Source organism: Solanum lycopersicum, chromosome 6 (assembly GCF_036512215.1).
Source record: "Solanum lycopersicum chromosome 6, SLM_r2.1".
NCBI classification, from domain to species: domain Eukaryota; kingdom Viridiplantae; phylum Streptophyta; class Magnoliopsida; order Solanales; family Solanaceae; genus Solanum; species Solanum lycopersicum.
This window is the reverse complement of record NC_090805.1, coordinates 22,864,388-22,936,476: the sequence shown is the minus strand read 5'-3', so window position 1 is coordinate 22,936,476 and position 72,089 is coordinate 22,864,388. Positions and strand designations below refer to the sequence as shown.

Below are 72,089 nucleotides of genomic sequence, written 5' to 3'. Positions count from 1 at the left end.
AATACATTAAGCTTATGTTCACAATAACTTATATATATATATATATATGAATGTCTTTTGTAGGTTCTATATTTCCTTTTTCATCAGATCGTCATTTTTGAAAGCAATGTAGATAATCATTGAAGTTCATAAAATTTAACAAATATGTGAGGACTTACAAATTTGTAAATTTTTGAATATAAAGTCGAGAATATCAAGTGAAGACTACAAAAACTGGATAAACTTCCTTATATATTGTAGTACTTGAAAAAATTATTTGAAAATTTGCAATTCTAATCGTACTTCATTATATTAAAAAGTGTTATTTTTATGAGCATCAAATAATGTAACTTAGAAACTAATGGAGTGAATGAAAACCATTTTTTAGATCTTATTTGACTATAGAGTAAAATATACCTTTTAGAACACAGTGCTATTATCTGATACCTTTTTTATTGATTCATGACCCACCCCAACTCCAAACCAGAACACAGTGCTATGATTGATTTTGTATCCGACCCTGACACTCTACCTTGGACCTAACCTCTATACTCGTTTATGGATCCAATATTTAAACTAAGACCTGATTTTCACTTCAACACACAAAATAGGATAAAACCGTAACACATGACCTACACTCCAACCTAGACACCCTAACACGTGAACCAACACCAAAACTGCAACCCCACAACTTAACTGGGATATGTACATATCCATACTTGACCTCAACACTTGATGTGGGACCCAACTTTTGAAGTATGACCAATCCCTATTAGTAGACATGAGACGCGACCTCAATTTGTGACTCTAGACCTAGTACCTAACTTTCAAATAGTGAGTTGACACTGACTTCTAACAGAGACATAAATTTTGAATTTGGACTTAACGCTAGCTCTCATTAGAAATCCTACTTGAAAATTGGGACCACACTTGACACCCGACTCAGGACCCAATTTTAAAAGTAGAATACGACCTCGACATGCAAATGGGTACAAGTATTTCAAATCAGAATATTACCTACATTAGAACATGAAGATTGATTTGATATCAAACCCCAACTGTTGAATTAGGACATGATTTCTTAATCATGACCCTACCCGAACGCTACAACTAGTTTCCAGCCTTGAAAGTTAATTTGGGACACAATATCTGAAATGGAACAAGACTTTTGAACAATGACTTACACCCTCTTCTGAAACCCAGCAAATTCTAACTTTTAAAGAAAGACCTTAACCTGACACCCGACGCCGAAAGTCATTCAAGACCCGAACACTACTCTCCATAAATAGAGACCTGACTTCTGAATTGGGAGCTCACCACTACAGATGATTCTTTTTATTTAACCTTGATACTCTAAGTAGAGACGTCCCATCTAAACTAAGACCAACTTCCAAATTAGGACCCGCCCCTGACCTCGACACATGATGTGAGACCAGACTTCCAAAGGAAGACCGAACTAGGATTCCTAACTTCTATCCAAGGAATGACTTCCAAATCGGAACTTGACCCCCACCCCTTAATTGGGACATGAAATTCCAAAATAGGACTAACCCCAACATCTGTTTCAAGAGACGATATTCGAACTAGCACCAATTCTTACTTCGACACTCGAACAGGGACAAAACTCATTTTAACATAAATGTGAAAAAAAACTAGGAAGAAGAACAATTTTTAACATTTTTTAGATTTGAATGATCCTATGTCCACTAGAAAACAACTAATTCTATGATACTTTATTCTTCTGATATATTTTAATATGACTGTAGGATGACTTCAAAAATGAAGATTCACCATCCTTTTATAGGTGGTCAAATTCAGTTGCAGGCACAATGAAAAGAACTACAAAATTTATCTTCCACAAATTATAGCTTGCTCTCAAAGTTTAATTCCTAGCCATGTAAATTGGCACATGAAATTTAATTTTAATCGGCCTAACCCCACTAGTACCAAATCGAATTTTTCAGTATCTACCTTGGTTTGCGGTTTGAGAATGTGTATGAACCCGACAACCAACTTTTGACCTGACCTTAACTCTATACCAAACACTATATTCTAAAACTTGGTAACATCACCACCTAAACGCCCAACATAAAATTGGACCTCAAATGCTTACGTAGGATTTGACACCTAAATCGAGGATCAACCTGAGCAAATTTATGAATAAAGAGATGGGTCTTGAATCAAAGTCGTGAGGTGGGTCCCAGACTGAGAATCATAAGCCGGATTCTGAACTAGTCTCCAGATTGATAATTGACATTGATTTAGGGTTATGAGGTGTTATGTTTGGGTTGCAACCATGTACGAGTAGAGAAAATCGTTGGATCAACATTTTTGTAAGAAATGTAGAAAATAATTTAAGTTCTTAATTTTTAACAAATATGCGAGGACATAAAAATTTGTAAAACTTTGAATTGAAATGATAAGAAAATTCTGTACAGACTAAAAGAATTGCAAATATGTGGTAATTAAAAAAAGATTGTTTTCAAAATTTGTAATTCTAATCAACCTCATGACAGGTAATAAATCACACTTCATTGTATAAAAAATTATTATTTTTAATGATCATCAAATTATGTAACTTAGAAACTAATGAAGCAAATGAAAAACATTTTCTAGATTTATTCCACCTACAGAGTACAATATCCTTTTAAAAATAGTGTATAACCCGAAATTTTTTTTTGATTAATTATTCAGAACCTGACCCCAACTCCAAACCAGAACACAATGTTATGACCAATTTAGTATCTGAACATGGACTGTGTTTAAGGACCCGATATTCGAAATAAGACTTGACTTGACCTAACAAACTAAACGGGATACAACTCCAACACCGGATCTACGATCCGACTTAGGCACCTAATACATGAGCAAGCACCCAAAATGCAAAATCTTAATTACAAATTCTCGATACTAATTCGAGAAATTGGTAACTAATGTCATGCCCTGAGCCTGACCTTTGACATGGCCGGCACTCGGAGACCATTAATGGCCCCAAGCGAACCTTGGCCTAGATTACTTACTCAGTGGAAGACTTAACTCAGGAAATAACTCAACAAATAACTTTAAAACAATACTTAGCTAGAATGGAAACTCAATTCTCATAGTGTACAAGAGATATGAAAAGACTAAAGAAAGTAACTCTATCAGTCCATGAAGCCTCTAAAATAAAGAGGTATGTTGGGACAGGACCCCGAATCATCCTAAAAACATAAACTTAAAACAATAACTTGAATGATAAAGATGTCCTCTAGAATGAAGGGAGGTTCATTGACTTACTATGAGCTGCTCACCAGATCAATGGTACACCGAATACTGATCCTAGTTACCTGTGTCTGCATCATGATACGATATAGACTAACAAGCATTAGTACATTGAATGTATGAGTATGTGAGTTGGAATTCAAGGTTGAAAATGAGTAATAAGGAACACTTACCTTGGCTCTCTTCAACTCATGAATAACAAACTCATTGTAACTAACTCATTTCATTATATAGCAGTTCAAAAGGCATGTGCAATATAAAGATTAAACTCTTTAAATCTTGGTTTCAACTCTATCTGTGCAGAGATACAATTGACTTTCAGATCTATGTAAAAATACAAAATAGGCTGATGTAAACTCATAATGTTGATAAAAGATATCATGCTTCCTCTCAAAGTCTACTCGTGAACTGCATGAATGGAGTCGCATACCATTATTCATACTATGCCAGAGTATAGATCTGAACTACCTAATGGATCCACTAGTAAACTGTGAAAATGATTCAAATTATGAACATTTTCTACCCATGATGGCTACATGATTTTCATGGAGACTTGAGTTAATATAAAAGTCACATCCCCATATCGGTGTTCAATACTACTCCCAAAATATACTTATCTTGTATGTTTTAAAAACAAACGTTTCCTGTTATTTGAGATTACTGCTCAAACTCTATCTTGGAAATCTTAGTTTTCCTGCTTGCTTCATCTTATAAAGCTTTAATCCTTTTCTGAAATCTAGCCAGAAGGATCTTTGGGAAACTTAGCTTCCTTTCTTGTTTAAATATGATAACATTTTAAATCACTTTGGGAATACTTAGTCTCCCTATAAGTTTGAAGAAAAGAACTTCAACTTAAATCTTTACTCTTTACTTTTTACTCTTTACCTAGCTTGAAACTTGAGTTTTGAAACGACTCTGCGGGAAATACGTAGTTCTCTTATATTTATTTAAAGGATAAACTTCAACTCTTTACTCTATACGTAAGTTTAAACTTAAGTTGTGGGAATTTAACTCAACTCTTTATTATTTACTGAACTTGAGCCTTAAAACAAAGTTAACATGTTTGTTAAAAACTCTTGGAAACTTTTAAGAGCTTGTTTTGACTTGCTTCTTAAGTTTTAGACTTATCTCTTAAATTCATTGACTTTGATCTTAACTTTCCTTGCATTGGATTATGGATTCAAGGTTCATGATCTCATGTTTATGGATGATTTCATGATGTTTAGACGTACCTTAGAGTGTTGGAATCAACTAGGAAATGTTGTTACAATGGGGAATGAATGGGGTGACTATAATCCTTGGTGCTCTTAGAGGCATGGGTTGTCGGGCCCCATATTGGGGTGCTCTGGCTGGCGCGCCTACCCAAGGACATACGGATAGAGACTATCGTGTGGGGCTATTGGAGGTGCGGTGCCCTAGAGCCCTACGGATGTGCGTTTTGAATTTTCTTCTCCATTTTCAACTCTAAACTTTCTAAACATCCATGGATCTTTTCCCCAAAACTTAGAATCACTAATACCTTCAATACCCAATAGATTATACTTGAAAAAGGATATGTAAATAGGAATCAAATAGACTCTAGAAATGCAACAACTCAACCAACAAGAATTAAACACTATTCTTCAAGAATTTCTGGTTTTGATCAATCAAGCTACTCAAAATTGTTGAATTAAACTATTTGGTATGTGGGTGAACTAACCCAACATGGAGATCTCAGATACCTTATTAGGGATCAGCCCTGATGAATTCCACAAGCCGGAAATAAACTATCTTGAATGTTCTTGATTTCTTTTCTCCTTTCTCCTCTTTTCTCCTCTTTTTTTCTCTTCTCTAAAAACCTTAACTTGTTTTCTAAGAGCGTAAACTGAATAAAATAAGTTGAGACCCCAATTTACTACCCAAAAACTAAAGAAAACAATTGGGTAAGGAAAATACAACTTTATGCTTCGCAAATCTTGATTGGACTATCATTAATCGAACAATCCAACTTTTGAAAGGCATATCTCGCTCATACATAATTGAAATCACATAAACTCGACGGCGCGGGAATGATCTATCCAAGGGAATTCCAACCATATCAAGAAATACCTCTAACTCATACTGAGCTAGAAGTTTTGGTTGTTTGAAGTTGACCAAAAACTCACTTTTTCCTAATTTTATAAAAAAATTCCAGATTTTAATTCTTCCCAAAACTTACTCTTTCAATTTCTAAGCATCTGCCTAGGTATCTCAATTTGCGAGATGTTACAATATCTTCCCCTAGGGAACATTCGTCTTCAAATGTGATTACTTCTTCCTAGGCTTATGTTATGACATCTTACATTCTGCTCATACACCCAACATCAAAATATTAACACAACATGTCAACTTAATATCAATGTCAAGAAAAGGATTAGTATCTAAATTTGGAATTTCTCTAGATTTGAGGAGATGTGGATTTTTTTTCTTCCTTATCCTCTTTAGCTTCTCAAGTAACTTTTCCACAAACTGAGTTCTCTTCTCACCAAATCTAATACCCTTCATGGTTGAATTTATAAAGTAACTCAATTATCTAACATTGGTACACACAACCTACCTTGATATCTCAATAAACCATCTCCCCCTTGTTCGAAGGCCATCACTTTTTGCTTATGAACACTTTCTTTCCTCCAGCCTATACTTGTGTTTTTATTAACCAAGAACACATGCACTTTGTTGGCACTCAAAAAAAAGGAATTCAATCCTGATAGGGTCTGGGTCTTGATTGCCATTTACTTCTGACACTAATGATGATTCATAACCATTCATCACCACTACGCCATCTTCTATGTAATTCATTTATCGAACTCCTAATGCATGTCAATGCACCTCCTTTCCTAACTTTTTCTTATCTTCCTCAAAATGGGTGGTACTACCCATATACCACCTTCATTGTCTGAGATTGTTATTTCTAACTAAACATATGTCGAAAAATCTTGTGATCTCTGAAAACTTTCACATGAAAACCATAAAGATAATGGCTTCATATTTCGAAGCAAATACTACAACAACAACCTCTAAGTCATGGGTTGGGTATTTTATTTTTTCTCATGAACTTCAAAAAAATTTTGTGTCATAAGATATAATCGTGACATTCTGTATTAACACACAAAATCAAACCAACTCTAGATGCATCACAATAGACCATAGAAATTTGAGTATTTTTCGGTGAAGTCAAAATGGGGTAGAAATAAACTTCTTTTTCAATTCCTGAAATTTTTTCTCACAATATTCAAACTATTGAAATTTAACTTTGTCTTAAGTTAACTTGGTCAACTGAAACTCTTGTCTAGAAAATTCTTCAACTTTTCTTACAACTCTATTGGTACCAATCTATATGGAGGAATAGAGGTATGACGAGTATCTAGAATGATGTATATGCCAAAGTCTATTTCTCTCTTAGGAGGTACTATGGGTAACTCGTTGGAAAGGCTTCTCAAAACTCTTTTATGACTGAAAGTGAGACTGATTGAATAGGAGGTATCGCAACACTTTGAGGCATTCTGGACTAAGTTATAGACACACCCTTTGGAAACTAAATTTTCCCCTTAATGAACGAAATGGAACGACCCATAGGAATTGTTGATATGCTTTTTCCACTCTAAAATAGGTTAACTAGAAATTGAAACTTTACTACTGGAGTGCTGAATAAGAAATTGTCAAAAGTGGTTGTTGAATGAACAAGCACCTATGACTTTGAACTGGTGCGGTTACAGCTTACAGCTTCAGGTCTTGGTTGTCTACTTCTTTAGAGGCTTTCTTTTGACTACGGGATGAAATCCAAGCTTGGATTCACCATCTACCCTTCACCTCAAGTCTCTATTGTTGTAGTTTATCCGTACAACTCTGTCAAGAAAATCTTTGATCTTCGATTTCTATGCATGAATCATCATGTTTTAGAGATTTTAATGTATATAAAGGTATGGCGATCCTTCATCTCTAGTTATCATTCCATCTAGAGATTTAATCTCAATGTTTTCAAAGAGAAAATATAATCAAGTTCTTCTTCTTCTTCATTCTAGCCATGGGTTCTTTCTTAAATTCATTACAAAAGCATAATATGAATGTATTGATGATTATCTACTGATTTGGACATGATTTTAAATCCTATTTCATGATGAACCCATGCTCTTTCACAAAATCAATTTTAGCCTATGTATGGGATTATGATCTTGATCTTATGCATACGATTTGTGATTCAATTATGTTAATATGCTTATGTCTACTTCCTAGTATGTATATTAATGGTGAGTCATGAATTAACCACGTGAATAAATGCATGAAGGTTTAAACATGCCTAGCATAGTCTTCATTATGATTATTGTAATGTGGGTCTTCAATTGATTAAAAAGTAGATTTTGATTGTGTTGTGGTCCTTGTAGCTACTGTTTAAGGGTACTATTATATTTGGATTGTAATTATAAATCTTGTATGATCAAGATGAAAAATTGATTAATATAAGTTGAACTAAGTTTTTCTAGTCTATCAAGTAGTAACTTGTGATCTTGACGTTAGGTTAGTTGTTATATGAATTGATCATGGTTAATTGTTTATAGTTTCCTCATGTAACGTAATATGAGTATGAGTTATATGTAATGGATCCAATATGGGTTAATTCGTGATAGTTTGAAAAGGATTAACCTATGTAAACTTACCTTTTATAATTCCCTAATATGAAGTATGCTTGTAGTAAATTCGATCTTATTGGCAATTGTAGCATTGTCTAATCTAGACTATGATTTAATTAGCTACTGCCTAGAATTTATTTTATAGGTAAAATAATATTGATGATTAATACTATGGGAAAATTAATAAGATGGCATATTCTCTCTATCTACATTGAATTGATAGTTTAATGCCTACGATAGTAGTTTGATATTGAAGATCTTTAAGCACAATTTCGATATGATTAAGTGTATGAATAGATACTGCCTTGGGTTGATATTATTGATGAAATTTGATCTATAATCCATGCAAGTGAAGTTTGTTGATGGTGTATGTCCTTTTACATTCTAGCATGTTAATGATATGTTGTACTAGTTTGTAGCATGGCCTTGTAGTAGCTTATTCTTAACTTCAAGTATGATTATGGTACCTTAAGCTACTGCCCTATACTTGATTTATTGATAAAAGAGTAGTAATGGTCAATGATGACCAAAGGCTAAAGGATAGGTAGGAATTCCTCTACTCTTCTACTTCTCTATTTCTTTATAGTAATGTTGATGAAACCTTGTATGGCATTGTGTCGTATGGTCCATTTGTTGTGGCGGTGTTTACTTTATTGTAAATATTTATATGTGTTGACCATGAACATGAATACAAATTGATGAATATATGAACATGTGCCTATGATAATACTATGTGAAGCTTATGCCTACTTTCCTATTGTAGTTGTGATTTAGGTTGTATGCTATTGTGTAAGCGTGTGTATATCCATTGTAGGATAAAGTATAGGTTATGCCATTGATGAGTTAAAATGGTTGATAATACCCTACCTATGTGAATGCATGAATAACACAAGTTAGGAGTCTTAAGTGTAATATGAAGTTGACTTGTCTCCTATGCTATTGTGTGTTATATGGTCTATACTTGATAGAGTATTATGGTCTAAGAGGGTGTCCGCCTCAATGTGTTGTTGATAACCATTATGTTATCATGTTGACCAATGTACACACACACTCACTTTACATGCATGTTACAAGTAGTATTAATCATGGTGTCTAAATGAAAGGTAGTTATGATATGCACTAGTGTCTAGTACTATGCATGTTAAGATGATGTCTATGATGTTAAGCATATGATATGATGAAGTATGAATGTGCATAGTGTCTTAATGTGTTAATATGAAAGGATTGATCATATGGTCAGACCTGTAGACTTATGTATTGATATATGAACATGTGTGACATTATGTGTTATGTGAAAGGTTGTCTCACATATAAATACGCACACACACATGAATGATGATCTAGTTAATAGAGGGACATTGAAAGGTGTGCTCAAGAATACTGTAAACTATATAGGTTCTTGAGTATGCTATTATAATATGAGGAATGAATAATCTAAGCCTATATTTTATTAGTAAATGTAATAAAGGCTTTTCAATAAAGGGAACCTAGCTTAGCACCGAGTGAACTTGACATTGAGAAGTGTTGACTCCCCTTGGAGGAAGATTCACCATTTTTCCCTTATAGAGTGTTGACTTCCCTTAGAGGAATACTCACCTATGGACCCATATGAGATGTTGACTTCCATTTGAGGAAGATTTTACCCATGCTTTCTCATGATATGAGTCCCCAATTTCCCAATGGCATGTAGAGAGAATACTATTTCTCTTAAAACTACGCTTGCTACACAGGATCTAGCAATGTGATATCACTTAGAATGCTAGTATATATGTTAATGTTCTATGTTGACTAGGTAGGAACACCTGCCATTGGTGTAAGGCTCTATAACACCGAATTCCATGTTTAGAACCCATGACCTTAGCGTCGGTTAAGACTATAGTTTCCCTAAAGTAATATGGAAAAAGAAAGTAAATTAATAGGATCCTAACTAGGAGAACTTAAGGGAGGTTACTTAGTATAAGTGGAAGTAATGAACCTATCTAGACATTGCACAAGTATATCCTTAGAAAGTTCTAGGAAGGTAACCTAATGTGTATGTTTATACTTATCTCCATATGCATGACTTTGTATTATTGGTCTACGTGTTGTGATTAAATGCATGGTATGAGCATACAAGAAGTGGTCTTGATATATGTATGCATAATGTTGGTCTTAATGAATATATTATGAAGGTCTTTCCTAGTTTGGATGAAGTTACCTTTACTTATTATGTTGATGTATGAAGTGTTAAGGTTTGCGGTCTCATGAAGAGTTTACTAAGAATGAATGGGGTTATGGGGCTTCACATGTTCATTGCACTAGTAGATTAATATTGGGGTCATGAACAAGTTCTTATAATGATGAATAAAAGTGTGTGCAGGTTGGATGTAACTTACTGTAATTGTACTATGGTATTGGCTTAAACATGTTTAAATTGTATTATACTCCTATGATTGTATGTGTCATCTTATTTAGATGATATGTATGTTTCCTTGTGTCCTTAAGGTAATACACTGCACCAAGTATCACTAGAGGGTTACTTAAGAAGTAAGTGAATAAAAAGGAAATTATCTCAATGTGAAAGGAACAAGAGCTCACTGTAATGTGACTCAAAATGTTTTAAATCCTATATATGATAGTATGAAATGTTTGGCCTTTGAATATGTATATATGGATTATGTGAATTATATAAATGCTATGGTATGAAGGTTTTACAAAGATTTACTCAAAAAGGCATGAAGTATGATTTCAAGAAAATGCTCCTTTTAAAGTGATGTTTTTGCATGGTTGTCATACTTGGTGCATTCTTGTAGTAATCCTATTCTTCTCTAGTTTTTATACAAAGTGTAGGTTATGGGTTCTTTAAGGATGTCCATGATTGAGGAGCTTGATATGTGTTTCCCAAGCTCAAGGAAAGGAGTCTTTAAGTTCCAAGGATTCCCTACTCATGTCTTAATTTAAGGTTTATTAAAAGTTATATAGTTATCTCTTATGTTTTAAGGGTCGTGTCCCTAATGTATTCTATATTTGTTGAGTCTATGATGGAAAATAGACGTAGGGTCTAAATATGTATTATGACTTATATTTTATATTTATATATATATATATATATATAAGTTATATTTCTAGCATATGATGTGCTATGAAATGTTTTACATTTTCCGCTAAATTTACTATGTCGATGCAATGAATGATAACTATGAGCTTTTATAAGACCTCCGAGAGGTCAAGTACGCCATGTTACTTCAAGGGGGTGCTCCCCAGATCTGACACATACCATGTTAATTGATGAATATTGATGAATAAATCAACCCTTTGCAGACCTTAAACCCTCACCTAGCTTGGTATTCAAGGGTGTTTTCCACTAGAGAGAGAAAGAAGAGTAAAGGAAGAGAGCTTTGTTTTGTGAGTTGTGATTAATCTAATGGGGTTGGGGTCTTTATATGGGGTGTTAACCAAATTAATTAAGCTTACCTAAAACCCTAAAAAACCACCAACCCCTTAATTAATTATTTGGAACTATTTAAAAACGTGTAGAGAATTACAGGCTCCATCGACGAGACCACGATTGACGGATCGTTGATCCATCAATTGCTAGTCCCTCCCTCCATGCTGCACATCCATAGTATTGGTTAGAGACAATGCAAATGAGTCCCTCCAATGGATTGGCTAGGTTTTTCTCGACGGATTGCATCGACGCCCCGTCCATCAACACACGCTTCGTTGTTTTGCCTCTGTAGGTGAACACTGCCCAGGCAGTCTTGACCACAAAATGCAAGGGTCCTACTCAAGGGACATTGGTTGGTCCTTTGGGATTCGTACCCCGACGTTTAGATCATGAATCAACTAAAAATATGTTAGATACACTTCCACAAATTTTCATCATTTTCCGACTTCAAAAAGCTAGTTAAATAGGCTAAGGTATGCTAGTACCTCCTTGAACTAGTTTCCGGACGTCATGGACGTTCTTGGATATTTTGGTTTCTAGGCTTCCTAAATAAATTATAATCATTATAATGGACTTTAAAACAGTGTCTAGACCTTAGGACACTTATGTTAGGCTCTATAAGACATCTTAGATTTTTGAAATGTTGCAAGCTCACATATCTTGATAGTGATCACCCTCAAGGAATTCCACTCGAAATCCCTGCCGTTCTTGGAAAAATGTTGATGTTTCTCCATTCTCCTTCTTCTCTTCTGTTATCTCCCAAATTATAAGCCTAAAATAAATTTTCTAATCTTAAATACAAATACAAAATAGATGAAAACTTTCCCGGATTACTGAACTGCTTTTTTATTGTACTTGCACCTTGAGTTCTGTTTTCCTTAATTTTTCCTAAAAGTCAAAGAAATCTTAATCCTTCTTCCCTTTTGATTGGGTTTGATTCATCCTTTCAATTTCGATTGAGTCTATCTCCAAATTCATAATGTTCAAAACTTTCTCTTACACCTTAGCTCCATGGAAGAATATGTTACTGTTGTCGCCATGGATGATAGAATTCCTCCTGGAAGCGAAGGCAGGAGCAAAGCCTATTGATTCACCAGTTTGCTAACCTACTTGTCGAAACATTTTTTCACCGCAATTAAACCCTTAAAATGATTTAGGAATTAAATGATTAAAAAGACTAGTTTACCCTTCCTTAATTACGGATTGGAATTTTCTTACTTCAATAACCCAATTTCCGAAAATGATATCATACTCATACAATATCGATATCGTACAAACTCAATGTCGTTAGGAAAACATTCCAAGGGCTTCCCAACAATGTAAAGAGCCGACTCTAACACATCCTTAGCTAGAAGTTATGGCCATTAGAAAATGATTAAAGACTTACTTTCTTAACTTAGAAAACTTTCCAGATTCTCCCCTTTATTTTAACAAGTGGAATATTTTAGTTTCTTAGTTTAATCTGGACTACTACGAGTTCCAAGATGTTACAATAGTATAATGAAAAAGAGATTGATGGAGGTTGGTATGATAGGAGCTAAAGTTCCTCCATTATAATTTAGTTAATTATGTTTATGTATGGACATGATGTTCTAGTTTACTTGGGAGTATTGTTGTTCGAGACTTTTTGGACTCTTTTTTACCACACGATGTTTTTCTTTATAAATTCTTGAAATATAAAAAACTTTTTTACTTCTAACAAAAGACTTTTTTCCAATACTTAAAATCTATCTATCACTAATAATTTTTGTATAACAAAAACAAATTTTTAAAAATATGGCACTTAAAGATTTCAGAGAAAAGTCTGCCTTAAGATAAAATGTTATTGACAATGTAGCATATGTATAAAAAAATACGCATATTATCGAATGATCATATGTAATCATATTAAAGAACATCAATCCCGTGCGAAGCACGAGGAATTTACCGTGTGTGTGCGCGTCTATATATATATAGAGAGAGAGAGAGAGGGAGAGAGAGAGAGAGACATAGATATAGATATATTTGTGTGTGTGTATTTGGGGTCTTAAGAGGTATTTTGATTTCACCCATATAAATTATAGGAAATAAGCTAGTTGAGGTGGGGTTTTATTTTTTAAAAAGAGAATGAGTGACACATAACAAATTTTTATAATGAAAAAATCAAAATTAAAAAGGGGGTCGTATGTTTTTTAAGTATAAATGAGCCAAAAAGGTGAATGAAAGAGTTTTTTAAATCAAAAAGATAAGTAGAAGGGTTTCTGTGGACCAAAAGATTAATGAAGGTTGTACTCTTTCTATAACTTAGGGGCATTTATATTTATCGTTTTCCGAATAAAATAAAAGACTTTGACATCATCAATTAAACACTGCCTTTTGTTATAATCTATCTGATATTTGTTCAATGTCATAATTTAGACTCTCTTTCATATGAAGTGCATTTGTGAGATAGTGCACACTTATTAAGGACGACAAACTAAATGTCAAATCAAATAAGAATATATATATATATATATATATATATATATATATATATATATATATATATATATATATATATATATATATATATAGTCTACTTAATTGTAGTTTAAAATATTTAATATATATGGATATATTTTCATACTAAACAGAAAAAAAAAAGTTTACACATCATTAATACATTTAGGCATCATTTGTTTGTACTTACTAAAGGTCATAATCTTAATCATTTAGATTCAGCCCATTAAATGTGTTTCTTTTTAAAAGAATTATTTATATGAATTTGAAAAGATCTGAATGAATTAGACATGTGGGAGAGTCTTAACAACATTCGTATTTAATTAACACGCTAGAATTAAAAAATCACGTCATCTCTCTCATTGCACTACTTTCTCTCTCTTTCTCTACAAACTTTCTTCCTTTGTTTTCTCAATCACACTAGAATTTTTCCATCTTGAACAAATAAGTTTTCATACTCTTTACAAGTATTTTCTTATATTAATAATTTTTGGGGATGTATTAACTTTTTTTCAAGAACTCGGCTTGTTATAATACTTGTTTAGTTGATTTGATGTTTATCAAAAACTCATGATTTTTGAGTAAAAAAATTAGTCGTGGTTGTTAAACACAACTATATAAGCATGTTTGAGGTTTCTTATGATAATATAATTTATTTAGGCCAAAGACATTGAAGACTTCATATATACCATTTTCAAATTTGTGTACAACTTTTATTGAAGGTTGTACTACAAAAAGAGTTCATAAGTGAAGTCCAAGACTATATCTAGTTAGTGACCAAAATGATGGAGCTCCTAATATTTTTTTTATTATATTATAGTTATGAAATATACATTTTTTTCGTGATATACTTTCTTATAAAAAGATGTTTACTTTAAATTCATAAAAGAAATCACGTTACAATAATTTTATGTCAATATATAATTTTTATTGATCATATAAGTTTTAATCAAATATAAACATCGATTTTTTTTATTAAAAATTTATAATTTTTTGTTGAAATGAAAATTTTAAATATTTTATAATGTTAATTCATATGCATATTTAAATATTGAAAATAAACAATCTCAATCATTTAATTGTCAGATCTAGAGACTATATTAACATTCAGATGTGCATACAGATATAGGAATTTTGATCGTTATGCACATCTTAATATTCAGGTGTTTATTGAGATTCAGACATCTTAATCTTAATGAAACAAATATGACCTATATTCATGCCATTTTATTTAAAAACTTTCATCTCTCTTTATTTGTAATTATAATATTGGTCTTTCTCCCTTTTTATCCACAATCTTTGAGGGTTTTTTACAAATCTCCTCACATATCACAATTTTTTCACGGTTTTAACCTTTTAATCGTGATTCATCTTCATTATGTAAGTGAAATTTATTTTAGTTTATCTATTTTTGTCATTTTTTGGTTTCTAAAGAAATTTGTATTTGTCAATACAACACGGATAGTTGAATACTTTAGTGAATTTATATCAATACTAACTTCATATTGTGTTGCACAATACAAATCTAAGTTGTTGACAGTATATAAGTAAGGATCTTACCCACTAGCTATCCCTTTTAAAGTCGTGCGGGTAATAGACCAGAGAAGACAATACCAAAAGTGGATTGGGATATTAGAAAATGATATCAGAGACACTGTTGTATTAGCCTTGTAGATGTTCCCCAAGTTTAACTAAATTGAGGCGAATTATGATATGGCGGGACAAACTTGAGTTCCGAGTCTAAACAAATTAGGTCAAACCTTAGCAAGGACGTTGCCTAAAGTAGACAGTATCACCAACAGACAATATATATAATCATTTATTAGCTAATTATTATGTTAATAGGGTATGAATATAACATTTAATTAATTTTCAGATATTGAAAGTCATTTTTTCGATTGAAATGGAATAATAAAATGAAATCTTTGACACCTTTTAATAGTATTGAAAAATGCTAAAAGTTAATTGTATTTGTTTTCTTTGAATATAATTCTACCATAAGTGAAATTTTTATTAATGTTTAAAATTTTCAGCATGTATGGCACAAAATTAGAAGAGCAAACTAGAGGAAAAACTTTACTTTTAATCAATAAATTAAAATTTAAAATAGTAAACGTTAAATGAGAAATAAATAATAAATAATATTATTAAAATATTATTTAAGTCAATAACTAAACATATATTGAGATTGAATTGACTGCTAGATGAATTATTTGTTTTTTATGATAAATGTTTGCATTTTTTTTATTTGTGACCAAATTAATGTAAACTTGATGTCAGGATCCGAATTGAATCATGAGTGACACGCATACTTAACCTCCAAAGAACCAATGAATTCAAATCCAATATATATTAATTACTCAGCTTACAAATTACTAACTGTAATGTGGAAGCTTAAATCTCATTAGTGTAAAAACAGAAATCAATTACATATTCTATTATATGCCATTCCCAAAACCTGAATGTCATCACATCAATGACATCAAATATCAAAATACTTAGTTGAAGAGTATCAAAGACACCGAACTAAATGAAATAAAGTAATTATCCGAAACTAAGGACATTAGGTCATGACTAAGAGAATTCAACATAAGCTCAAATGAACAATTCACCCTTGAACCTGATATGATGAGACTGGCTAGATAGAGTTGTGGTCTAGTCAAAGCCGCTGATACACTCGCTGCACTCATTAAAGGAAACAAAGATAAATACAAGTGGGTCTCAGGTATACTAATAAAATTCAAGGGACTAACCCAATCTTATACGCACTTTCGGACTAAAATCTTCACTTTACTTCACCTAAAGTATACTGGCTAGGGCTTTCTTTACCTATAAGTTTGTCATTCTAGTATCAATCTACCCTTTGTAGCTTAATATAAAACCACCACTCCTTATTTGAACCCTCAAGATAAATTTCACAACCTAAATGTATTAATGTTGTACCAAATATCAACCACCAAATGTTTTTTATAAAAAATATTGCTCAATCCAAGCGCCCGTTGTAATAAACTAGTATGTTTCTTAAATGTGAAAGCAACAACGAATATCAAATAGTTCGTTTCCACGTAACACTAGTACCATACTACGAAAGGTCATTAAATTCATCACTATAACAAATCATACTTATCGATAGTACCCAAATAGCCCACACATTTATACCCATTGAACACTGCAATATAATATCGGATAGGTTATTTTTCTAGCCCAAGAAATTTCCTTCACTTCATAGATCAAGTCGATAAAAAAATTAATACACTTCATAACTCGAACCAAGTAAGTATTGATGACCCTCTCTGATATTCACTCAATCTATGGATTATACTAGAGATTTTGACCTCAATTTGTGCAATATAAACCTCTTGTTATTCAGTAGCTCATCTCTTCTCTTATCCCTCAAAGTATAGGTGTATAATTTTTCATGGAAAAGCTAGAAAAATGTTGCCTTAAGTAATAGCTAGTGCCTTTACTGATAGACACTCAACATGAGACTATCACGACATTTTACGTATCCTCGAAACTAGTATGTAACAAACTCAACACAACATGTCCAGTATATTTATTTTATGAAGTAGCTCAAAATAATCAACAATGAAAGCATAAAATTCTTTAGAATCAATACCTATGAAGAATGAGGGTTTTCACTTTATGAACTTAATAAAAAAATCATATTGATCACGACTGATTACTGGACCTGTAGTCAATCGAGAAAATATATCCATTTTTAAGGACACATTTTTTTGCTTCCTGGTATTGTTATGTCAACTTCTAATACTCTAGAACTAACCATAAGTAGAATAGAGTGAAAAAACTCAGGTAGCGATTTGTATCACCCAGATACAAATTGGATTCAAATAGTATCATGAAAGAATGAGAGAAAGATTTTTCCTAAAGTCCTACAACCTCTCGAGGAAAAGTAAAGGTGTCTTCGTACTATTCTGCAAGACTCTACTAGACTTGTCCTTGTGTGATTAGATCACCGACCTAAAGCTTTGATACCAAGTTTGTCATAATCCAAATTGAGTCGTGACTGACACCCACACTTAACCTCCTACGTGGGTGAACAAATGAATTCAACGACAACACATAATAATAATTCAGCTTTCAAATTACTAGCCATAGAGCGAAACCATAAATCTGATCAGTTTACGAAACACAAATCCATTATAATCTGCAATATGTCATTCCCAAAAGTTGAAAGTCATTACATCAATGACATCTAATCTCCAAATAGTAAGTCTATGAGCATCAAAGAAATCGAAATAAATAAAATAAAGTAATTTATGTCTGAAAACTAAGGACATTAGGTCATGATCGAGAGAATCCAACCTAAGATCGAATGAATAGCTCACCTTTGAACTTGATATAAATAGACTAGCTAGAGATTAAGGCTAATCAAACTCGCTGGTACACTCGCTTGACTCGATAAAAGGAAAACAAAGAAAAATATAAGTATAGGGCTCAATATGGGGCACATGTATTGAGTCAGTATCACAGGCCAACCAAAAATATAAACTAATATACAAGGAAGAATAGTATGAAATCAACTATGACACTTAGCATATGGCAAGAAACAAATAACAAGAACCAGTGACAATAGCACTATAGCAAGTACGCGTAAATTACAATTCCAAGCACACATATGGGGGACTTATGCCTCACACCACACTCATTTGAGAAATGGATTCTTTGAGATTGGGTACATTAAGTTAATTCAATACCCTTTTCCTTAAATGTTAGCATGCCGAAAAGTTAGACTCCAATAATATTATACCGTGTAAGAATGTAACACTTTGATCAAATTATACCATATCGAAATGTGACACTCTAATTAAATAATACCGTGCGGAACGTGCTACTCCAATCCAATTATACTATGTCGGAATGTGACAGTCCTATCCAATTATACTATGTGGGAACGTAACATTCCGATCCAATTATACCATTAATTTTGCATTTATTATCACCAATTTTCAATTCATTAACAATATTTCATCAACACTTCATTATTTAAGGCATTATTTCTATAGAGAGGATTTCAGATTATAAATCGAATGGTCATAGAATTTTAAATCAATCACAAACCAAACAAACAAGCCACAAAATCACACGGTCAAGTACATATAGAACTTTACAGTGTAATTCAATGCATATCAATCACTATTAACAGTATTTCTATCAAATAGAATAAACTATAACCTATCTCAACCAAAGACCAATGTTAAGCAAGTTACTTCTTCAATATTGTTCATTTTCTCACTTTGTCTTAACATTTCCAATCTATCAAGTATATACGTATAATTTGTAAGTTAAAGATTCTATAAATACTCATATTATTTTATGTCAAGTCTAGACCCAAAAACTCATCTAATTTATAATCAATTTCCAAAAGTTTAAATCTAAAAACAAGTCTTAATTCCTCAAATTAGCATAACTTTAAAAAAATTTAGATAATTCGATACACCTATTATAATTTTCTATTTCACTATGTCTAAACTCTAACAAAATCTTGATAAATAAAGATATTAATTTCTTATTAAGGATTGAAGCTTATGGGTTATCAAAGCCAGTACAAACAATCATACGATACAAGTGATAGACTATGCTTAATTATTTAACCCATCAATCTTCGCAAACCATTAACTCCAACCAATCGGCTACATATATATTCCCTTAATCCTTCAAGTACCAAAATACAATAAAATAATGATAAAACTTAATGTCTTTTAACTCTCAAACAAAATGCTACCCTAGTGAAACTTGTGTTTTTCAATTTCTCATCCCACATCAATTATTATAATAATTTAACAAGGACTCCTTAATTAAATTAATTAATACGAACACGGGTTGGTTGTTTACTTAAGAATTTTATTACGTGAAAGGCTTGCTGCCTCTCTTCATTAATCCACAAGTATTTTTTTCTCGCCTATTGTTATTCTCCCTTTCTTAATATAGTAATAATAAGTTTCTTTTATATATTTATTTTAATAAATGGATCAGAATTAAGGGTATATTACACAAATTATAAACTTGTCCCGTTAAGTATCAACTAATAAAAATTAATTATAATATAAATACCCACGAACTAAATAATCATATTTAGATAAATAGTCCAAGATTCTCATTTTAAATTTACGAAAAGGGTCAAAATAGTTTTACTATTCAAAATGGCCTACTGGGTCATTACAATTGGTAACTAATGTCTAAAGAAAAAAAATTCATATGTTAGGTTTGTTTTTATGGACGATCAAGATTAAATCTCAGCTTCCATAAATTGGTCATCCTATTTCACTCACTAGGGTTATCATATAGTTCTTTTAATACTTTCTCACCGCTGATAAATGTGACAATATAAGATTAGGACAAGGAGGTACCGCGATAATGTCTTCAGGTATGTTTCTGTAACGTCTCTTTATGAATAATCTTATTTCAAATGTTAATATACATTAAGCTTATGTTCCCAACAACTTATATATATATATATATATATATATATATATATATATATATATATATGAATGTCTTTTGTAGGTTCTATATTTCCTTTTTCATCTGATCGTCATTTTTGAAAGCAATGTAGAAAATCATTGAAGTTCATAAAATTTAACAAATATGTGAGGACTTACAAATTTGTAAATTTTTGAATATAAATGTCAAGAATATCAAGTGAAGACTACAAAAACTGGATAAACATCCTTATATATTGTAGTACTTGAAATAATTATTTGAAAATTTGCAATTCTAATCCGTACTTCATTATATTAAAAATTGTTATTTTTATGAGCATCAAATAATGTAACTTAGAAACTAATGGAGTGAATGAAAACCATTTTTTAGATCTTTTTTGGCTATAGAGTGAAATATACCTTTTAGAACACAGTGCTATTATCTGATACCTTTTTTATTGATTCACGACCCACCCCAACTCCAAACCAGAACACAGTGCTATGATTGATTTGGTATCCGACCCTCACACTCTACATTGGACCTAACCTCTATACTCGTTTATGGACCCAATATTTAAACTAAGACCTGATTTTCACCTCAACACACAAAATGGGATAAAACCCTAACACACGACCTACACTCCAACCTAGACACCCTAACACGTGAACCAACACCAAAACTGCAACCCCACAACTTAACTGGGATATGTACAAATCCATACTTGACCTCAACACTTGATGTGGGACCCAACTTTTGAAGTATGACCAAACCCTATTAGTAGACATGAAACGCGACCTCAATTTGTGACTCTAGACCTAGTACCTAACTTTCAAATAGTGAGTTGACACTGACTCCTAACAGAGACATAACTTTTGATGTTGGACTTAGCGGTAGCTCTCATTAAAAATCCTACTTGAAAATTGGGACCACACCCTGACACCCGACTCAGGACCCAATTTTAAAAGTAGAATACGACCTCGACATGCAAATGGGTACATGTATTTCAAATCAGAATATTACCTACATTAGAACATACAGATTGATTTGATATCAAACCCCAACTGTTGAATTAGGACATGATTTCTTATTCATGACCCTACCCGAACGCTACAACTAGTTTCCAGCCTTGAAAGTTAATTTGGGACACCACATCTAAAAAGGAACAAGACTTTTGAACAATGACTTACACCTTCTTCTGAAACCCAACAAATTCTAACTTTTAATGAAAGACCTTAACCTGACACCCGCCGCCGAAAGTCATTCAAGACCTAAACACTACTCTCCTTAAATAGAGACCTGACTTCTGAATTGGGAGCTCACCACTACAGATGATTTTTTTTATTTAACCCTGATACGCTAAGTAGAGACGTCCCATCTAAACTAAGACCAACTTCCAAATTAGGACACGCCCCTGATCTCGACACATGATGTGAGACCAGAATTCCAAAGGAGGACCGAACTAGGATTCCTAACTTCTATCCAAGGACTGACTTCCAAATCGGAACTTGACCCCCACCCCTTAATTGGGACATGAAATTCCAAAATAGGACTAACCCCAACATCTGTTTCAAGAGACGATATTCGAACTAGCACCAATTCTTACTTCGACACTCGAACAGGGACAAAACTCATTTTAACATAAATGTAAAAAAAACTAGGAAGAACAACAATTTTTAACATTTTTTAGATTTGAATGATCCTATGTCCACTAGAAAACAACTAATTCTATATTATTAAAGAAATGGGAGAGTTCCCAAATACGTCTAAGAGAATCATTCTATTGATACTTTATTCTTCTGATATATTTTAATATGACTGTAGGATGACTTAAATAATGAAGAATCACCATCCTTTTATAGGTGGTCAAACTCAGTTGCAAGCACAATGAAAAGAACTACAAAATTTATCTTCCACAAATTTTAGCTTGCTCTCAAAGTTTAATTCCTAGCAATGTAAATTTGGCACATGAAATTTAATTTTAATCGGCCTAACCCCACTAGGACCAAATCGACTTTTTCAGTCTCTACCTTGGTTTGCGGTTTGAGAATATGTATGAACCCGACAACCAACTTTTGACCTGACCTTAACTCTATACCAAAAACTACATTCTAAAACTTGGTAACATCACCATCCAAATGTCCAACATAAAATTGGACCTCAAATGCTTACCTAGGATTTGACACCTAAATCGAGGATCAACCTGAGCAAATATTAGACTAAAGAGATGGGTCTTGAATCAAAGTAGTGAGGTGGGTCCAAGACTGAGAATCATAAGCCGGGTTCTGAACTAGTCTCTAGATTGATAATTGACATTGATTTAGGGTAATGAGGTGTTGTGTTTGGGTTGCAACCATCTACGAGTAGAGAAAGTCGTTGGATCAACATTTTTGTAAGAAATGTAGAAAATCATTTCAGTTCTTAATTTTTAACAAATATGCGAGGACTTAAAAATTTGTAAAACTTTGAATTGAAATGATAAGAAAATTATGTAAAGACTAAAAGAATTGCAAATATGTGGTAATTAACAAAAGATTGTTTTCGAAATTTGCAATTCTAATCAACCTCAAGACAGGTAATAAATCACACTTCATTGTATAAAAAATTATTATTTTTAATGATTATCAAATTATGTAACTTAGAAACTAATAAAGCAAATGAAAAACATTTTCTAGATTTTTTACACCTACAGAGTACAATATCCTTTTAAAAATAGTATATAACCTGAAAAACAATTTTGATTAATTATTGAGAACCTGACCCCAACTCCAAACCAGAACACAATGTTATGACCAATTTAGTATCTGAACATGGACTGTGTTTAAGGACCCGATATTCGAAATAAGACTTGATTTGACCCTAACAAACAAAACGGGATACAACTCCAACACCGGATCTACGATCCGACTTAGGCACCTAATACATGAGCAAGCACCCAAAATGCAAAATCTTAATTACGAATTTCCGATACTAATTCAAAAAATTGGTAACTAATGTCATGCCCTGAGCCTGCACCTTGGACCTGGCCGGCACTCGGAGACCATTTATGGCCCCAAGCGAACCTTGGCCTAGATTACTTACTCAATGGAAGACTTAACTCAGGAAATAACTCAACAAATAAATTTAAAACAATACTTAGCTAGAATGGAAACTCAATTCTCATAGTTTACAAGAGATATGAAAAGACTAAAGAAAGTAACTCTATCAGTCCATGAAGCCTCTAAAATAAAGAGGTATGTTGGGACAGGACCCCCAATCATCCTAAAAACATAAACTTAAAACAATAACTTGAATGATAAATATGTCCTCTAGAATGAAGGCATGTTCATTGATTGACTATGAGCTGCTCACTAGATCAATAATACAACGAATACTGATCCTAGTTACCTGTGTCTGCATCATGATACGATATAGACTAACTGGCATTAGTACATTGAATATATGAGCATGAGTTGGAATGCAAGGTTAAAAATGAGTAATAAGGAACACTTACCTTGGATCTGTTCAACTCATGAATAACTAACTCATTGTAACTAACTCATTTCATTATATAGCAGTTCAAAAGGAATGTGCAATATAAAGATAAAACTGTTCAAATCTTGGTTTCAACTCTATCTGTGCAGAGATACAATTGACCTTCAGATCTATGTAAAAATACAAAATAAGCTGATGTAAACTCATAATCTTAATAAAAGACATCATGCTTCCTCTCAAAATCTACTCGTGCACTGCACGAATGGAGCCGCATACCCCTATTCATACTATGCAGAAACTTTTGAGGAACCATGCAACTAATGTTGTGGGAGTTTCTCTAATTGACAACCATCATTTAATAATTATAGAGATGATACAACATTGTTTCTCACGCTGCAAAGGACCATCATAAATCTGCCACGGTATAGGATCTGAACAACCTAATGGATCCACTAGTAAACTGTGAAAATGATTCAAATTATGAACATTTTCTACCCATGATGGCTACATGATTTTCATGGAGACTTGAGTTAATCTAAAAGTCACATCCCCATATCGGTGTTCAATACTACTCCCAAAATATACTTATCTTGTATGTTTTAAAAACAAACATTTCCTGTGATTTGAGATTACTGCTCAAACTTAGCTCAAACGCTATTTTGGAAATCTTAGTTTTCCTGCTTGCTTCATTTTATAAAGCTTTAATTATTTTCTGAAATCTAGCCCGACGGATCTTTTGGAAATTTAGCTTCCTTTCTTGTTTAAATATGATAAAATTTTAAATCACTTTGGGAATACTTAGTCTCCCTATACTTTTGAAGAAAAGAACTTCAACTTAACTCTTTACCCTTTACTTTTTTCTCTTTACCTAGCTTGAAACTTGAGTTTTGAAACGACTCTGTGGGAAATATGTAGTTCCCTTATATTTATTTAAAGGATAAACTTCAACTCTTTACTCTATACGTAAGTTTAAACTTAACTTGTGGGAATTTAACTCAACTCTTTATTATTTACTGAACTTGTAACTTGAGCCATAAAACAAAGTTAACATGTTTGTTAAAAACTCGTGGAAACTTTTAAGAGCTTGTTTTGACTTGCTTCTTAACTTTTAGACTTGTCTCTTAAATTCATTGACTTTGATCTTAACTTTCCTTGCATTGGATTATGGATTCAAGGTTCATGATATCATATTTATGGATGATTTCATGATGTTTAGACGTACCTTAGAGTGTTAGAATAAACTAGGAAATGTGGTTACAATGGGGAATGAATGGGGTGACTGTAATCCTTGGTGCTCTAAGAGGCATGGGTTGTCGGGCCCCATGTTGGGATGCTCTGGCTGGCGTGCCTACCCAAGGCCATACGGATAGAGAGCGTCGTGTGGGGCTATTGAAGGCCCGGTGCCCTAGAGCCCTACGGATGTGCGTTTTGAATTTTCTTCTCCATTTTCAACTCTAAACCTTCTAATCATCCATGGATCTTTTCCCAAAAACTTAGAATCACTAATACCTTCAATACCCAATAGATTATACTTGAAAAGCAATCTGTAAATAGGAATCAAATAGACTCTCGAAATGCAACAACTCAACCAACAAGAATTAAACACTATTCTTCAAGAATTTCTGTTTTTGATCAATCAAGCTACTCAAAATTGTTGAATTAAACAATTTGGTATGTGGGTGAACTAACCCAACATGGAGATCTCAGATACCTTATTAGGGATCAGCCCTGATGAATTCCACAAGCCAAACATAAACTATCTTGAACGTTCTTGATTTCTTTTCTCCTTTCTCCTCTTTTCTCCTCTTTTTTTCTCTTCTCTCAAAACCTTAACTTGTTTTCTAAGAGCGTAAGCTGAATAAAATCAGTTGAGACCCCAATTTACTACCCAAAAACTATAGAAAATAATTGGGTAAGGAAAATACAACTTTATCCTTCGAAAATCTTGATTGGACTATCATTAATCGAACAACCCAACTTTCGAAAGACATATCTTGCTCATACATAATTGAAATTGCATAAACTCGACGGCGCGGGAAAGATCTATCCAAGGGAATTCCAACCATATCAAGAACTACCTCTAACTCATACTGAGCTAGAAGTTATGGTTGTTTGAAGTTGACCAAAAACTCACTTTTTCCTAATTTTATAAAAAAAATCCAAATTTTAATTCTTTCCAAAACATAGTCTTTCAATTTCTAAGCTTCTGCCTAGGTATCTCAATTTGCGAGATGTTACAATATCTTCCCCTAGGGAACATTCGTCTTCAAATGAGATTACTTCTTCCTAGGCTGATGGTAAAACATCTTACATTCTGCTCATACACCCAACATCAAAATATAAACACAACATGTCAACTTAATATCAATGTCAAGAAAAGGATTAGTATCTCAATTTGGAATTTCTCTAGATTTGAGGAGATGTGGATTTCTTTTCTTCCTATCCTCTTTAGCTTCTTAAGTAACTTTTCCACAAACTGATTTCTCTTCTTACCAAATCTAATACCCTTCATGGTTGAATTTATAAAGTAACTCAATCATCTAACATTGGTACACACAACCTACCTTGATATCTCATTAAACCATCTCCCCCTTGTTGGAAGGCCATCACTTTTTGCTTATGAACACTTTCCTTCCTCCAGCCTATACTTGTGTTTTTATTAACCAAGAACACATGCACTTTGTTGGCACTCAAAAAAAGGAATTCAATCCTTATAGGGTCTGGGTCTTGATTACCATTAACTTCTGACACTAATGATGATTCAGAACCATTCATCACCACAACTCCGTCTTCTATGTAATTCATTTATTGAACTCCTAATGCATGTCAATTCACCTCCTTTCCTAACTTTTTCTTATCTTCCACAAAATGGGTGGTACTACCCATATACAACCTTCATTGTCTGAGATTGTTATTTCTAACTAAACATATGCCGAAAACTCTTGTGATCTCTGAAAACTTTCACATGAAAACCATAAAGATAATGGCGTCATATTTCGAAGCAAATACTACAACAACAACCTCTAAGTCATGGGTTGGGTATCTTAATTTTTCTCATGAACTTTAAACTTTTTTGTGGCATAAGCTATAATCGTGACATTTTGTATTAATACACAAAATCAAACCAACTCTAGATGCATCACAATACACCGTAGAAACTTTAGTATTTTCCGGTGAAGTCAAAACAGGGTAGAAGTAAACTTCTTTTTCAATTCCTGAAATTTTTTCTCACAAGCTTCAAACTATTGAAATTTAACTTCCTCTTAAGTTTACTTGGTCAACTAAAACTCTTGTCTAGAAAATCCTTCAACTTTTCTTAAAACTCTATTGGTACCAATCTATATGGTGGAATAGAGGTATGACGAGTATCTAGAATGATGTATATGCCAAAGTCTATTTCTCTCTTAGGAGGGACTACGGGTAACTCGTTGGAAAGACTTCTCGAAACTGTTTTATGACTGAAAGTGAGACTGATTGAATAGGAGGTATCGCAACACTTTGAGGCATTCCGGACTAAGTGATAGACACGCCATTTGGAAACTAAATTTTCCCCTTAATGAATGAAATGGAACGACCCATAGGAACTGTTGATATGCTTTTCCACTCTAAAACATTTTTACTAGAAATTGAAACTTTACTACTCGACTGTTGAATAAGAAATTGTTAAAAGCGGTTGTTGAATGAACAAGCACCTATGACTTTTAACTGGTGCGGTTACAGCTTCCAGCTTCAGTTCTTGGTTCTCTACTTCTTTAGAGGCTTTCTGTTGACTACGGGATGAAATCCAAGCTTGGATTCACCATCTACCCTTCACCTCAAGTCTCTATTGTTGTAGTTTATCCGTACAACTCTGTGCTCTACACAAACTCGCTTCTTGAGCACACTAATGTTGCTACCTTTTGGATAATGAAGCCATTTATGACATCTGCGGTAAATCTTTCGACATTGAATGACCTACTTACACTAATCTAAACAGTCTTATCTCTCAAGTATTGTATTTTTAGCATCTAATTGTTTTCTATTTTGAAATAATTTATTTGATTTAAGAGATGAACTAATCAATTATTCAATAATGTAGGTTATCTCATCGCTGGCAGCATCTCTGCTTTCGATGGTGCTTTAAATGTGGATGTAAATGAGTTACAAACACTTGGTTCTATACCCAAGGATTCATCTCATACTTTCTTCATATGCCCGTGTGATCTCTTCTGAGAAGGCCTACTATGAGCAAATTTCTGTTGTTGAAATTACAAAACTGATTTTGAGCCATCGTCTATGATGTTCAAGTGTGACCTACGACGCCTAGTGTTTGATGTACAGAGGTCATCTTGTGCCCAAGGATGTGAATGCTTTTGTCGCCACAATTAAGACCAACAGGACCATCAGTTTGTCGACTGGTGCACAAATGGGTTGAAATGTAGTATCAATTACCAGCGACCAATTATAGTACCTGGTGGAAACTTGGCCAACGTTAAAAGGGCTGTTTGTATGATCTCAAACTCGACAAGTGTTGTTGAAGTCTTCTCAAGAGTTGATCACAAATTTGATTTGATGTATACGAAGAGGGCTTTCGTTCACTGATATGTGAGTGAATGTATGGAGGAAGGAGAATTCTCATTCAATATTTGAACTTAATAAGCCAATATTTGAACTTGTTGAGGATATTTTTGTCTGTTATTTTGTGACCTGGAAATGGGACTGTGGCAACACTTTACTACTAGACTTTAACCAAATTCATATGCCTTGATTATATACCATGTTGGACACCTCAAGCTTTCACCAGGTGCAATGGGATCTAAATCAAACTGAAATTTATTCAAGCATTGTGAACTTTGTTAGACATTCCATCTTAGTAAGGCCTCATTTATATTAAAACATTATGTAAAATTGAATTATGAAACTTGTTGAAGAAGTAGGCAGTTGACTTTCATTAATAATTCTTTCTTTGTATGGTCCTTGTTTTGATGTATGGTATCTGTGATTTATCTAAATTAATGATGTTCCTCCCTTAAATTGGGACCTCCAGGAGAGAATTAAATTGGATTTCTCCAGCAAAATCAAACACTAAGTAAAATAATCAGCCAATTTGTTTCCTTCCCTAAGGACATGACAGAAATGGACTTCCTTATCTCGTCTTAATAACTCAATTGCCTGGACATCTATAGCAATTATCCAAGTAATTGACCCCTCTAGTGGAATGAAAGCATCCATAAGTTTTGTGTTTTCATCTTTTCTAACTATCATTTCCTTTTTTTTTGAATGTCTATTTTCTTGGTTTAGTCATTCAAGCTTTGCAGTTTGTTGATTTTATAGAGGAATAGATATTCGCTTGATGTATAACCTTGATATATATTCAATTTATTGTCTATTATTTATAATAAAGAAAATAAATCAGTGCCTTGGATGGTCATTAACTATAATGTTTTCTCTTTTTTTGCTCGTAGAATTCGATTTCTAGTTGTTACAAGTAAGTATAGCTATCCAGGGAAAGTTAAATCGATTTATCATTCAATAAATGTCAATTTAATATCCCTCAATGATTACATAGTATTAGCTAATAAATTTGTAGTATAAGCAAGTATATAATCGATCAGGAGTATTTTATGGTTGTGAGAAATAAGAATGTCCATTATACGGCTTGAGCACACGATCATAAGGTTAATAGCTTCACTCTCTACACTTAGTGTTGTTGGAAATATTATGGAGTTCCATTTATATACACTCTTTCTCTATTAATATTTCATTAAAATGATTTAAATATTTTATGGACATTGATTGCATTCATGAGAAAACCAAGGATTTGTCTTAGTACCTGAATGTATACGTTTACATGGACTAATGTGAACATCTGGAATACGACTGTAGTGAAATCTCTGAATGAAATTACGGCATCTCTGGGATGGAGAGTGGTGTATGCATGGGTTGGAGATGATCCTTGTGAAGATGGTGATTACTTCCATGGTATGGTGTAACATATTCAAGGCGGGGTCATTATAGAGTAGTTACTGAATTTTAAATTTTTCTTCACCCTTTCTAAGTAGTTTTTCTCTAACAAAGGTTCAAATTTGTATGAAGTTATTCACAAAATTAAAATCCTTGTCACTTTTTTCACAATCTTCTTTTCTATTTTTGCCACTTGCAGGGAAGTTTATGATGTTTTAATTGTTGGCCCATTTCCTACCGTTGTCGCTAATTTATTAGATCTTACTAGACTGTAAGGTTCTTCTTCTTTGTCTTTGTACTAGAATCCAGTTTTTTAACCTCATTTCAATGGATAGCATCATTTAATGCTTAACTTTTGGAGCATTGTTGAAATAAGAGATGTCATGCTTACCCTCCCAAACACCAATGACTTCTGCAGGGCCCAAGGCTTTAGTAGAAGCAAATGTAGAATCTTGAATACCACACCCACCAAGTTGATCCCTCTTTATAATCTTGAAGGTGCATAACCTAAATTAAAAGTGGCAAATGGGCAAATAAAATTCAATTTGGACAGGTAAAAACAATAAAGGGTTGAGTTCTCATATGGACACTCAACAATAAGGGGCATTCTGTATTCCTTATTGGACATTGAAAATTTTGTTTTTTAATAAACGGAAGACAGAGTTCTTGTCTTCTAGTGTTGGTTCGTGGAATTCAATAATGAATGTTAGTTCTTTATATTGTTATCTCATTTCTTAGCTGCAGCTATCGATTATGCTACGATTTCTTATAAGCATTTTTGCCTGTACTCCCAACAAGGGTTGCATACAAAGGATTTGGTGATACAATTAGGTTAGTTCTGTTAAGAAATGCTTTCCAAGGGAGACAAGATAAAGATGATATGTTTATATTGAATGTACCATTTTCTTAAAATCTATTGGTGTAAATGTAGTGATTTTGTTAGTAGGGGAGATTTTGGCTTATGTATGTAGCCTGTCAATTATAGTCATTAATTATGATAATTTGATGGAAATGAAAATCATAGATGCAAAACAAAAGTTGGCATGTACCATAGTTAGTGTTGCTTCATAGTCAATGTTATCCACCAGTTATGGTTATGTAATTCTATCTTGTAAAAAAAACTTGTGTAAATATGAAATTCAAGTTGTAGTGTCTAATAATTTCTTATCTCGTCTAAGTTTAATTACAACTGGAGATTCTAACTCTCTTATTAGCAGTTTGTTTTTCTGATGCTTCCTTTAATAAAATTATGGTTTTCATTAATTCTTTTTATAGAAATTATCTTCTTGTATATTTGTGTCCTTGGCCTTTTCCTCACAACTAGGTTCTTTTTGGTTTATAGAAATCTTTTTCTTAATTTACGATTCGAAACGGTAAAAGCTTCTCCTAGTCTCAAACTTATAATAAACCTTGTAGTTCATGATGAAGTAATTCAAGTTAGCATATTGTATGGTAATTTTTAGAACCCATACCTTGCTCTAGTTGTGTCACTCTAATCCCATGACCTTTTTATTGCGGAAAGGAGAAGATAGAATGATGAAGCTCATAAGTAAATAATTTTGTATTTGAAAAATACCGAATACTAATGACTAATACCAAACCCAAATGTCGTATTTCTAAAATTTTAGTGAATCCTAATACTAGTGGCTCAGATTCAAACTAATATACATTGTATACTTTTTGAGGATAAGTTGTTTGTTTACAAAATACCATCACCCTATTTAAATTATTTTATTTACATTTTCTTTTAAAGAATTAGTTATTCATTCTTAGAAAGAAAATTTCTATCTTATTTAGCTTAAATATTTTTGTGTGTCCATTTAAAATGATTGATATTTTAAAAATTAAAGTTTCCTCTTTTTTAAATTAAAAATAAAATGTTCATCTTATTTAGCTTAAAAATAAAATTTTCATCTTATTTATGCTTAAAAATAAAACTCTCATTTTATTTAGATTAAAAATAAGACTTTCATCTTATTTAACTTAAAATAAAACTTTTAGTTTAAGTTTATTGAAGTAAAAATAAAATTTATTAATTTTTTGCTCTAACTTTTCATGCTATTTACTTTTCCCTCTATTTCTTTCTACTACAATAAAACATTCCCTCCTATTAGTAAATAAGAAACTTTTTTTTTTAAAAAAAATACGCCTCACGCCCTCAACACATCGCTCAAGAGAAGAATTCACAGTAGTCATCTCCATCCATAGTTAATCCCAAGGTTTTTATTTCATACAAACTCATGATCTTACTGAAACAAACCTTTTATCACATAGTCACTAGTAATATTTTGGGGTCAAATTTTGTTAACTAATTGAAAAAGTATTTATTTTTTGAACCATGTGAAGTTTCAAGGTTTCACAATTTAGTTCTTAATTCATATTTTCTTGCAGGTTTTACTGGATTCATGTTATCCAAAAAATATTTTAATTCCTAAGTAATTCAAACAATTGTGATGATTTGATAGGGTTTTAATTTCAATAACTTTGAGTGAATAAGGTTTTAGTTTCAATTTTGTATAAGTTATTGTACTGTGAACTAATCTGTGAACAAGTTACTGTGGCTTAAAGAGTAGCACTCTAAACTTGTGGATTTGTTTCTTCAAAAATCATCACCAATGCTTCCTAGAAATCATACATAACCTTGTTTATTAAGCCTTTCAAGACCTCACCGATTCCTTAATTACCAATCAAGACTCTTTATTATCAATAATAGTAATACAAATGTACTAATTTGGAGGTTGTACCATAACAAGCCTTGGCATATTTACTAGTTGAGAAAGTTGTAAGACTTGATCTTGTTATTGGAGAAGTAATAGATATGGAAAAGATAGCTCATTTAAAGGATATAGTCATGATGATGTGGTTATTAATATAATGGTTCTTAATGAGTTTCCCTCCTCCTATGAACAGAATATTGACTAATACTAGAAATTTGTCAATATATGCACGTTTCTTTTTTATTATTTAGTACTTGTTAAAAACTTATTAAGAAGACTAGTAACTTAGAGTAAATTAAAAGATGGTAGAGAAAAAGACTAGTCTTCATACATTATATTGATTTCTTTAAATTTAATTATTCATTTGCAGTTTGAAGATTACAAACAAATAACCATAGTGGAAAATAGTGATATCATTTTCATGACTCTTTGGGTGGACTTTGCACGTTAGTATGTGTTTTGTTGTTTAATTTAATAGTATGGATGTATTAGTATTTCATATTATGAGGGTATAATTCTTGTTTTCTATATATACAAGTTATATACTAAATGGATAAAAGTTGAATAAATATATTGAATAGGCTTGATCCTTTATATGAGAGTGGAGCCAAAGAGTTTCTTCATTTTGCATCATTAGATAGGCCAGATGCATCTGCAATATTGTGTCCATGTCAAAACTGTCGTACTATGAAATTTGTTCAAAAAGATTTAATTGTTGAACATATTGGGGTTGATGGATTTCTAACTGATATAACGTGGTTTTACGGTATTTTTATGCTTTTTTCATTAAGTTTAGTGTGTCCAAAAGCCTTTGTACTAATTTTTATGTAAGTTTCTCTTTATTTGCAAGAAATCAGTCTAAAAGATGAATGCCGAGGTTTTTGAGCAAGTAATACAGAAAAGTACCACCTACGAAACTTTTGACGGTTCGTCGTGCCCGTGACAGTCCGTAGGTTGCATCGTAGTGCAGCTGCTGAAAGAAGATGAGGAATTCCGACAGAGTGCGAGGTTACGGAGTGCGTGACGGACCGTCGTAGCCATTACGGTCCGTCCTGCTGGTTTGTCATGAAGATAAGAGAAGTAGTCCTAGTACCCAAATTCCAAGAGTTCAAGTGTTTTTGAACGGAGGCCCTCGATGGACTATGTGCCTGTGACGATCTGTCATACATTGCCATCGAGGGTACTGAAGAGAGCATTAGAAGAAATTGCACAAGTATTGGATGGCGAAATCCATGAAGGCCCGTCGTGGCCACGACAATCCATCGCGAGGTCCGTTGACGCAGCCGTATTTTGACAGATTTCCAGCAAATAGAGTCTTTATTTAATTAGGTTTTTATTTTTATAAATATTTCGAAAAACCTCATATTTGGGGTTAGACTCTTGATTATTTTGATTCTCTTTGTTAGACTCTTGAATATTTTTAGACTCTTGTAATTGATTGTTGGTGATTTTTGTTGATTAATCAAGTGAATTTTTGGATTCTACTCTCTTTCATTGAAGTAAGTGCATGAATTCTTATATCATATATTTGAATATTGTGATTATGACTATGGGTAACTAAACTCTATAACTAGGGTTGTGGGAACCATAGGCGAATAATGAGGCAAAACCTAACCAAAATAACAATTCTAGAATAGTGTCTTGCATGTATTGATAATTATTTCGTTTAGAAGTCTTTTTAACGGATGACCAATGTTAGAACTCACCTAAATGCTTCTAGCCTGACCAAGAAGGTAGATAATAGGAAAAGAAATATCAACATAGATTTAGTGTATACTATCTGATAGGTTAGTATTTATTGGTACGAGGTAATAACTTAGTCAAATATTGAATGCGATGCTTAATATGAGGTAAAGGTAAGGGTTAGTATAGCAACACACGCAGCCGGATCAAGGTTCGGAGTGAAATTTTCTAGATGCCGGACCAAGGATTTAGAAATACGTAACTTATCACTTTGCATGCAAGATACTAGGAAAGAATTGTTATAGTTAGAATTATCAAGTTATGAACCTGTGGGGAACACGTAAACCTTAGTTACTTTGATTAATTGATTAAACTCCAACATTTGAAGCTGTTAGTTGTCTCCTTTAATTTAGCTAGTTATTTTTATTCATTTAGAAGTAAACCCCCCCCCCCCGTTTTTATTGTCCTTGCCTTTCTAGGAAATAATTGATTAAATAGTAGTAATAATAGATTCTAGTTAAGTCTGAACTATTTTCCTCGTGGGAACGATCCCAACCTCATTAGTTGGGTTCTTTACTTGATACGGCAACTTTACTTCTTATTAGAGAATAAAGTTTGATAGTTACACTAACTAGTTACACTAGTTGGATTTATCATAATTATATAATTAATTATCTAATTAATAAGGTGGAGGGGCAATTTGGAGAGAGAGGGCCGAAATTGGGCTCTTAAAGTGAAGTCTTGCTCCACCCAGGTTCGAACCTAGGTGGAAGCAATGAATTAAAGTGATTTTTAAGCCATTGAATTAATGTAATTAATTAATAATTATTATTCATTATCTTATTTAAAATAAAATAAAAATAAGATTTTTATTAAATAAACAAAAACCTTATTGACTAAGTTCTAAAACTAGACTCCTAAGCCTCCTACACCTCCCATTCTCTCACATTTATCTTTCCACTCTCACGCTCAAACTCTCTTCTTCTTTATCACGTATTCTCTCTTCCAAAATAAGAGGCAAAACATAAAAATAAAACAAGTCCTTCACACTTGAAGAACTGACAAAAAATAAAAAGAAAACAAACATTAATAGCACACTAGGCTAAGGGAGGTTGTCATTCGAGTTGATTTGATATTGACGAGGCTTAGACGTGATCTTGGGTGAAGTTTTTGGGAAGAAAATCAAGGTTTTAACATAAAAAAGTAATGTGTTCTCTTCTCTCTTGGTCCATTTCCCAATAGACCCTTAAGGTTAAAATTATTCAGTCCGAAAATTAGGATTTTCCCCTTTGCATGTCTCTGTCACTAGCACCCAATAAATCATAGGTTGGGTATGATTGCTGGTAGATATAGGTGTATGTTATGTTTTCGTAATAAATATAATTATGTTTGTGTACTTCTAATCGTATGAAAGAACACATGTGCAAGTGTGTGTGTGCAAGCATGTTACAGTGACTAAGGTCCTCCGGTTAAGGCTATAAATTTTGTGATGGTACGGTTATTATTGTATGTGCATAAACCTATATACATCGTGATGTTCATTAAAATGAAAGTATTGCTAAATTGAGTACCAATCTTTTGGCTAAATGATGTTATAAAAAATTGCACCCCCAAAATGTATTAAATGTTCTATGTATTTTCCTAAGAGTTCAAGTGAAAGTGTTGGTGATGAAAAATGCTTAAATTTCCAGCAAACATAGATGTTTGTATTAGGCTAAATAATGATGAATAAATCTGAAAATTATTTGAGTGTAAAGGGATGAGGCCACCAGGATTCGAACCTATGATCTCGCCCGTATAATGCCTTAAAAAATGTGAAAAGGGAAATGTGGTCAAGGGGAATTGATCTTGGGTGGGATGGCTGAAAAGTAAAGTACAAATTAATAAAAATAAAATGGGAGGCGTGGAAATCGAACCCACGACCTCCAGTCAGCGAGTGGAAGCAATAAAAATATAAAATAAAAGAAATGTGAGGCGTGGGAATCAAACCCACGACCTCAAGGCTGTGAAGGAGAGTAAAGGAGAAAGGGAAAAAGAAAAGAAAATAAATGAGAGGCGTGAGAATCGAACCCATGATCTCAAGGCAGTGAAGGGAGTTAAAAGAAAATTGTAGATAAAAAGAATTGTTAGGAGTGGGAATTGAACCCACGACCTCTAGGCAGTAGCTGCGAAGTAAAATAAAAATAAAGAGACGTTGTGGGGGTTTGATCCAAAAACCTCTTGGTCTATGCGAATTGTACATTGAGAATTAAATTTAAAAAATAAAAGGGGTTGTGGGGGTTCGATCCCACAACCCCTCGACCAAGTAGGAGGAGATTCCAAGGAGATAAATAAAGAGGGAATGTTGATGTTGGGGCTTGATTTAGGGTCCCAATGTGATGTGGACTAATAATAAAATCAATGAAAAATGTAAGTGTTGTCCAAGGTATTTGAACATGGGTTCCCTTTCCCAAATTACGTATTGATACATAAGTCATACGTCAAATAAATGTTCAAAAATAATGTCACCTACTTAGATCAAAATCGAGATCTTGACATACATACAATATGCATATGTCTTGTAATAAATAATCTTACGAAGGTATGAGTCACTTAACAAACTATCAAAGAAGCCTCATGGTTGTTTGTAAAGACACATAAGTCTAGCATACGTTTAAAATTAAGTGAACCTAAGATGTATGTAATGAAATGATGAAACCCTAGAAGGGTTACGTAAGAGTGTGAAATACACAAATGGCCATGTGCATTGCCATATGATGAAATGAACATTCACGTTAAAATAAGTGAGTAATTATGAAAAGCAAATGTGCAATGTTAATGAATGTGGTGACAAAATGGTATGAGGCTAATGTAAAAGATGAGAAAAATCTCAAATGAGCCTAAGTAAATGTTACCAAAATGTACTCACCTATGAGAGTGTTAATTTACTGAAGAGACCATTCTCTATGAACACTCTAATGAAAGTATTGATATTAACACACTTAATAATAATGATGAGATGAGAAATCATCTATTGAGCTATGATGTCCTCATACTAGAAGTCAACTTCCATGACGTATAAGTTGAATGTAATGGAACTTTATACTGAGCACTGATAGACTTGCTATGACCGGTGATGCCTTCTTTAGGGAAAGGCGGAGGTTCACCTAACTCTCATGAGATAAGACTGTTCGGCAATGCCGGGTATGAGTTTCCTTATATCTCCTAATCTTCAAACCTATATTGCTCATATAGGGATCTGGCGGGGTTTAATTCCCATGTATGCTAGCATATTTTGGGTCACTTTGGCTGGTGATTTTCAGTGTGCGAGAGACACTGGATTTCATGATGCTCACATGATCTATGTCGGTTAAAGTTAAACTTCCCAATGAATGAATGAGGCTAGCCTCAAATGATGCAAATAATGAAATAAATGATACCACATGTGTTATGATAGGATAATCAAGAGGTGAGCTAGACTAATGTAATGACAGTAGGTCATTCTTTTTCATTGCACAACGAAGCCAATGAAAGTCTTAAACTACATCCTAGGTATAGCTGGTTTTTACACTAGCCTATGAATGAAATGAAATAAAGTACGCATGAATGAATGAGGCAGACTCTGTATTCTCTTTAGAAGGATGCTTAGTGGATGTCCCATATGTTGAGCCATCATTTTCGGGAAGTCTTGATGTTAATTTCATGATTCCAAGGTCTCATAGGATATGAACGAATAATATGAAAAATTTTATGTGCTATATGCAATATGTTATGTGCTATGTGCTAGAAGTTATGTGATGTGTGCTATATGATAAGTATGATGATGTATGTTGCTCTCATGGAATGACTTTCCTAATCCAAATTTTGAAAGCTAACTAAATTTCCTAATCCCAATTTGGAAAGTTCACTTACTTGACTTTCCATAATCATGTTGTTAGGAAAGAGTTGTTCTTAAGCATGCATGTCCTTGGAGTGTGCTTGAATATACCCATACTTAGTACAAATGTGTACTTATCCCATGCAACTCTACAATTTTAGGTGCAAGAATAGGTGGATGCTAGAGCTAAAGGGTGACGCTGGAAGTATACGGACGTGGAGCATTCATACGGACTTTGTAGTCCCTCATGATTTCGAGGATGCTTGCCCATTATATTCTAGCTTATTTTTAGGATTTACCTAGTGGATTATGTTCCACTAGCGTTTCTTTCTTCTTTTGTTCTGGCATTGTATTGGTGCCATTTTGGAAAGTATACATTTAATGCTATATTAAAATATTTCTTTCATTCGATGATCTTAATGTTAGATGGTTGAGGGTGAACAATTATGAAACTAATAGAATGATTAGTATGTATTTTAAGAAACAAAAAGTTTCAAATTTTCTGCTAAAATTAACCTAGACGAAGTAAGAATGACGTAACTCGACTTGTCTGTGACCTCTAAGAGGTTAACGACGCCGGTCTAGTCTGGGCTCTAGACTCTGATCATGACAAAGTTGGTATCAGAGCACTAGGTAAAATTCCGAGGATAATAAGTTTACATCAACCACATCTAGTAGTATTTAAGTCATGGTAGTTAAGTGCACCACTATCCTTAATTAGAGACTGCATGATGCAAAGGAAAATTTTCCTTCTTCTGATCTTATCGTGCTTTTCCTAATGTATGATTTCTTTGTCTTATGAGAGTGTCTAACATCAATTCTTATTGTTCTCAGAGAATGAATACTAGGAGGAACGTTGTCCAGAGGAGAAGAGGTGCAGCTGCTGGGGGCAATCAGGTTCCAGTCCAGGCTCCAGCCGAGGGAGTGTCTATGCCGGTTTACCCAGCTGGGTCGAGTGATGCCGAGGTACGGGCATCTCTGGCCCATATGGCACAGGCCATCACTATGCAGGACAAGGCTATGACTGCAAAAGTCAACCGACATGATGTTTAGAGACAGAACCCATCAGTTTGTAGCATGGATGATAGGATGAGAGATTTCACGAGGATGAATCCTCCTATTTTCACAAGGTCGAAGACTTCAGAGGACCCCAGGAGTTTATGGATGAGGTACATAAGATTTTGGTGGCCATGGGGGACACATATGTAGAGAAGGCTGAGCTGGCTTCCTATTAGCTCAAGGATGTTACACAGACTTGGTGCAAGATCTGGCAGGATAGCCGAGCTTTTGGCGAAGTTCTGATCACTTGGGAGATATTTAAGACACAACCTGAAGAGATTATTTCCCAAGGAGATGAGAGAGGCAAAGGTTGAGGAGTTTATCAACCTTAAGTAGGGATCAATGACTGTCACTGAGTATTCCTTGAAGTTTGTTAAACTATCCAGGTATGCTACTTCCCTTGTATCTAGCAGCAGGGATGAGATGAGCAGGTTCCTCACAGGAATCAATAAAGATCTGGAGAAGAAGTGTCGGTCTGCGATGCTCCATGATGATATGGACCTTTCCAAGTTTATGGTGCATGTCCAGCAGGTAGAGGACAACCCCAAAAATAGGATAATTCATGATGGTAGGAGGCATAAGCCTCAAGATCAGGCAGGTCCCAGCCATAGAGGCCACAAAAACAATTTTGGCGTCCCTGAGCAGCCCAGGTTCAGGGAGGGGCAACAGAGTTCGGGGAACTCTAATTCTCAGAGGAGTACAAAACCTAGGGGAGGCAGACCTGAGCCTAAGAAGGGAAATGTAGGTGAGATTCAGCGTCCCAAAAAGAATTGTGCTAAGTGTGTCCGTTCTCACAGTGGAGATTGCAAACAGGGCATTAATTCCTGCTTCGGTTGACGTAAAAGTGGGAACATGGTTAGATACTGGCCACAGAACAGAGGTCAGGCTCGAGGTAATGCTCAGCCTAGACCTAATTCACTGGGTGGAGTAGCAGTCGAGCCTCCTAAGAGGAACATATTCTATGCCCTGAAGGGCAGGGAGAAGCAGGAGAAGTCCGCTGATGTGGTCACAGGTATGCTGCAAGTATTCTCAACTTCTCTTTATCCTTTAATTGATCCAGGGTGTATTCTTTCCTTTGTAATTCCTTTGTTTGTTCTCACTTTTGAGATATTGCCTAAAGTTCTGCATGATCCTATAGTGGTTAGTACATCTTTAAGAGAAAATGTAAGAAGTGATAGAGTATACAAGGATTGACCAATAGTTGTAATTTGTAAGACTGTGTGCAAACTTGGTTGACTAACCCATGCATGATTTTGATGTTATTCTTGGCATGGACTGGCTTCACAGTTGTTATGCTTGTTTGGATTGTCGTATTAGAGTGGTGAGATTTTGTTTCCCTAATGAAGAGGAGCTAATCTGGGAGGGGTACAACTCGAGTCATCCTATTCCCTTGATTTCGAACCTTGAAGCCAATAAAATGATGTCCAAGGGGTTATTATGTTATATTGTGAGTGTTAATGATTTAGATCATGACATTCCTTCCATAGACTCAGTGCTTGTAGTGAATGAGTTTCTAGATGTATTTCATGATGACTTGCCTAGAGTCCCTCTCCCACGAGAGATTGACTTTGATATCAACTCAGAACCCGATACTAAACCAATTTCAGTTCCTCCCTACAGAATGGCTCCAGCTAAACTCAAAGAGTGCAAGCTGAAATTAAAAGATCTCACTAATAAGGGTTTCATTCAGTCAAGCATATCCCCTTGGGGCGCTTTAGTGTTGTTTTTGAAAAATAAGGATGGAACCTTTAGAATGTGTATCGATTATCGGTTGCTCAATAAAGTCACTATTAAGAACAAGTATCCTCTTCCCATAATAGATGACTTGTTTTACCAACTCCAATGATCTAGCTTTTTTTCTAAAAATTGACCTTCGTTCAGGGTACCATTAGCTTAGAGTAAGCGATGGAGATATCCCAAAAACAGCCTTCCGTACCCGTTATGGTCACTATAAGTTTTTAGTTATGTCATTTGGTCTCACGAATGCACCTATTGCATTTATGGATCTTATGAATAGGGTATTCTGTGAGTACCTTGATTCTATCGTCATAGTATTCATTGATGACTTCTCATCTATCATAAGACCAAGGAAGAGCATGAACAACATTTGAGGCTAATCTTGCAGGAACTTAGATAATATTAGTCGTATGCCAAAATCAGCAAGTGTGAATTCTGGCTGAGATCAGTGACCTTTTTGGGTAATGTTGTGTCCGACCAAGGTGTATAGGTGGACCCCAGGATGACTGAGGATCTTATGAACTGGTCAAAACCACTTACTCCCATAGATATCCGTAGCTTCTTGGGATTGGCTGGTTACTACTTCAGGTTCGTGAAGGGCCTTTCTTCAATTGTTTCCCTACTGAGAGCTTTGACGAATAAGAAGTCCAAGTTTGAGTGGACGGAGACTTCTGAGAAGTGTTTCAATGAGCTCAACGACAGACTCACTTCAGCATCGGTTCTTACTTTACCTAAGTGTGGTGGGAGTTACACTGTATATTGTGATGCATCTAGGGTTGGTTTGGGTTGTATTCTTATATAGGGTGGTAAGGTGATAGCTTACGCGTCCAGACATCTCAAGGTTCATGAGAAAAATTATCCCACTCATTACATGATGGCAGTTGTAGTGTTTGCACTGAAGCTGTGGAGGCACTTCTTGTATGGTGTGCATGTGGATGTGTTCACAGACCACAAAAGACTCCAAAACTGTGTTCGCAGAGAGGGAGTTGAATCTACGTCAGCGGAGATTGTTGGAGCCGTTGAAGGACTATGACAGGAATGTTCACTATCATCCATGTAAGGCTAATGTTGTAGTGATGGTTTGAGCGGGATAAGCATGGGATGTACAACCCACGTTGAGTATGAGAAGAAGGAGTGGTGAAAGATGTACATAGAATGGCCAGACTGGGTGTGCGATTGGTTGACTCTACTAGTGGGGGTTTTTAGTTCATCCTAATTCAGAATCATCCTTGGCAGTTGAAGTCATGCAGGGTCAGCATCTCGATCCTGTGTTGATGGAGCTGAAGGACTCAATGTTGATAAAGATGAATGATTCTTTCACTTTGGAAGGTGACGATATACTTAGGTTTTAGGACTGGCTGTGTGTACCAGATGTGGATGATTTGCGGACCAACATTGTTACAAAGGCCCATGGTTCTAGATATTCCTTACATCCAGGTTCCACCAAGATGTATCGTGATATTAAGAAGATTTATTGGTGGGATGACATGAAGAAGGACATTACAGAATATGTGGCCAAGTGTTCTAATTGTCAGCAGGTTAAGGCAGAACATTTTAAGCCTGGCGGTCTTACTCAGATTTTTGAGGGTCCGACTTAGAATTGGGAGGCCATTAATATGGACTTCGTGGTTGGTCTTCCGAGTACTAGGAGACAGCATGACTCTGCATGGGTTATTATGGACAGGATGACTAAGTCTACGTACTTTACCCCTGTGAAATCTACTTACAGAGGCGAGGATTATGCAACACTTTACATTGATGAGATTGTGAGATAGCATGGGATTCCTTTGTCAATCATTTCAGATAGAGGAGCTCCTTTACTTCACATTTCTGGATATCTTTCCAGAAGAGCTTGGGCACACATGTAAAGCTTAATACTGTCTTTCATCCTAGGACAGATAGTCAGGTGATACGGTCAAACTTACTTCTCAAATGAGAAGTAAAGCGGTCGTGTCAAGTCAATAACCCAACTAGTGAGGTTGGGATCGTTCCCACGAGGAAAATAGTCTAGACTTAACCTCAACCTATTATTACTATCGTTTGGTCAATAACTTCCTTAGAAAGTAAAAATATAAAAAGGGGGTTTTATCTCTAAATAAGTGAAAATAAACAACGAACTTGAAAGAGACACTTAACAACTTTTAATGTTGGGTTTTAATCAATTAATCAAAGTAACTAGGGTTTACGTGTTCCCCACAGGTTCATAACTTTATAACTCTAACTATAACAATTCTTTCCTAGTATCTTGCACGCAAAGTGATAAGTTATGTGTTTCTAAATCCTTGGTCCGACATCTAGAAAATCTCACTCCGCACCTTGGTTCGGCTACGTGTGTTGCTATCCTAACCCTTATCATTACCTCATATTAAGCATCGTATTCGATATTTGACTAAGTTATTACCTCGTACCATTCAATACTAGCCTATTAGATAGTATGCACTAAATCTATGTTGATAATTCTTTTCCTATTATCTACCTCCTTGGTCCGGCAAGTAGCATTAAGGAGAGTTCTAACGTTGGCCATCCGTTAAAAAGACTTCTAAACGAAAGAATTATTAATACATGCAAGACACTATTCTAGAATTGTTCTTTTAATTAGGGTTTATCTCATTATTTGCCTATGGTTCCCACAACCCTAGTTATGGAGTTTAGTTACTCATAGCCATAAACACAATATTCAAATATATTAAATAAGAATTCATGTACTTACTTCTATGAGAAAGAATAAATTCTGAAAATTTGCTTGATTAATCACCAAAAATCACTTGTAAGAATCTCCAAATCAAAACACTACTACACAAAATCTAATAATATGATGTCTAATCTAGCAGAGTCTAACCTCAAAAATGAGGTTTTTTGAACTATTTATAAAAAATAAAAACCTAATTAAACAAGGATTCTAATTGCTGGAAATCTGCCAAAATGCGGCTCGGTCGACGGACCTCGCGACAGACCGTCGTGGTCATGACGGACCGTCATGGACTCCGTCGTCCCATAGTTAGCAATTTCTTCTGTTGCTCTCTTCATTCCCCTCAACGGCAAGTATGATGGACCGTGATAGGCACAACGGTCTGTCGAGGGTCTTCGTTTCAAAACACTTCAACTCTTGGAATCTAGGTACTGGGATCACTTCTCTGAACTTCATGACGAACCTGCAGGACAGACCGTCATAGCCACGACGGACCGTCAAAAGCTACATAACCCCACACTTGGTCAGAGTTCCCTATATTCCTTCAGCATCTTTTCTACGCTGCCACCTACGGACCGTCAAAAGAATGACGGACCGTCATCAGCTCCGTAGGTGGTCTCTTCTGCATTTCTTCACTCAAAATCTCCGCATTCAACTTTGGACAGATTTCTTGCACAACAAAGAGAAACTCATATAAAAACTAGCACAAAAAGACTTTCGGACACACTAAACTTAAGGAAAAAGTATTAATTATACCGTGAAACCACGGTATATCAACACCTCAACTTAAATTCGTTGTTTGTCCTCAAGCGACGAACTATGACTCACTACACAATCTTTGTACAATAGTATTCATGTTTATCCTTTGCAATCATTTGGCTATCAATCTCGATTAATCTCATCAAATCTATGCATGCTATCACTATTAGGCTTGAATTTAGTGGGATTAGAACATGACACAGACTCACCATGCACTAACACCTATCCTCTTCAATTTCTCACCGAGGTGCTAACAATTCCGTTATTGCAACTAGTGTCCTCACTTCAAAACAAAATCCTCATTTTTCACACAATGATTTCAGTTTGAGTATAAGGATTACTTTTCAACACTCGCTCTTAGAACAAAGTCACACTCATTCATACCTATTGCCATAAGCTTGCCCTTATTTTCACTGTCATAAGTTCGCTATACAACCCTTAGGATCACGATAGGACTTTCTTAGCTTGTAACATAGGCTCAGTGTCAGGTAGGGTATATTTAGGTATACTTTAGTGACTTTTTGCCCTCCTTGACATATCGGCTAAACCTTCCACTTTCGATCACTTTATCTCGCCCAGTTTCTCCCATTCTTTCACCTTGTTATTTTCCCTTCTTTCTTCATCTGTGTAAGTGACTCTTTTTCTTTTTTTTAATGAGTTCTTGAGTCACTTTACTTTGGTTCTTTCTCTCTCTTTGTTCTTTCAACCCCACTTTCCAGAGCATTTCTCAAAAAAGCCACCCTCAACCTATGGCTTTGCAATGAGACAAAGTACACAATACCCAAAGTTGGGTCAGGGCCATAATAAAGGTTGTTTATGCATTAGCCACCCTCAACTTATGCTTTTGGCATAAGCTGAGGACCACATGTCCAAGGAGGGACAAGGGCCAACAAATTGTTCCCAGAAAAGATCAGTTGGGGTGAAAAAGAAAGGTCTAATTTTAAGCTCAGATTATTTGGATCAAAGAAGGATAATTTTCATTTGGTTAGTGTTTGTTTGAGGTCATTGAGCTTCTCCATATGAGCCTATTATGAAAATACATTAAAAAAAATCAGGTTACGAGTCTTTAGTAATGATAAATATAGGCTTATAAATACTGACCGAAGGTGATCCCCCTTCTAAATATTGTCCTATTAGAGTGATAATCCTAAGTGTTTTTAAGTACACACAATCGACACTAGTGTGGAAACATCAAGCCTTACCTTAACACTAAAACACATGTTCCAATCATCAGGATCGTAAAAATATCTAACAAAAATAACAAAAAATATTCTATCACGTAGAAAGTACCAAAAAACAAAGAAATTAATCAGAAGAAAAGAAGTCAAGAAAAGTAAGTGTATCATACATAGCAATATTTTCAATCATTTCTCATTTAGATTTTGCTTGCGCGAGACTCTGCATCAAATGCTGCAAAATAAAAGTCAAGGTCAGATGAAACTCTAAACATCAGTAAAGATGTGCAAAATTTAGTACCTCTTCATTTGGATTTGGAGTGGATCTTCAACAAAAAAAAATTGTGTTTGTCACTTGAATGAAATTGGCAAAGTCTAATTCATGAATTTGACATATTGAAATAATCATACCATTGCATTGATCATGATATCCTCAAAATTGAGCGATCAAAAGAAATTACATCACATTTTGTGTCATAAACAGAACATATAACATTCAAACATAAAAAAGAAAATCATTCTAGAAATTTCATCAACCTTTCTTGGCTAGAATAGTTGATCACTTCACCAGTTGGAGAAAACATTAGCAGTGCAATATGTGTATCATATAAAAACCCCAACTCACTCATTTGACTTCTTAACAATTATATCCTTGCAATTTGAGTAGAACTGTTGACAGGATGTTGGATCCTCAATATTTTACATTACAACCTTATTGCGACCCGTGAAATTAAATGATGCAAAATAGCTCAAATAAATTATTGCAATAACATTCCATTTTAAAGTTAAAGACGTCAGTATGTTACCATCTAATATACAATCAAATAATTCTTTTTTTGAAATGAAAACGGCCTTCATTGCTAATCTTTAGTCAAAATTAGTGTTTTTCTACATATTTACACAATTGGTGAACACAAATCTGTGGGCGGTAACTTATTGACTGGAATATAACAATAACTCCTAAGCTCCTTTTTTTATATAATGGAAAAGGGCTTAAAATACCCTTCAAGTATTGGAAATGGTACAAAACTACACTCCATCCACCTATTTGCTCCAAAATGTTCTTCTCATCCACCTATTGGCTCCAAAATTTCCTTCAATCAACAATGTCATCCTTCCGCTTTGAGTAGAAATGTTTACGCGATTCTAGATCATCCATTTTGTTCATTACAACCTTATTGTGGCCCATGAAATTAAATTATGTAAATTACTAGAAAATTGGAAGTTAGATGCAATGTTGTTCTTCAATGAACTGAGAAAAATACAAATCAACAGAAAGAAAAAGGAAAAAAAATAACTCAAAGAATTTAATGTAAGTCTTAAGTTAAAGTAGTTAATATGTTAAAATCTAATAGACAATCAGATAAATATTATTTGAGAAGAAAACGACTTTCAGTGTTAATCTTAAGCCAAAATTAGTGTTTTTCTACATATTCACACAATTGATGAACAAAATTACGTGGGCGTAACTTGTTGAGTGAAAAATAACAATAACTCCTAAGTTTCTTCTTTCATATAAGGATATTAGACAAGTCCTACTTATCACTTCTCCTAGAATTTTAAAGGCAATATGATATAATTTTACTGTATAGAAAAATTTATATTTTGATATCTCAAGTTAAGTACAAGGTTCATAGGAAAATTACATTTAACATAATTAAAATAATACTCCCTCTCTGCTACAACATCAACTCCTATTATTTAGTTTGACTAAGTTTGCAGTATGGCTATATTTTAGCTTTCAGTTGATAGTTATTTTCTTTTTACTCGTGATAGTTTTTTGATTGTGTAGTATTGCAGAATTGTGTTCCTAATGTTTAGGTGAGTTGGTCTAGTGGAATTACATTAGTGGTTTAGTGGAATATGATTCCAGAAAATGTAAACTTATGTAAGGCTACAAAGTCTATTAAATAATATCATCCAGTAATAATCTTTGCAACAAAATTTAGTTATCTTTTATTCTTCCTCTAATTTCCTGTTTTTCAACTATTGGTTTTCTCACGCCCGAGCAACCCCCAAAACACGGACACGGGACCTAGGACCACAAGTGTTCCAAGCTAACCTAGCTTGCATGATCTTAAACATACTACATATAATAACATGTTGCATAAGCTATATCATAAGTAAAATGAAAATATAGGGAATACTGATATGCTGTAACTGAGATATATACAAACTGAGTTCAATAAAAAGAAGATATTTACTCAATACTAAGCTCAAATAAGATGAAATTTGAGGTTTATTGTAATGAAGATGAAATTTGTTTGCATCAGAAAAGATATTCTAAAGATCTGTTGATGAAAGTTTGGAATGTTGAATTGCAAACCAATATCAACACCATTGGAGCCAAATGCTAAGATTTGTGCGCATGAAGGAAAAGACTTAGCATATGTGACGATGTATCGAAAATTGGTAGGTAACATGATTTATTTAAATCAGACTCGACCTGAAATTTCTTTTGCATTTGGTGGGATGAGTCGCTACATGCATAATCCAAAGAAGCACCCTATGGAGGTTTTTCAATGAATACTAAGATATGTGAAAAGTAAATTGATTATGGTCTTTTGTACAAGAAAAGGTGAAGAATGCAAGTTGGTCGGATATTGTGACTCCGACTATGCAGGGGATGATGATACCCAAGGTTCAAAAACTAGCTATGTGTTTAATCTCGGAGATGGAGTGATTTCGTGGTGTACCAAAAGGCAACCAACTGTGTCGGTGTTAACAAAAGAAGCAGAGTATAGGGCATCAGTAGTTACAACATAAGAAAGTATGTGGCTTATGCAATTGATTAAGGATTTACACAAGCCAGTTGGCTACTCGGCTACCTTGTACAATGATAATCCGTCAGCAATTTGCTTGGTTGAAAATCTTGTTTTTCATGATAGGAACAAGCATGTGAAAATACATTACCAATTCACCAGGGAAAAAGTGTTGGAAGGAGAGATTGATTTGCAGCATATTAAAACTGAGCAACAAATTGCAGACGTGTTCACGAAAGGCTTAAGTTTCCATAAGTTTGAAAGTTTATGTCAATAACTAGGCATGGTTAAGACTGAAGCTGATGTCGAGAGGGGTGTTAAAAGTTGTAAAACATCAGCCTCTATTATTTAGTTTGACAAAGTCTGCAGTATATCTATATTTTAGCTTTCAGTTGGTAGTTGTTTTATTTTTACTCTTGATAGTTTTCCTATTGTGTAGTATTGCAGAATTGTATTCCTAATGTTTAGGTGAGTTCATTTAATAGAATTACATTCGTGGATTAGTGGGAATATGATTCAATAACATGTAAACCTATATAAGGCTACAAAGTGTATTGAATAATATAATCTAGTAACAATCTCTGCAACAGAACTTGGTTATCTTTTATTCTTCCTGTTATTTCCTTTTCTTCAACTATTGGTTCCTTATCGAGTTGTCTTCATCACTCTCTACCAATTTTGTGGTGCACTTTTTGTTCTTGGGTAGTCCAAAAGTTTTAGTTTGATCAGAAATTTGCACATGAAATCTTCAAAATGTTCTAATTAAATTTATATATTTATAACGGAAAAGGGGGTCATATTTTCCCTTGTACACTTGGAAAAGGGTCATTTTACCCTCCATTATACTTTTTTGATATACTAGTTCTCAAACACGTGCAACACACGTGTATCTCATACCATTTTAAATTACACAAACACACATTCAACTATGAAACCTCGTGCTTCAAACATAGTCCATGTCCACATATCAAAGTTCAAATATGCAAAGGCATAACTTATATCAATTTGAGTTTTATTGCAACAAAAACTTTTCATAAATAGATAGTATACTAAAAGAAGTGAATATGCTGCTAGATTAACAAAAATACAAAAAGTGTGGTCTATATTTGTAGCTAAACCAATTATATTGGCAGTATTTACGTGAAGCAGACTCTTTCTGGAGGAGAAATCTAACCAAAGAAAGAAAATGAAATAATTGGACAAACCCACCTTACGATACACTTTATAAAGTATTTCATGAATGTGAAAAGATTGATAAGAATAAATATCATTGAGAAGATAAAACTATGTACAACCTATAATAACCATGAAATTATATGTATATATACACACACAAATATACATATGTGTATATATACACATATGTATATATATATACATATATATACATATATACATACATACATACACACACACACACACACACACACATATATATATATAGAGATGGTATTCTATACTTATTTTATAAATGAGAAGCCACAAAATTAAAATTTTAAAAACCATTTTGTCTATCAAATATTGAACGTTCATTTGGCACTTCAAGCTTTCACTATTTCTAAAACATTGTTTGCAATATATATATATATATATATATATATATATATATATATTAAATGAGAAGATGAAAAATGTGATAGTCATTTAGATGACAATAAATATGAAACCTGTTCATATAGGCTCTTAATAGTGCCATCTTCAAATAAGACCTTTGGCTTTCTAAACAAATTAAATTAAATTAATCCCTCATAAACTACTACTACATTAACTAAATTTATGTCAGCTAACCTCTTTTTCTATCATATGGAGAATTCAAAATGTCAATAAGTAATTTAAATTGAAAAAGAAATACCAAACAGAAAAAGTATAAAAGGGAGAAGGAATTTACATCTGAATATATTTTAGCAATTTTTATGTAATCTACTCATTGTTGTTTTCTTCTTTGTCAGGAAAAAAAAACAGTAAAGGAAGCATGCACAACAGTTAGAAGTTGGAATAAGAATTGTGCGCGATAAGTTCCTTGTTAGAGCGAAATACATTCATACAATATTGATTGATTTGAAGGTATCCAATATTTATGTGGAACTATCTATGAAACTATAAGTCTTTTACTATATTAGTAAATAGTATATTTATTTTTACAAATTTTGATGTTCTCCTTGTACTTTAGTCTCTTTTTTTTCAAGTCAAAATTACCCGTCATTACCAAATCAATAGACATTATAAAAAGAGTGTTTGTACTTAGTAATGCAAAGAGAATATTAATGTCTCTTTCATTCTCTTCTTAATTAGAAGGTATATGTTATTTTTTTGGAGAAGTGTCTAAAGCTTCAATAGAATGATTTGCAAAGTTATGTTGGAACTTTTAAGATCATGGCTATTTATGATCTATTCAAAATAACACAATTGTGTCTATCATTTTATTATTTTTGTAAAAAAATGCCTTTTGTCTTAAAGCAAATGGTTAAGAAAATGCAATAGAGAACAATGATCTGTTTGAAAGAGTTAAAGAAATAAAATTATTGTAACATGAAATATATATATATATATATATATATATAAATATATATATATGACAATAATTATGAAACCTGTTCATATGGGCTCTTAATAATGCCATCTTGAAATAAGACCTTTGGCTTTCTAAAAAAAATTAAATTAAATTAATCCCTCATAAACTACTACTATATTAACAAAATTTATGTCAGCTAACCTCCTTTTATATAATATGGAGAATTCAAAAGGTCAATAAGTAATTAAAATTGAAAAAGAAATGCCAACAAAAAAAAAGTATAAAAGGAAAAAAGGATTTACATCTGAATATTTTTTAGCAATTTTTATGTAATCTACTCATTTTTGTTTTCTTCTTTGTCAGTAAAAAAAATAGTAAAAGAAGCATGCAGAATAGTAAAAAGTTTGAATAAGAATTGTGCACGATAAGTTCTTTGTTAGAGCGAAATACATTCATACAATATTGATTAATATGAAGATATACAATATATAAGTGGAACTATCTATTAAATTATAAGTCGTTAACTATATTGGTAAATAGTATTTTTATTTTTACAAATTCGAATGTTCTCCTTGTACTTTAGTTTCTTATTTTTTGTAAGTCAAAATTACCCGTCATTACACAAATTCGTAAACATTATAAATATAGTGTTCCTACTTTAGTTATTCAATGAGAATATTGATGTCTCTTTCATTCTCTTCTTAATTAGAAGGTATATTTTATTTTTTTGGAGAAGTGTCTAAAACTTCAATAGAATGATTTGCAAAGTTATGTTGGAACTTTAAAGATCATGACTATTTATTATCTATTCGAAATAACACAATTGTGACTATCATTTAATTATTTTTGTAAGAAAATGCCTTTTATCTCAAAACTGAGCAATCAAAGTAAATCACATCATATTTTGTATCATAAACGAAACATAGAACGTTCAAACATAAAAGATCATTCTAGAATTCTTATTAACCTTTCTCCTCCAGAATAGCTGGTCACTTTACCATTTGGAGAAACCATTAACAGTGCAATATTTGTTTCACATAAAAGCCCCAACTCATTTGACTTCTTAACAATGTATCCTTGCACTTTGAGTAGAACTGTTGACGGGATACTCGATCCTCAATTTTCTTCATCACAATCTTATTGCGACCCATTAAATTAAATGATGCAAATTAGAATGTGAAGTTAGATGCAATGTTGTTCTTCAATGAACTGAGAAATATATAGATCAACACAAAAGAAAAGGAAAAAGTTATCTGAAAGAATTTAATGAAATAACATGTTAGTCTTAAGTTAAAACACTTAATATGTTACAATCTAATAGACATTCAAATATTTTTTTTAGAAGAAACGACTTTCTACATATGCATACAATTGACTAACAAAAATTTGTGGGCGGTAACTATTTGAGAGAAAAATAAAAATTACTTCTAAGCTCCTTCTTTCACATAATGATGTTAGACAAAGTCCTATTTACTACTTTCCCTAGAATTTTAATGGAAATATGATATAATTTTAGTCTATAGAAGAATTAATATTTTTATATCTTAAGATAAGTACAAGGTGCTTGGGTAAATTGTTAAAAGAATGAAAAAATTTCCACATTAGTAATTAATGAGATGGGTGGACTCCTTATAACGCTTGAACAATCCTCCTCCCTTTGAACTAACTTTTGGGGTGTTAGTTAGGCTTAACGCATAATTTCACACAAATCACCTTTAATAGAATTAAAATTATACTCCCTCTGTACCAATTTATGTGTCACTTTTTGTTTTCGAGAGTCAAGTAGTTTAAGTTTGACAAAAAATTTGTGCATGAAATCTTTAATTTTTTTAATGAAATTTATATATTTATAAACCATGTAAAGAGTACTATAAATCACAATAATTGTAAATTTAAAATAGTTAAAAGATATATTAAAAATTTTACCATCAAAGATAGATTTTTTTGAATCTCGAATTCTTAAAATTGTTACATAAATTGAGACATATTCGTAAAACAAATTTATGTCAATATGGAGTAAAACTATTTCTTTTAGTATGATTATAACATTGCACGATAGGGAAACTAAAATATGTGGGTCAAAGTCAGATTGAAGATGTTAAATTCATAGGTTCTAAATTTTAAAATCGATTGAGGCCAACATATTTTTATTGTTAGGTGAATTTTGACACAAATATAAAGTTTGAATCAATTCTACTGAGGTACAACTGAATCGATAACTTACAGTGTAGATTTGCCTAACTAATGATGAAACATGATACTTAATAATTATACAACTACAAATAGTATAAGAAAAAAAATAGGTCATATCATTTAGCTGTGTGACATCCTCCTCTCTTGTTTATCAACTTTACCCTTGACCTATCAATAAAATATGTGATCACAACTTATAATTTTTTTCTGAAGTTTATATACTTATATTTTTAAATAGTAGATAAATTTGCGAGGACTAGTGACACATGGTTAGAGATTATTGGTATCTTTCTCTATATTCTAGTAGCAACCCTTTTTGTTATAGGGTTCAAACTCGAATCATGCACTCAACTCATAACATGTCGTGCTCCGGCCAATATACCATACAAACAGAGGAAATTCATACATTTAGTTATTTATATACCTATTAAAAATATAGCTTAAAACTTTATCATGGACCCCTTTGATTGAAATTATCAGCTCATACAGAATGGTGAACTTATTATTAAAATAAACAAACTTAAGATTATTGAATGCGAACTGAGAAAGTCATAAAGTCTAGGTAACATCAACCGCCACAAACTCACTTCTCAATATGCAAGCATTTATCATCATTGCATGAATAATGCTACATTCACTCCCTTCCTAAAACAATTGTATTTTGAATTGAAGTAATGCAAAATCGTTTTCCCACTATATCATATATAGGATTGTTTGGAAAGATACCTGGTTGTTGTTAAAATTAACATTTTTTTGGAACAGTGAGTGTGAAGTAACATCATAGAAGCCAAAAAATGTCAACTTTCAAAAACTCTCACTCAATTACCTAATGTGGAGAGCACCTCAAAGAAATATTTGAATCTTTGTTCAGGTAATGCTATGTAAGCCCCTTGTGAAAAGGAATGATTATTTGTATTGGAAAAACTCCACTTCTTGGTAATAGCTCAAAAATTGATCTACCTGAAAACATTCATTTCTCTCATGTTCAAGGAAAGTTTATACGTATTTCATGTGTTCTTTTCGAGATTAAATATAAAAAATCAGAACTCTTTCACTATTCGATACACATTCGTACTACTCCACGTGTTAAATTGTCTTGTATACTTTCCAAGGCTCAAAGATCTCCCATCACTTTCCTTTATCATCAACAAGTTTCTTGTTTTTCCTTTTTTTCTCTTTCCCACATTCATCTTACTCGATACATTAAATTTTTCTTGATACTTCAAAAGGCTTCAAAGAGTTCCCATTACTTTCTATTATCATCAATAAGATTTAACTATGCTTTGATTTTCTCTTTCCTGCATCTGTCCTACTCCACACATTAAATTTCCCCCAATACTTTTGATCGTAAATAAGAATCTAGAAATTAGGTAGAAAAATACCTAAGGAGGAACAAGATTCTTTCAATGATTAAACGTACCGATTATAACTTCTGTTAGTAGCTAATCTTCCTGTAACTAACAACCAGAGGATAAGTTATAACTAACTCATGAAAAGACTATTGAATCCATCCCATTTTTTGGTCAACTTTAGATATTCAATTTCCACAAGCAATTGTTAAAAAGGAATAGTAATTAGAGTTGAAAATAAAAGATTTGGTGGTTGGCAAATTGGTAAGATTTGCAACCATTATTTACTTTGCTATATTTACCTATGTCATTTGTGACATAGGAATGATTTTATCCTTCTATAAATAGAGCATTCTTTCTCATTTGTAGAACACATCAAATTAGAGAGAAAAAACATTTTGAGAGAAAAGTGAGGTATTCCATAGACTATACAAGAAAAACAGTCTGTGAAAAAAATAAAGTGTGAGCGATATTTTAGTAAGGAGGAAACCAAAAGAATGTTCTTCCTTTTGAGTGTGCAGTAGTCACTTTGAGTATTGTATTCATGAATACACAGTGTAAAATTCCTTACTATAGTAATATCAGTTGCTCCTCTTGGCCTGTGGTTTTTTCCCTTATTTAGAAGAGTTTCCACATAAAATTCTTGTTGTCGTTATTTTCCAATTTTATTTCCATTACTTTTATCATATATATTGTTTTGTTTATCCGCATTTTCCCAGCAAACTCATATAAGACACAAGGTTTTATCTGAGTATGCTCTGTGGTTGCAGCACAGTCAGAACTTTCACATCAGAAAAGATTTACTTTGATTTGAGATAACAATATTTTTTGGTGAAAAACAATGGAAGCCAACACAAGTAGAATGGTTACTTTGAATGTTGTTAATTATGCCATTTGGAAGGGGAAAATGGAAGATTTTCTTTATGTCAAGAACTTTTACAACCAGTATTTACCACTATAAAGCCTGATAATAAAACAGATGAAGAGTGGAATCTATTGCACAGACAGTTTTGTGGATTAATTAGGCAATGGGTCGACGATAATGTGTTGAACTATATTTCTGGGGAGACACATGCTCGAACCCTATAGAATCATCTTGAAAGTTTGTATGCTCGGAAGACTGGCAATAACAAAATGTTCTTAATGAAGCAGATGTTGAGTTTAAAGTATCATGATAGTTCTCCGATGATAGACCATCTGAATAATTTTCAGGGGATCATGAATTAGTTATCTTCTATAGGCATCAAATTTGATGAAGAAATTCAAGGCTTGTTTCTACTTGGTCCCCTACCAGACTCTTGGAAAATATTTCAAACTTCATTGTCAACTTCTGCTTCGGATGGTTCAATTTCTATGGATTCCGCCAAGAGTAGTGTCTTGAACGAAGAGATAAGAAGAAAAACTCAAGGTTCTTCTTCGTTGGATGTCCGGATAAGTGGCTCTAGGGAGAGAAACAAAACTCGTGGTTCTCATAATAGAGAACAAAACAGGAGCAAATCCATAGGCAGACATAAGGATATTGAGTGCTATTATTGTGGTATAAAAGGGCACACAAAGATGTTCTGCAGGATGTTGAAGAGGGAAAACAAAAATAAAGAAGAAACTTAAGAAAATGGCAATGAAAATTGCCTAGCCACTGTCACCACCGAAGACCTTGTTACCGTTCTTGATGCAGACATGATAAATATTGCTTGTGATGAGTCAAGCTGGGTTATGGACAGTGGTGCCGCATCTCAGATGACATCAAGGAAGGATTTTTTCTCTTCCTATACTCCTGGTGATTTTGGAACCTTGAGTATGGGTAATGATACTGTTTGTAAGGTGGTTGGTATTGGTACAATTTGTTTAAAAACTAGTGTTGGAACTAAACTAGTTTTGAACAATGTGAAACATGCTCCTAAATTCGTTTGCACCTGATTTCTATTGGTGTTTTAGATGATGAAGGATATGTTAGTACCAACGGTGATTGAAAATGGAAGCTCATTAAGGGTTCCTTGGTTGTGGCTCGTGGTAACAAATGTCGTGGTCTATATTAGACTACGACCTCTACTTATGTTGATATGGTGACTGCAGTTGAGAGTGATAAATCTTCAATGTTATGGCATAAGAGACTTAGACACATCAGCGAGAAAGGACTTAATGTTCTAGCCAAGAGGATGTTTTTGTCAAATTTCATAAGTGCTAAATTAGAAAAGTGTGAACATTGCTTGGCTGGTAAACAAAATAGAGTTTCCTTTAAGTACTACCCCTCTTCGAGAAAGACAGAGTTGCTTGAGTTGGTGCACTCTGATTTATGTGGTCCAATGAAGACAAAGACATTGGGTGGTGCAGTCTACTTTGTCACCTTCATTGATGATTGCTCGAGAAAACTTTGGGTCTATGTCTTGAAGACTAAAGACCAAGTGTTAGGTGTCTTTAAGCAGTTTCAGGCTTCAGTTGAAAGCGAAACTGGAAAGAAATTGAAGTGTATTAGTACTGATAATGGTGATGAATATTGTGAACCATTTGACAAATACTGCAAGCATCAAGGTATTAGACACCAGAAGACTCCTCCCAAAACTCCTCAACTTAATGGTTTGGCTGAGAGAATGGATAGGACATTGATGGAGTGATTTAGATGTTTGCTTTCTGAAGCAAAGTTGACGAACTCATTTTGGGGTGAGGCTTTATTGACCGCAAGCACATGTTATTAATCTATCTCTTGCTATTGCTTTGCAAAGTTATATACCAAATAGTGTTTGGTATGGAAAGGATATCTCCTATGACCATTTGAGAGTATTTAGTTGCAAAGCTTTTGTTCATGTGCCAAAAGACGAGAGGTCAAAGTTAGATGCCAAGACAAAGCAACATCTTCATTGGATATGGCCTTGATGAATTTGGTTTACAGGCTATATGATTCAATTGAAAAGAAACTTGTGAGAATCTAGAATCTTCAAGTTTTGATGGTATAGTTCATCAAAACTTTGACTTCTCATCATTCGACACATGTACAAAAGCTTTGCAACCAAATATTCTAAAATGGTCACATGAAATATCCTTTCCATACCAAACACTATTTGGTACATCACTTTGCAAAGCAACAGCAGGAGATAGATTAATAACATGTGCAGCGGTCAATAAAGCCTCACCCCAAAATGAGTTTGGCAACTTTCCTTCAGAAAGCAAACATCTAACTCTTTCCATCAAGTTCGTGTTCATCCTCTCAGCCAAACCATTAGGCTGAGGAGTCTTGGGAGGAGTCTTTTGGTGTCTAATACCTTGATTCTTGCAGTATTCGTCAAATGGTCCACAAAACTCACCACCATTATCAGTACTAATACATTTCACTTTCTTTCCAGTTTGTCTTTCAACTGAAGCCTGAAACTGCTTAAAGACACCTAACACTTGGTCTTTAGTCTTCTATACATAGACCAAAAGTTTTCTCGATCAATCATCAATGAAAGTGACAAAGTAAAGTGCACCACCTAATGTCTTTGTCTTCATTGGACCACATAAATCAGAGTGCACTAACTCAAGCAACTCTGTCTTTATCGAAGGAGGGTAGGAATTAAAGGAAACTCTATTTTGTTTACCAGCCAAGCGGTGCTCACATTTTTCTAATTTAGCACTCTGGAAATTTGACAATAATTTCTTCTTGGCTAGAACATTAAGCCCTTTCTCACTAATGTGGCTAAGCCTCTTGTGCCATAATGTTGAAGAGCTATCGCTCTCAACCACATTCACCACATCAACACAAGTAGAGGCTGTAGTCTAGTATAGACCACGACGTCTGTTACCACGAGCCACAACCAAGGAACCCTTAATGAGCTTGAATTTTCCATCACTGTTGGTACTAACATATCCTTCATCATATAAAACACCAACAGAAATTAGGTGCAGACAAACATCAGGAGCATGTTTCACATTGTCTAAAACTAGTTTAGTTCAAACACTAGGTTCCAAACAAATTATACCAATACCAACTACCCTAGAAACAATCTGATTACCCCTACTCAAGATTCCAAAATCACCAGGAGTGTAGGAAGAGAAAAAATCCTTCCTTGATGTCACATGAGATGCGACACTAGTGTCCATAACCCAGATTGACTCATCTCAAGCAATATTTATCATGTTTGCATCAAGAACCGTAACAAGATCTTCGGTGGTGACGGTGGCTAGGCAATTTTCATTGCCATCTTCTTTAGTTTCCTCTTTGTTTTTGTTCTCCTTCTTCAACTTCCTGCAGAACTTCTTTGTGTGCCCTTTCATGACATAATGATAGCACTCAATATCCTTAAGTCATCCTCTGATTTGCTCCTGTTTTGTTCTCTATTCTAAGAACCACGAGTTTTATTTCTCCCCCTAGGGCCAGTTATGAGGAAATCCGACGAAGAGGAACCTTGAGTTTTTATTCTAATCTCTTCGTTTAAGACACTACTCTTGGCCGAATACATAGAGATTACACCATCTAGAGCAGAATTTGACAATGACGTTCTAAATGATTCCCAAGAATCTGGTAGGTAACCAAGTAGAAGTAAGCCTTGAATTTCTCAATCAAATTTGATGCCCATAGCAGATAATTGGTTCATAATCCCATGAAAATTATTCATATGGTCTGTCATCGGAGAATCATCATGATACTTCAAACTCAACATCTGCTTTATTAAGAACATTTTGTTGTTGCTAGTCTTTCGAACATACAAACTTTCAAGATTCTCCCATAGAGTTTGAGCGTGTGTTTCCCCAAAAATATGGTTCAACACATTATCGTCGACCCATCGCCTAATGAATCCCCAAACCTGTCTATGCAACAGATTCCACTCTTCATCTATTTTATTATCAGGCTTTACAGTGGTAAATACTGGTTTGTAAAATTCTTAACATAAAGCAGATCTTCCATTTCCCCCTTCCAAATGACATAATTAACACCATTCAAAGTAACCATTCTACTTGTGTTGGCTTCCATCATTTCCCCCAAAAAATATAGTTATCGCAAATCAAAGCAAATCTTTTCTGATGTGGAAGTTCAGACTGTGATGCAACCACAGAGCATACTCAGATAAAACCTTGGTTCTGATACGAGTTTGTTCGGAAAATGCGGACGAGCACAAAAATATATATGGTAAAGGTAATGGAAATAAAATGGGAAAATAACAACACAAGAATTTTATGTGGAGGCCCTTCTGAATAAGGGAAAAAACCACGGGCCAAGAGTAGTAATTGATATTACTATAGTAAGGAATTTTACACTATGTAGTCACGAATATAATACTTAAAGAGACTACTACACACTCAAAAGGAACAACACTCTTTTGGTTTTCGTCTTACTAAAATATCGCTCACACTCTATTTTTCTTCACAGACTATTTACTTGTATAGTCTATGTAATACCTCACTTTGCTCTCAAAATGGTTTTTCTCTCTAACTTGGTGTGTTCTACAAATGAGCAAGAATGCTCTATTTATATAAGGATAAAACCATGCCTATGTCACTAATGACATATGTAAATATAGCAAAGTCAAGAATGGTTGCAAATCTTACCAATTTGCCAACCACCAAATCTTTTATTTTCAACTCCAATTACTATTCTGTTTTAACAATTGCTTGCACCAATAGAATAGCTAAAGTTGACTAAAAATGGGATGGATTCAACAGATAAATGATCATAGCTTCTGTAATTACACAGTGGATACTTTACATCCTTATTTATATTTAGTGAGATAACGTTCCTCACCCATGTAGGAGTTTGTGTATTTATGGTAGACATCTTGGTAGGCCCTGGTACTGCAAACTTAACTACATGATCAGCTTTATCAGTAACTATACGAGGCACTACATTCTCAATTTCCTGATTAAAGCTATTGGTTACTTCTAGCTTTTGTTGTTCTATTACTTCCTGCTCTTGCTTCTCTATGACATGCATATAATATCCTCTATCATCTAACACAACAGTTTCCTCATCACAGATTAGTAGAATAGGAGTGGACTCAGTAAAGGCTTGAGACAACTACCCTGAACCATGTACAGTGTCTCCAAATATAGGATGATAATTAGAACCACTCTCATTTGCAAAAGGAAATGCATCTTCCCTGAAGATGACATGTCTTATCACAAAGAAGGTCCTATTGGTCAGATAAAAAGAACATATCCCTTCTAGACTTCTGAATATCCCATATGAAGATTTGGCCTTGATCTTACCATCAGTTTGACATGTCTGGTGAGAATCTTAGCAAGATGAGACATACCTGGTTGGCTTCCATATAATAACTTCTCAGAAGTAGTTTGATGACCTATCACACTACTTGGTAATCTGTTGATTAGATAAACTGCAACTAACACATAGTGCTCCCCAAAACATCAAAGGAATGTGTGCCTGCAATTTGAGTGCCCTAGTTACTTCAAGTATATGTCTATGTTTTCTCTCAACAACCCCATTTTGATAAGGGTATATAGATAAGACCTTATGAAATACAAGTAAAAATTGCATTAGCTTTGAGATATTCTCACATTAGATCGTTGAACCCGTTCCATAGCACTCACAAGATACTCCTTATATGCATCAGCTTCTTCCACTGTGTTAATATTATCCACCTGTAGTTCATAAGAACTGTTAGGTCCAAGGAACAAATCGTTATTAAAGAGAAACACTCTTTAGAATATTTAAAAATAGAGTGAAAAACTCTTCAACCTTCTTTTCTCCTTTGCTTCACTTTGTATTTTTTGGAGCTCACTAAGCTTCTCTTTAAGATCCTATTATAAAAATGCATTAAAAATATACCAAGCTACAAAGTTTTTAGTAATAAATATAGGCTTATAATTACTAACTGAAGGGAAACCCCCTTTCTAAATATTTCTCTATCAGAGTGATATATTTTAGGTGTTTTTAAGTATACACAATATACACTAGTGTGGAAACATCAAACCTCACCTCAACATTAAAGTACATTGTCCATTTTGATAAAGGTATATGGACAAGACCTCTCGTGTATAATTCCCAACTCTTTGAACAAAGCAGTGCATACAGAGTTAGCAAAATCAGTCCCATTACCTTAATACCTTAACATTTCTCCCTAATTGAGTCCTAACATAGTGCATAAATAGTTAAAGAGAAATACATACATCAGACTTACGTTAAAGTAGAAATACCATTGTAAGGAAGTACTTGTTACCATAAAAAATGGGTGTTTTATAAGGACTCTGGAAATCAACATGAATCAAATCAAAACAAGTACTTCTTTTTATACTACTTGAAGGAAAACCAAGACCTGGCAAGCTTAGAACAAGGGCAGAATGAGAAATTAGAGACTTTACACATGTTGTCTTTGTTCACATCAAAGATTTTTGCAAGAACTACAAAAGATACATGACCTAATGTTTGATGCCACAACTCCATGTTAGAAAGTACTCTAGGAACAACAAATGTAGACTTCTACATTTTACTTTCAGCCCCAAGTGTGAACTGTACGATGTAGCAAAAAATACAATCCTTATTCCTCTTTACTGACCTCCTTCACCTTTACACTGTAAAATTCCCAGAAAACATAAAAATGAGGAAAGAAGGTGACTGAACTACCTAGTTCCTTTGTATTTTACTTACGTACAGTAGGTTATGCTAGAATGCAGGTAGGCAAAATATATTTGTAATAGCATTGTTAGCTGACAAATCACAATTACCCACAAGAGTCACTTGAGTAGTGTTACCACTAGGAGCATCAAGTTGTGTCATAGACCCCTTAGACATCATATCCAAGTTAGAGGCCGCATGATGTGTAGCACTAGTATCTACAATCCAAATTTTGTTATTTTCAAAAACAATAAATGATTTACCTGCAGTATTAACATCATTGCAACCAAACATAGGCTAATTTGACTTTTGCTAGAACATTTTGAGGATGTGATCATATTGGTGTTTTATGAATGTACATCCTTGAAGTAGTTGTTTGACATCTTTCTCAGTTTGTTAATGACGTAAATCTTTACCCATTCAGTTGCATAATTACCACCATTACCAATTTGAGACTCATCAACCTTTCTCCCCCACTCAGAAATCTGTACATTTGTGTTAAGAGCATAAGAGAAATGAGCCTGGGGTACTGAAGTCTGACCATACTGACCAGACTCACTACCCTGAAAATAACCTTTCTTTTAGACTTAAAGTCAGGTGGATACCCAACAATTTTGTAGCAGAACTTCTTAATGTGGCCTCTACACTTGTAGAAATCACAATTTGCACAAAATTCTTCTTAAACCTTTGCTCACCCCTGAACTACAAGTTGTGTTCACCCCTGAGATACTACTAATTGTCCCTTGCGAATCAGTCCGGTTGTTCCTCTACAAAAAATGGCTCAACCCACCGACAACCACCCTTTTTCGATTGTTGGTTTACAAGCATCTGGTTTATCAGGTGCATTCTACCAACATTGCTGGGATATATTGGGTAACAATATTTTCAAAATTGTACAAGATTTTTTCATATGTAATTCTCTTCCTAAATCCATAACTCACACTAATTTGGTCGTTTTACCTAAGAAGGAACAAACTCGTACTCTTTGTGACTTAAGACCAATTAGTTTGAGTAAATTTATTAATAAGATTCTATCAGGGGTTGTTCATGACATAATTGAAGTTTAATCACCTAAATTGATCACCCACAATCAATTAGGTTTTGTTAAAGGTAGATGCATCATAGAAAATGTGCTATTGACACAAGAGATTACTAACATCAGAAAGAGGGGCAAACCACCAAATGTGGTCATAAATCTTGATATGACCAAGGCATATCATACATTATCTTGTTTTTTTCGGATGAAAGTTTTAAGAAACATGGGGTTTTCAGAATTGTTTGCTGATTTGATTTGGAGATTGATTTCCAACAACCGGTATTCAATCTTGATCAATGGCCAAACACATGGTTTCTTTGATTGCACTAGGACAGTGAAACAAGGAGACCCTCTATCTCTGTCTCTCTTTATAATATTAGTAAAACTGCTTTTAAGGGCCCTAAATACGTTGTTTGAGGATGATCAATTTGTGGGATATGGTTTACCAAAATGGAGAGCTAAGCTTAATAGAACTCTCACTGATGCTCAAGTTGATGCCACGGTCAGTGATAGTCATATTGAAATAGAAAAAGTTTGAGGCGATTTTCATGTTCATCTCAATGCTAAAAAATCTAATTCAAGCAGGTTGGAAGCAGGTAAAAAGTATGATGAAGGAACAATTAAAGATTTATGCATAGGGGCTGAAAAGTGTGATGTTCAAGATCAAAATTTGTTGCTGCAAAATTCTGTCCAGCGTCTCGCAGTGTTAGACGACTACTCTTCTCCCAATCAACAAAGCTGTAATTAGCTGATCGTGTTGAATTTGAAGAGAAACTCGTTGTGGATACAAATGAGTCAAACGATGCAGAATTTGCACAAAAAATTAACAAGATAAAAGAGAAGGGAGTTGTTGCTGAAAATTCAAGTATGAGGCAAGGTGATAAGCATACTCTTGATAAACTTCACGATGCTATGCATACGCCAAAATCTGATGTGCAACTTGAGAATTTGGCAATTGATGGACAAAAATTTGAAGGATCAAAAATAGGTGATTTGCAACCTTTTGAACCTGTCGATTTGCAGGTTGAAATTTCCGGTCATGATTAGAATGCGACTGGGAATCGGAACACAATTGCACAAAAAAATCAATTTCTATGTGTATTAGTTGCTCGGCAAGTCGAAGTAAATCTCCACGTCTTGAAAATAAGCAATAGCTAACTACTAATCTATTAGCGCAATCTAATGAACTGAATGACATTGATTGTACAAATCCGTTTAAAGCACTTGATGTGGAGAAAGAATTATAGTTAGTTGATTCCAATCCCAAGAATTAGCAAACTTTATTTCGAGCCGATTTTGATAATAATATACAATTAGTTAGCACACCAATTGGAGTATGTAGCATGCAGACTGAAATGACGATAGTGTTATGAGTCCTACATATATATGTAATCGTGAAGTATCTAAGATTAGTGAAGAAATTGAGGCTGCCATGTCGCTCAAACCCAATTCAACGATCAAGTCACCCATGGTCACATTGAATATCTCAGCTCATGAGGTCTCGAAAGAAAAGCAAAGGGAGATGAGTACTCCTAGGTGGACTGATATGGTTGATGAAGAAGAGCATGTTTCACTTCCGCTTTTGAATAAAAAACTAAGTCCACAAACTTTGGAATTTGTACCGAAAAGTATATTTGCAAAGAAGGAGAAACAAAAGGCCTTAACATCAGAATTTAGTCCAACTAGGGTTATGATCGTGATTTGGGCAATGACCCTTTTGATGAGGATGAGGAAGAAAATATGTTGGATATATGCTTTGACAAAGTGGCTAGGATTGATATATCTCACCTCGGCATCAAAGAAGTGGAAGCAACAAAAATAAAAAGAAGACACATGGAAGGCAACACAGGTTGGATAGTAAACTGACAAGAGAGTTTGTTCCAAGGCACCTACCAATGTGACTAGCAAAGCAGAACCATATGACAGTGTCAATGACTTCAACAAGATCCACTACATCCAAAAAGAAATGATGAACTATCAAGTTTTGTTGGATGGATTTGAAGGATAAGGCAAGATGAAAATACTTCAGGTATTTATATCTAGTTCTCTATAGCTCTTTTCTTCATGTTTGTTAATAAGTAGAGGTTTGTTGCCTCATTAGGATTTAAAGGTAAGACCAATCCCACCCCTTTCATGTACTTATTTATATTGGGGATTTTTATTTTACTAGACGCTCTGTCTAGTGGTATAAATTGAAAAAAAAAGAAAAAAAAGTGCAAGGGCCGCTTGAGAAAGAATTGGTGGTGGAATGCGTTGGTATGTCTGAAGGTCATTTTCCTTTAAATTACCTTGGTCGTCGTATCACCCACTCCAAAAAAGGGAAAGAACACTACAAAGAGCTTATAAAGAAGGTGAGGAAAAATTTCAATCTTCGAAAGGAAATATATTGTCATATGGAGGAAAAGAGGTTCTAATCACTAGTGTGCTACAGAGTGTTCTAATTCAGGTCTTATCAGCTATAGTTCCTCCTATATGTGTGATTAAGGAACTTCATAGGATTTTTGGAATAAAAATTTGGAGTAATAAAATTACAGGTAAGAGTAAACACTGACCTACATGGGAGAATTTGTATTTACCTAAACAGGAATGATGATTGGGTTTTAGATCCATGTTTGATGTTTCTAAAGAAATGTATGCAAAATTATGGTGGAGATTCATGACTCAAAATACCACCTTACGGGCTAATTTTATGTGGAACAAATACTATAAGAAGCATATTCCAACTTTGGCTGAATGGATAGGTAGATCACAACTATGGAAAAATGTGTTACACAATAGGGAGTGCATTGAAAAATTTCAATGATGGGAACCTAAGAGTGGGACTTCTTCTGTTTGGTATGATAATGGACCCAACTTGGGCCTCTTTACATATATCAAACTAAAGTACAAACTTGTCACTCATTGACGAACATTGATTTTTTCCTAAAAGAAACAGGGTGGGATTATGATAGTATGCATGATCATTTGCATGATCATATTGTGGAACATATCATACATCATATGTATCATAATAGTATGCATGAACATTTGCATGATCATATTGTGGAACATATCATACATCATATGTATCATAATAGACTAATTCATATGGACGGAGATCAAAACAAACACCTGAAAGTTCTCAGTTAAGAGTGCTTGGGAGATTCTAAGAAAGAAAGTGGCAGAAAATGTGAATTTCAAGAAGATATGGGCAAGATCTTCCTGTCAAGATATCAATCTTTAGTTGGAGATTTTTGGAATACTAGATTTCCAGTAGCTGTTGCTATAGATAATTAGAACAGTCCCAACTATGCTTATGATGTACTGTTCCAACAAGGGAAACTATGGAAAACTTATTTTTGAAAGGTGAAATTGCATATAGAGTGTGGCAATATTTCTCTTATGCACTGAGAATATTAGGTCCTTGGATTTAGTTAATGCGAGGCAAAACGTTATTTTCATGCTATTCCTAATTTGATTTTATGATTTTTATGGAAAATGAGAAATATTGTACTTCATGGTGGTAATTATACCACAAGTAAAGTGATTTTGGACGTAGAAATTCATGAAGTTGAGAGTCTGAATACACTTACATCCCCTTCCACTTGGCCTCAACTAATTGCTTTATTAGATGGTTTTAGTCCTGAGTTTAGTTCGAAATGGGTTAAATGGTATCCTCCACCATGGGGTGGTAGAAATGTAATACAGATGGGGCTTCGAGGGATAATCCTGGACCTAGTAGTACGGCAACCTTTTGTATCATGAACCATGAAGGAGAGCTAATGTTTGCTAAGGGGTGCAGATTCCAGATTCTACGAATGTAGTTCTTGAAGTTATTGCTATTAGAAAAAGTCTTCAATGTTGTTAGGAAAACAATTTTCAAAACATTATAATTGCAACCGACTCTTTGGCTTTGGTACATATGCTAAATGGAGGGTGCTAAATACCTTGGAATGTAACAATGGATGTCTATTCCATCAACATATTAAGAAACTCTATGTCAGTAAGAGTACAAAACTCCTTAAGGGAGGGAAAACTCTAGCTGATTTTTTTGCTAACTTGGTTTTTCCTTTTGCAGGTACATATGAATTTAGATCTTTTCAAGAGGTTCCAAATACAATCAAAAGAATTATACAGCTGAGGATAAAGCAGTCAAATACAACAGGGTACTCATAAATTTAACCATTTACAGGAAGTCGCAAGTGAAGGAAGCATAATCATCAATTTAGATAAACACAACATTCAATAGTTGATATAAATACAAACAAGTATGACTCAATAAAGTAATCTTTATTGTATCAAGTCTCAATTCCATATGAAGTTTTACATGAATCATAGATTGAGCACGCTACTAACGTACCTCAAGATGTCTCAATTAGTTTCTGGTTGTTAATATATCATGCACCTGGTGAGAGCATTGAGGTGTTACATATGATATAAAATCAGGACTTAAGGGGGGCTAAAATAGAATATTTAATCTATAATTATGTTAAATTTCATATACTACTCATTCATGTATTGAAAACTACTGAATGATCATTAGAGGAGAAACAAGAACTGAACGATGAATTAAAGGTACTATTTTCTTACACAAGTGATGTGGAGTGTATCAACATAACCTCACAAAATCAATTAGTAATATTTTTGTGGATATGGGTTGTGTTTGTGGTATTAAATGTATTTGATTCATTCCACCAAATTCAAATTGATTAAAGGAAAACTAATTTTACTCGAGATTTCTTCTACAATATCCAGATTCTAAGTTCCACATTTCAATAAGATCATTTTTTATACCAAACCTCATTCAAGTATTTAAAGAGAGAGAGAGATAGTAGAAAAAGTACACCTGAGAAGATGAAGTTGAAGTTCACCTCGTGGTTGCAAAACTTTGCGCAGAAACTGAATTAGCTGAAAATGATGCTCGACCCCATCTCTGATGCCAACACCTCTATGCCTCTTCATCTTCCTCCATTTTAAGGAAATTAATGCTCATATATTGGTTTGTCTCTTTAGGTTTTGACTTTTATTTTGTTTTGTTTAGTTCCAACATTGGGCCAGTTTTGGGCTTAATTATTTTAGAAATGAAAATAAATAGGCTATAAGCCTAAAACTTTTGGTTAAAAAAATCTCCTTAGAAAAAAAATACCCTCAACATACTCAAAGCCTTTTCTCTTGACTCATTTATTCTTGGTTTTAATCCTACTCAAAAAATCATTATTGTCACCCTAACTTCAATCAATACCACTACACATTCCTCTACCACTCAATCACAATCAGAAATGTTGAGTTCAACCCAGTTTCTTGATCTTCATCATCTATCTCAAACTATGAGAAGTTTTACTATACACAACTTTGCAACTGCATAAAGTCTAGTACAATACTTGGCATTAAGGAAGCTAGCCCAAAAGGATGGGATAGTTCTGTACCTCCACTATCTTTTAACCACTAGAGTGGTACTAGTATCATCAAAGCTTCTAATTTATATGCCCCATCCATCTTATGGAAGATACATTTATTTTCAAGTATGCCAATGATGTTTGTTTTTGTTCCTAGAAGATCACCAAAAAGTTAGAGATCTACTTCTCAATCAACTCTAAAGTGCCTTTAGGGGGCTTAGGGTAGGGAGTGTGTAAATTGGATGGGATCACTAATATTAAAACGCCATAAGATGTATTAGGGTGTTAGTTGTAAATTTGAAAAGATAAACCTCATATCTATGAGGTCATTATTATAAACAATTTTAATTAGAATTTTGATATTCATTTATAATTTATTTTCTCAAATTGAGCACAAGACATGATTGGTCAATAGAAAACTTCTCCATTATTAAGCATTTTCATCACCACAAATTTTATGTGAAATGAGATTTTATCTCCAAATAAAGCTTTAATTGATGAGGAATGGAGCTTCAAGTTTTTTTCTCCAAATAACAACAGACAATTCTCCGGGCTTATTATTATATAATCAAAATTCTAAATTAGGCCCAACAAGAGCTTCTACAGAATAAAAAAGGAAACAAAAAATAAAAAACTTAAATAAGTAAACAAATTAATAAAAATAAAACACTCGATCTGCAGAATTGGAAACTTTGAGTCATTTCTTTATCTACTCTCTTCTCAACTAGAGCTTCAACAATGGTGTGTTCGGTGCAATTGTTCTGAGCCAAAGAATATTGGTCGATTTATGGGTGTTGAGACACCCCAAATCTTGCCCGGATTTTCTTTTCAACTTGAAAGAGTTCTATCAATTTGATGCTCAAGGATTTCCTTTACCGTTCACATGTCTGATCCCTCATGTACTTCAGCAAAGTATCTCTATCTGTTCTGTTTTTTCTTTTCATTGGTATTAACTTTTCTAAGCCTTAATGGTTTGAACCCCAATGAGTTTGACACCACCATTAAAGCTTTTAATAAGTTAATACTTAATAATGAGAACTTGTTATGCTTCTCTTTCTATGATTTTGTCAATTCGATTGGAGTGGACTAATTTCCACAAGAAGCTAATGCCTTGATTTGGTACCATTGGATGCCCCAAGCTCTCACAAGGCGTAAGTACAAAATTTATTGAATTTACTTCAAACACTAGCTTAGATATTTAGAAAATTGCAAACTCTTGCACGAATCTGATTATAATCCGAAGAATATTTAATGTTTGGTGTTGTTGTTAGGTGTCTCTTTATTCCTTTGTGTTTCTTCTTATGTATGACGTTCCTTGTTTATCTAGATTGAGTAATTTTATTCCCTCAATTTGGGTATCTTTAAAATAGTTGATCAAAAAGATTACCTGCAAAAGAGAAAATTGAATTCGTAAAAAATCAGTAAGAGCATTTTCCTCCCTAAGGGAATGCTTTACTCTTGCTGATACTTCTTCATAATATACTGATGGTACTAACTTCCAATGCCACATTCAAGGGTACATCCCAGTCGACCTCAATTATAGGAACCATAGCTAGTGAATTTGTCTCAATAATAAGATTAGTAATACCATGCTCACTATAATATGAAAGGCTTTCCCTTATAGCTCTAGCTTCTGCCACCAAGATTGTAGTATCCTTAATGTTGAAACCCTTAGCAACCACCAGATTTTGTACTCAAACTTAGGCTTATATTGCTCCAATCCTGATAGAATATGAAGCCAAGAACTTCTGCTTCAGTTTACTTTAAATCTTACATATATGAACTTTAAACTGTATCAATAATACCTGATATCACTCTATCATCTGAAAAAATACCTCCACGTATTTCTCCTTTTCCCCGAAAACCACACAATGATATTGGGAATGCATAGGATCTAGGATTCCTGATGCATACCTAAAATAATATCATATTCTTGTAGCTACTTCTACATCAAGAAAAACATGCTCAATTGTCTCTTCTACAGGATTAACACAACATCTACAATCACTTGAAAACCAAGTCCTCCTCATTAAGGATGAGATTTTATCTAAGCATTAAAAATGACACAAAGATCTTTCCAAACAAAGTCCTCCTCATTAAGAATGAGATTTTGAATGGAATACCTTTTATCCATAACTTTACATGTTTTCAATTTTGTCTTTCTTGTTTCTCAAAAGTCACCAAAACTGATTTTACTGTGAATTTACCATTACTAATTTCAGTCCATCAAGATTTATCAACTTTATTACTGAGATACGCAGGGTGCAGACTTTCTTGAACATGGTCAACCACATATTCCGGCACAAAATCTCTTATAACTGTTTAGTCCCATCCTTCCTTTAAAAATTCACCAGTATCTTTCATAGGATAACAACTGTGCACATCTGAATCATGTATATGTAGGGGACCTAAGAAAGTTAGTTATTCATATTTATTGATTTTAGTTTAAATTGGAGAGTGTAATATATGTGATTTTACTTATAGTAATACTTATATATTTAACATACACGTGCAAAATGCATGTCCAAAAACTAATTATGCTAAAAAGTTTGAAGAATATATGTAGAAGTGTTTTTAAGTCGTGAAATTTTGATTCTTAACCACTTACAAAATGAATACAAAAATAAATAGTTCTTCTCAGATCTCTTATCATATATGATATATTATTATAAGGGGAAGCTCCTAATTTAAAAGTTGAATTATCATTTTGTCTTTATTTTATTCCTCAATTAAATTAAATATTAATATATAATTAATTTAATATTAAATTATCATATTTAAATACATGCATCTAGACACAATGATTTGAATTCTAATTATTTACATACTAAGTAATAATTATATCATATTATTCTAAATACTAAAATAAGGTGTAAAGTCAAACTTGGAAAGACAAATATTTTATAGAAAATTGGTAGAACTTATTTCATAGGAAATTGTTAGGAATTACATTTTTAAAAAAATATAAAAATTATCAATTCTTTCTCTATATTAATATGGTTAAATGATTAAATTTATTATCCTCTCCCTTTAGTTAGTATAAATAAATTTATTGAATTATTAGTAAAAACAATCACCTTTCCCTCTACCCCATGTCTAAGATCACTATATTTCTGAAAATTAACTTAAACAACTCTTCACCTTTTCATCTTATCCAATGAATCTTTAGTTATATATATGTATCATGAAAAAATAATTTTCTTTACCACTTGCCTCGTGTTGATGTGAATCATCAGACAATTTTCTTTTTTTGTTTTGAAATATTAATATTTGTTGATCCTCATTAGAATGAAATTTTGTATCATAAATTTTATCTTTGTCATTTTAGATTATTTTTTTTGTTATGGGAGAAAAAGAAGACTACTCCTTGTGTATTTCTTTTTACTATATATATTGTTATAATAAAAGTCTTAAGAAGGATATGAATGTTGTATTTATTCTTATTTGTTTGATTTTTTGTATTCTTTACCGATTATACTTCTTTAATATAATCTTATAATAAATTATGAATGTTATAAGTTTATTTTTATTAGTGCTGAAATTACTAATTTATGACATTTAGATTCGTTTTTAAATGTGCTTTTATAATATTTATTTACTTTTATCTTTCCTTACTAATATAGTTTCTTTAAGTAGCTACATATTTGTGTACTTACTAATATGGAGCGTAATGAGAGATTATTAAGGATAAGTCATATAGATATATTCATATTATTAGATGTTATAGTAATATAATTACTTTTCCCATATTTCTTGCTTAATGGTCAATGTACTATTCAATTATTATGAATTTTATTTAATTAATGAAATATAAATTAGTAAAACTAATATTTCTTATTTCGACATTATATAATAATTCAACTTTATAATAATTATATGGGACAAATGTGCAACGCACGTTACCGAAACTAGTATATATATATATATATATATATATATATATATATATATATCTTCTAATTTAAAGATTTATATTAAAAGAATTAGAAAATTAA

The 72,089-nt window shown here is 33.5% G+C and overlaps 1 protein-coding gene and 1 pseudogene across 1 annotated transcript; both read left to right on the top strand.

Annotated features, from left to right (window-relative positions):
- Positions 1 to 26,689: 26,689 nt before the first annotated feature.
- Positions 26,690 to 38,958, top strand: LOC101255797 (tubulin alpha-1 chain-like; annotated as a pseudogene).
- A 2,245-nt stretch (positions 38,959 to 41,203) lies between these two features.
- On the top strand, positions 41,204 to 42,299 carry LOC138349284 (uncharacterized). The gene is made up of 4 exons (XM_069299604.1): positions 41,204 to 41,476; positions 41,649 to 41,780; positions 41,895 to 42,030; positions 42,073 to 42,299. Exons 1-4 carry the CDS (start codon positions 41,204 to 41,206, stop codon positions 42,297 to 42,299), a joined length of 768 nt encoding a protein of 255 aa, XP_069155705.1.
- The last annotated feature ends 29,790 nt before the right edge of the window (positions 42,300 to 72,089 follow it).

Coding starts and splice junctions, on each gene's coding strand:
- LOC138349284 (XM_069299604.1), top strand. CDS start 41,204: ATGACTGAGGATCTTATGAACTGGTCAAAACCACTTACTCCCATAGAT. Junction 41,477..41,648: donor TATATTGTGATGCATCTAGG/GTTGGTTTGGGT, acceptor ATGTGTTCACAG/ACCACAAAAGACTCCAAAAC. Junction 42,031..42,072: donor TGATTCTTTCACTTTGGAAG/GTGACGATATAC, acceptor TGTGTGTACCAG/ATGTGGATGATTTGCGGACC.